The sequence below is a fragment of the Trichechus manatus genome, unplaced genomic scaffold, assembly GCF_000243295.1.
Source record: "Trichechus manatus latirostris isolate Lorelei unplaced genomic scaffold, TriManLat1.0 scaffold00017, whole genome shotgun sequence".
In the NCBI taxonomy this organism is placed as follows: domain Eukaryota; kingdom Metazoa; phylum Chordata; class Mammalia; order Sirenia; family Trichechidae; genus Trichechus; species Trichechus manatus.
The window spans coordinates 6610336-6682424 of record NW_004443953.1 but is presented as its reverse complement, the minus strand read 5'-3'; positions in this window follow the sequence as shown (position 1 = coordinate 6682424).

Sequence of the window (72089 nt, the reverse complement as noted above, 5' to 3'; positions counted from 1 at the left end):
AGTACTATCATAACTTTTTATCTTTTCCCACTCTGAACTCAAGGATGAGGAGAGAGGCATTTTCTTTCTGTCATACTGAATTATTATTAGATATAAGTGTTGAATTTGGATTGACCAGGTAAAGAGCTAAAGATTAGCTGAGAAGAGATTACAGATAGTCTGTCATCAACAAATGCTTACACTAAAAAGAGAAATATTTCTGAAGATGTAAAGCTACATCTTCAGGTATCATATATATATATATATATATGATATATATATGTGAATATAAATATATGTTCATGTATGTATGTATGTATGTGTGTGTATGTATATGCATATGTGTCTGGGTCCCCTAAGGTTGGGCCTCCAGGGGTTTTTAATCTCTCAAGCTAGTCCACATTGTTGTTGTTGTTGTTTTGTGTTGTCAAGTTGATTCTGACTCATAGCAACCCTATAGGACAGAGTAGAACTGCCCCATAGGGTTTTCAGGGAGTGGCTGGTGGATTCGAACTGCCGACCTTTTGGTTGGCAGCCTGGGCTCTTAACTACTACACCTCCAGGGCTTCAGTCCACATAGTCTCCAGCAATTTCTCCATTATCCTTTAAGTATTCCTACCCAATACTGGGTCCAGTGGTAGCAGATTCTGCTTTTGGTAAACTGCAATTCTCTGTATTAGCCTATTTGTCTCTCCAGTTTTCAGGGTGATGGTTTGCCCTGTGACCTCAGTTCTCTGAATAATGTAAGAAAAGTTGTTGATTTTCATTTATTTCAGCTTTTTTTTCTTGTTGTGAGAGCAGAAGTGACGACTTTCAAGCTGTTTGCATGTTGGACAGGAATATAATAAACATTGCTACAACTGAAGGTGCTGAAAAGCCAGTTCCTCAGGCTGAGATGAGTGGCATACAAAACCAAAAAACCAACCAAACATACAAAAAACCACCGCCATTGAGTTGATTCCGACTCATAGACACGCTATAGGACAGAGTAGAAGTACCCCGTAGGGTTTCCAAGGCTATAAATCTTTGAAGAAGCAGACCGACACATCTTTCTTCCATGGAGTGGCTGATGGGTTCGAACCTCCAACCTTTTTGGTTAGTAGCTGAGCACTTTAACCCTTGCGCCACCAGGGCTTCTAGAGTGGCATACAAGAATATTGAAATAACTTGCAGATCCAGTTTGACTTACCGCCTATACATTTTGGCCATGCTCTGTGTAATACTCTGCTAAGCACAGTGAGGTATTCAAAGTGAACAAATTCACCCATGAGCTTTTCTTACGTGCCTGGCACCCACGTTTGGGGTGTTGGTGGGAGGTAGGAATGAGAGATGGGCAATGTCAGCCGTTTGCCCTTGTGAGTAATTGGTAATTAAGTGTTTGTAAGTCAGAGACTAGCTGCCTTTGGGGAAAATCTTTATACTACTCTTCTGTTCTTTTTGGTAATAAATCACATATGTCCTTTTGTCTATATTATTTAGGAAATTAAGAAGCATTTGAAATTTTTTTCAAAGGAGGATTTTGTATTTTTGCTATCAGTCTCCATTACATTTATCCTGTGATGGACATGGTTTTAGAAGACTCCAATAACACTTCTGTTTTTATTTCTGTGTGGATGAAAAAAGTCTCAAGTTTAATCCTCAAGAATTCGAAATAAATGGCCTAGAATCATATTTTGGTTATTCTGATTTCAGGCTGGCCATTGAACTGATTTCTTTGTTGTAGATAAGGATCACCGAAGACTCACATGAAACTCAGGAAACTAGAACATTCTTCAATTCAATAGTTAAACAGCTAGGAAGGGTCCCAGGTCTAGTTAGATTAAGAAGGTGTTGCATGGGTGTAAAGAAGAATAAACACAACAGTGCAGAAAAGCAGAGGCCATTGAACTTTATGTCTCTGCCCAACTGCGGCATTACTCAGAATTTATGGTTATGTCAGCCTTTGCACCTTCAAAGCATTTTACCAAGTATTTTAGGATTCTCACATAAATATTGCTCCTGTTAAGTATCATCAACATTTAGTAGCTGTTTTTCAAGAATAGCCAAGTGACATTATTATGATCTGCCATCAAACCAGGGGAGGTGGGAAGAAGGCCAAAGCTGGTCATTACAGATAAAGATGATGTTTATACAGATAGACACAAGCAGAGTTTATGCCAAAGATTGTGTACATGTTTCAACATATTAGCAGCATATTTAAGTCTTCTGTCTGCTTTTGGTATAGTGTTCCTCATATGTATTCAAATAGATGAGAACAAATGTTTATTTACCACATAGATGAATTTTTTGAAGACTTATGCTTCTTTTTAAAAACTTTTGTGGATTTTGTAGTCAATTACAATATTTGATTATATGTGTATGTGTGTGTGTGTGTGTATAAAATATTTTGCCCTTGTCCATTTCCTAACTACCTCACTACTAGCACATTGGGGCAGAGATCTTATACTTTAGTGTACATAAGGATCACTTGGAATATTTGTTGTTAAAAAATGTGGATTCATGGGCTCTATACACCCCACCCCCAACAGATCCTGATAAGGTGAGTCCAAGGTTGTTGTTGTCATTAGGTGCTGTTGAGTCAATTCTGACTCATAGCCACCCTGTAGGACACAGTAGAACTGCCCCACAGGGTTTCCAAGGAGCAGCTGGTGGATTTGAATCGCCAGTAACGTTTTGGTTAGCAGCAGAGCTCTTAACCACTATGCCACCAGAGCTCTGCTGAATTTAAGGTAGGGCCCAGAAATCTGCCTTCTAACAAGCACCCCAGGAGATTAAGTCTGTTTAGGTGACCGAAAAACCATGCTATGAGAAACTTGGCTCAAGGAAGCAGCTCTGGGGTGTCCAGTTACCTTACTTTGAGAAGCATCTCTAAAGGCTCCAAGAATATTCAGCACTGAAATGAATAATCCACTTGTCAGCTTTATTAATCATTCCTGCCTTTCACTGTCTCTCAATCCTTGTCTTGTTGTTTGTATACATGTCTTCTCTCTCCTAATGGAGCCTAAGCTACACAAGTGGAGTTCATGCCAGATAAATCTCTGGGTCTTCAGCAGCACCTACCACAGTCCTTTGAATGCAATAGCTGCTCAAGAAATACTGGGTGAATGAATGTATTACAACATGAAGAAAACCTGGTTTCTAGAGTTGAGAAGAACACAAAACCAGAAGAAACAATGACTGTTACTTAGTTCTGGTATTGTGATCAATGGGAGCATGTTCCTTTTCTCCAGAGATAATTTCTCTTAAGTAGGAGAGAAGAAAAATCCAAAAATGATTGGGACAGTGAAGTAATAAAAAATGGGTATTTGCCAATAAATGAAAAAAAGAAAAAGAAAGGAAATAAGCAAGGTGAAATGATAAGAAATTAACCTAATCAGTCAAACTTACGTAATGATTGTCATGAATAGAAGCAAGCCCTGGCTTGCTATGGTTGGGAATATTCCTTAGTGATTATTTACACATAACGCTTCTAAAGAAGTCTTTGAAACCAAGTTTATCAGCAGTGAAATCAGATTTTCATATTTACAAACATATTATAAAACACAAGTATCAATAATCAAGCAGGAACGTTATAATAAAAATTATCTAAGAACTAGCCCTTTTACAAACTAGAGTAGAATTGCTAAAGTAAGTGTGAATGTGTGCATTTACAAGGCCAGAGGTGGGACAGAGCTGTATGGAGGATAAATTCAATGAAGGCATTTAAGGAATACTTTCATTGCAATGAGGAAACATGCTATAGCATCAACCATTCATGGTTTGACAACAAAAATGATGAGAGAGAAAGAGAGGAGAAAGAAAGCTAGCAAGCTTCTGAGAGTTGGGCTCACATATTCACCAGCTCATTTTGGTGCAAAACAACAACAATTTTCAATCTATGTGCAGTGTAAGTATCTAAATGACTCAGTGTGCAATATCATATTGTAAACTCCTTCTGAATTATACTGTCAGCACAACCTACCAATTTGAACTGTTTTGTTTCAACCTTTATCTGGGTTCCCCATCCTCCATTTAGTATTATAGCAATCCAGAATCTGTTTCTATTTCACTGCTAAGCTGTTTTCATGTACATTAATATATATAAAATCATATGTCATGTGCATTTCTCTATCAATAGACAATGTATGTTTTCACCTAGTAAGTGGTATGTATTTAGCTCTCTTCTGCTGTTAATGTAGGCAGTCCGTTTGTAGTTTTGTCGGTGTGCTTTGTGCCCACGCCTGAAAAAGATGGTTTAGTCTGCTCGCAGGGCAAAAGTTCTGGGTGTATTTGGCTCCGGTTAAACCTTTTCAGAAGTCTGAGCAGCACCACAGTGTGGTACAGTGCTTCTTAAACTTCAACGTGTAAACAAATCATCTAGGGATCTTGTTAAAATGCAGATTCTGAATCGGCAGTTCTTGGAAGGAGCCTGAGATCTTTCATTTCTAACAAAATCCCCGGTGATGTTGATGTTGCATAGCAGGGGTGCAGAGGAGCTGCCTCTTAGCATGTGACTATTATGTGATCTGATCTTTTTTACTTTATAATAAGGTGTGGACACTCCCGGGATAGGGAGCAAGTCTGATTTTTCTTTGACCCTTTCTGATACTCTGAGGATTTAGATCTTGTTTGTCTTCTTCTTTCGTCTATCAGGTAGGTGGGTCTAAGAAGTTTGCGTAAACAACTCTAAACACTATATGCTGCCATATGTGGCGTGTGTAAATGAGATTGTGTGTAGTCAGGGAGGAAATACAATCTTCAGGCTTCTTTCTTTTCTCAGAGAGATAGATGAAGGGCAGCAGAACTGGCATTTGGTTATTTGAAAGAGTAAATGAGATATTCTCCATGATTATTTTTAAAAAGGTAAAATTATGATAACTGGTAATTAAAATAGACAATTGTAAGTGTCTAGAAAGGATTTCTTGATGGTCCATTCCTATGAAATCTTCTGCCCTCTGCACATTTTCACACGATTTCACGACTAAGCTCTGTATAGACAACAGAGAACACGATATATCGCTATTTCTTATGTAATTACATTTTGCACAAACAAATTGATCAATAAACTAATAAAGGTGGTCTACAATTCCAAAATTTCCTGCTGGATGAACGCTTCAACATGCAGAAAGCACTTTTGCAGAGGAGCTAAAGTCAGGGGAGGGGAGGGGCAGGGAGAAGGAGGATAATGGGAAGGAAAAGACAGCTTCAGCTGAGGGGATTCACTTGGAGAAGGAAAATGTGTTCTGCTCTCCAGCCTTGCAGGTAGCATGTTTGGCTGCCACAGGAGCACATTATTTGTTCTTTTTCCCTGACACTGAACTAAAGAATGCATTGTGGGAAAACCCATTCTGACATATGACACAGTGCAAAGGAAGATCACAGCGTGAGGCAGCATCAAGGGGTTGACATGGCCTTGATGCACTCGGGCACAGCACGGGGTCGCTGGGATGAGTGGCTCTTCCAACGGAAGCCCGGGTGCAATTTGCACAATTCTCCTGAGAGCTCCTAGTGCAGCCCAGCCCCCATAAACTGGGCCAAAGAGGAAAGCAAAGACCCTGCCCCCCGCCTGGAGACACACAAAGGGAGGCATTTCAAAAAGGGCTTAGTTAAAAGGAGGAAAAATTATACACAAATATTAGAAGAAAATTGGAATGGATTTTTAAAAGGAGACTCCAACAGTAAGAATGGGGGCAAAGGCGATGGGAAGAAAATCGAAAGTGCAGGGATCTGGATAGCAAAGCACAAATCAAAGTGATGTGTTAAACTTTTTTCTTTTCTTTTAAGGGAAACACTCTAATGGGAATGCTACAAATGAACCTGATTTGTTTTGGTGAAAGAGTCTTCTCTCCCCCTCGCTCTTTTGTAACTTTTTAATAGTTGCCCATGTCCACATAAAAGTTTGCATTTTTCAAAAAAGGAAAAACCCAGCAAGCCCAATCAATGTTTCTTTCTATTCTGTCTCTGAGCAAAAGACCCTCCTCCACTCATTCTCCCTTGTTGCTCCTGCTTATCATAGTATGCCATTTTTTGTTCATCAAATTTACATTTCAAAATTTCTGTATTGCTTCTATACATTAATTATTAATCTCCCATCAGTCCCTTCTGTAGAAGCGTTTTTTTTTTTTTTGAACAAGCATTTTAAACTTTGATTTCACTATCTATTCTGAGAAAAATAAGCTTTAATCAAGACCCCTTTTTTGTGGGTAGTTTCGTTTTCCAAATTTATCAAGAATTTTCTCTATACATGTACTGGAGAAGTACTAGGAAAGATTTTCTGTATTTTTTAAAACAGCCTCATATGTTTGGGATTAAGAATGACCTTTGTTCTCCAGAGTCATTGCTAGGTCCTTTGAACAATTCTGGTTTTTGTTACAAACAAGGATTTTGCTAAGACTTAATTAGAGGTAGGTTAGAGTAGTAAAAAATTAACCAGTTTGCATGTTTTGACTCAATTGACTGGTCAATTGACCAATTGTTTGTGTGGCGCAGTCCTTGATGGAGCCTTCCCTCTGCTTATAACCCTAAAGGTTGCTTTAATGTTTCTTATCAATTTCATTTCATGTTTACTCAAAAGAAACAAATCAAACTTTCTATTTCAAGTAATAGTTACATTTCAGTATAACCTCTTCATGGTGATGATTGTTTCTAACTTATTTCTGTCTGTAAAATCAGCTTACTACCCGTATCAGCTGTTCTAGGAGGCGTCATTTAGGTCTTTAAGAATCTGATAAAAAATGTAAGGGAGTTATGTATGTGTGGTTTTTTGTTTTTTTCATACTACTTCAGGGAATTCAAAGATTACCCACGGACCCGTTAAGGTTCTTGGACCTTAGATTAAGAACTCACATAGTGATACAGAAGTTCTGGAGTTATACTGCCCCTTTTCTGGCCTCTATCCACATTACTCCCAGCTGAAGGCTGTGTTGCACTTAGTATCACATATAAATGGCTCCAACAACATATCTGTGTCAGTTTCACAGTTTAGTGGCTGTGTAGAATTTTGGATGCCAACACTATTACGCTGGAGTTGCAGCTAGATTTACTTGATGCTTTATTATACCTGTGGTCTTCTTCTTTTTTAGGTTTTAAAAAACAGCTTTATTGAGGTTTAATTGATGTACAATAAACTCACAAATTTAAGTATACATTTTGTTGAATTTTGACCTATGTAAACACCTGTGAAACCATCACCACAATCAAGATAATGGACATATCTGCCATCTCCAAAGTTTCTTCTTGCGTTTTAGTCATCTCTCCCTCCAACCCCTTCCTGCCTTCTTCCCTAGGCAAAAACACTAATCTACTTTCTGTCTCTACGGATTAGTTAGCATTTTCTAGATATTTTAAAAATCTCATTGTGATTTTAATTTTCATTTCCCTAATGACTGATTTTGTTCAGTATATTTTCATGTGCTTAGTTGCCCTCTCTCTATATTTTTGGTAAAGTGTCTGTTCAAATCTTTTACTCATTTTTAAATTGAATTGTTTGTTTTTTATTATAGCGTTTTGAGAGGTTTTTTATATATTCTGGTTAGAAGCTCTTTATGAGGTATGTGATTTGCAAAACTTTTCTCGAGTCTGTGGTTCTTAGAGTCTTTTTCAGAGCAGAAATTTTTAACTTTGATAAAGCCTAATTTATCAGTTTGTTGTATTATGGATTCTGCTACAGTTGTATCTAAGAATTCTTTCCCTAACCCAAGGTCACAAAGATTTTCTCCTACGTTTTCTTTGAGAAGTTTTATAGTTTTAATTTTTACATTTAGGCCTATGATCCATTTTGAGTGAATTTTTGTATATGGTGTGAGGTATGGATCAAAGTTATTACTTTTTTTTTGCATATGGCTGTCCAGTTGTTTGAACAATATTTGTTGAACAATCCATTATTTTTTTACCCTTTGCACATTTGTTGAAAATAGTTGCATATGTAAGTGTAGAGGTAAATTTCTGTTTTATTAATCTGTCTATTTTTGTATTAATACCATACTGTCTTGATTACTGTAGCTATAAAATAAATCTTAAAATGAAAGGTAGCTTTTGTCTTTTAACTCTATTTTCTTTTTCAAAATTTTTTTTTAGTCTATTTTTAGGTCCATATAATTTTCAAATGCATTTAAGAATCTATTTGTCAATTTCTACAAAAATGCCTAATGAGATTTTGATTGAGATTGTGTTGAATCATTAGATCAATTTGAGATGAACTGACCTCTTAACAATATTAGTCTTATGACCCATAAAGGGTGCTAGACAATGGGCAGACACAGATACCTGAATTTCTGTCTCAAAGAGCTTGTCTTTTTTTCTTTTTAATTTTATTGTGTTTTAGGTGAAAATTTACAGCTCATGTTAATTTTTCTACAAAAATTTATACACGTATTATTATGTGTCATTAGTTGCAATCCCGACAATGTGACAGCACACCCCCCCCTTTCTACCCTGGGTTTCTTGTGTCTATTCAACCAGTTCCTGTCCCTTCCTGCCTTCTCATCCTGCTTCCAGACAGGAGCAGCCCATTTGGTCTCCTGTATGTGATTGAACTGAGAAGCACACTCTTCACGAGTATTATTTTATGTTTTATAGTCCAGTCTAATCTTTGTCTGAAGAATGTGCTTTGGGAATCGTTTTAGTTCTGGGTTAAGAAAGCATCCAGGGGCCATAGTTCTGGGCGTTTTTCCAGTCTCTATCAGACCATTAAGTCTGTTCTTTTTACATGAAATTGAGTTCTGCTCCACACTTTTCTCCTCTGTCTGGGACTCTCTGTTGTGTTCCCTGTCAGGGCGGTCATTGATACTAGCCAGTCACCATCTAGTTCTTCTGGTCTCAGGCTGATGGAGTCTCTGGTTTATGTGAACCTTTTGTATCTTGGGCTAATATTTTCCTTGTGTCTTTGGTGTTCTTCATTCTCCTTTGCTCCAGGTGGGTTGGGACCAATTGATGCATCTTAGATGGCCACTAGGAAACTTTTAAGACCTCATCAAGGAGCTCATCCTTAGTGTAGGAGCTATTGGTGATGTAAAGCCCAGAATCAATAATTTTTACTTTATGTCTTAGAGAATAGGAATCCATTAACTACTTTTGTGAAGAGGCCTGATGAAATGAAAGTCATACATTAGGAAGAATATGGCACTTGTGTGTTGCATGTACAAGTTAGAGAAGAACCTGGGCAAATCAGAGGGGAGAGTATTTCAGGATAGGCTTGGTTGGAGGCAGTGGGCAAAGAAGGGACATGTATCAAGAAAGAGAAGTGGACTGGATTTGAGAAGAGACTGCACAGGCAAGGTGAAGGCAGGAAGCAGCCTAGGATGATTTTGAAGGCTTTAAGGAGGCTTGAGTGACAGAATGGAACTAGGGATAGAAATAGAGATGACAGAAGAGGAGCTTGTTTCAGAGTGACGATGACAAATTTATTTTTAGCTGTTTGAGTTTTGAGGTGACAGTGGGATACCAAAGTAGATATGTACAGCTGTTGGATGAAAATATGAGAATGTAAGGAGAGTTCAGGGCTCATGATACAGATTTGGGGGTCACTTGATGAAATTACAGTTCATTTCATTCATTTAGCAAATGATTGGAATCTACATTTGGTCAGATGCTGGGCTAGGCATTAGGATGAAGAGACTTGGAAGTATGATCCCTGTCCTTGGGGATCAGATGAATGGATGATGCAGTACAGTTAGGTAAGGTCTATGATAGTTACGTCTGTGGGACAGTGGCAGTGCAGCGGAGTGACACTCAACTCAGAGTGGGGGCTGCTGGGGAAGTTTCCTGGAGGAGGTGTCACTTGATCTGTATTTTAAGACAAAAAAACAAGAAACAAACAAACAAAAAAACCCAACTAAACCCTTGCTGTCAAGTTGATTCCTACTCATAGCAACTCTATAGGACGGAGTAGAACTGCCCTATAGGGTTTCTAAGGCTGTAATCTTTATGGAAGCAGACTGCCACATGTTTCTCCCATGGAGTGGCTGGTGGATTTGAACTGCTGACCTTTCACTTAGCAGCCGAGCGCTTTAACTATTGCACCACCAGGGATCCATGATTTATTTATCTATTTATTTATTTATTTTAGGACAAACCCATTGCTGTCTAGTTGATTCCGATACATAGCGACCCTATAGGACAGAGTAGAACTGCCCCATAGGGTTTCCAAGGAGTGGCTGGTGAATTCGAACTGCCGACCTTTAGGTTAGCGGCCAAGCTCTTAACCACTGTGCCACCAGGATAAGTAGGGGTTAATTAGGCAGAAAAGCAGGTAAAGAGTATTAGGGACAGAGTGGACAGCATATGAAAAGGTACAGAGGCAAGAGAGAGCATGGCCTATTTGAGATCTAGTTAGAGAAATGGATACATGTGAGGGAGAGAGAAAAGATAAAGCTAGAGAGGAAGACAGAAGTCAAGCAACGGAAGGTATCGTAAGGCACTTGGTAAGTTTGAACTGCCTTGTAGGACTTCCAGGAAGAGATGCCCAAAGGCACTGGACTCCATTGGGTGGATAGTGGGGTTCTCTGACTAATTTAAGTTTGGAAGCAATGTGATCAGATTAGAAATTTAGAAAGTGAATTCAGGTAGTAGTGTGGTAAATTGATGGACAGGGTGTCTTAGTTTCCTAGGACTGCTGTAACAAAATACCACAAACTGAGTGGCTTTTAAGAACAGAAATTTATTATCTCACAGTTCCAGAGTAGTTTGAATTCAGGATGTCAGCAGAGCCACATTGTCTCTGAAGATTCCGGAGGCCTTTCTTGTTTCTCTCAACTTCTGGTAGCCCCAGACATTCCTTGGCTTGCAGCTGCAGTATAACTCTGTTGTCATATGACTATGTTTTCTCTGTGTCTCTTCTCCTCTTTTATAAGAAAATCACTTACATTGGATTAAGACCCTCCCCACCAACTCTGGTATGAGCTCATGTTAACTGATAACATCTCCAAAGACCGTAGTTCCGAAGCAGGTCAGGTTCAAAGGTGTCAAGGGTTAAGACATTGTGATGGTTAAGATTGTGTGTCAGCTTGGCTGGACCATGATTCTTAGTGTTTATATGAGATCACTCCCATGATGAAATCTGCTGTGAGTAGTCAATCGGTTGAAAGGGTGTTTCCTTGGGTGTGTGGCCTGTATCCAAATATAAGCAGACTTTCTGGCTTTTTTGCTCACTCTGGCCCCTGTGGTTGCCTCCTGTTCATCTGGCCTCTGGTTCTTGGGGCTTGAGCTATCAGCTTATCTGCTGATCTTGGGATTTGTCGATCTTCATAGCCTGTGAGCAGGAGCCCTGTTCTCTGATCTGCTGATCTTGGGTTTGCCAGCCCCTGCAGCTACGTGAATTGAGAGAAGCCTCTATCCTGATCCATGCACTTGGGATGTCCCAGCCTCTACAATTGTGTGAGCTGTTTCCTTGATATAAATCTCTGTCTATATATATTTATGCGTTTTACTTCTCTAGAGAACCTGGCCTAAGACAGACTTCAATATATCTTTTTGGGGACACAATTCAATCCATAGCAAAGTGCTAAACGCTGAAGTCAGGGAAACCAATTACAGTACTGCTTTACATATTAAGGATAAATGATGAGGACGTGAATTAAGGTAGTATAGGTGGGAATGGAGAAAAGGGGATAGTCAAAAATATTAAAGAGTTATAATAGGCAGGTTTTCATGACAGATTGTATTGAAAAGATTTGAATTTGGGGTCTATCAGCATACAAGTGATGTTTGAGGTATTCAAAGGGAATAGCAAAACCAAGGAGCATAATGACAGAAAAGAATGGAGCCTTGGCTGAAACTTCAGATACCCCACATCCTGGGATTCCTGGGACTTGATGGGCTTTCTGAGGAGAAAGGTACGAAGAAAGAAAATCTGAAGTTGAAGAAATGAAACTCCATGAATATCCTCATTTAAAGGAGCAGGTAGAGGATGGGAATTAGCAGAGGAAAGAACAGGAAGAAAATGAGGATGGTATAATGTCATAGAAGCTCAAGGAAGAGCCTCTGTAGAGGCAAAGTATGCAGCAGTGTCCTCAAGGGGAACAAGAACTGAAAGGATAGCACCTTTTGGCCATTAGGAGGTCCCAGGTGACCACAGACAAAGCCAGTTCAGTAGAATGGGCATAGAACAAGCCAAATAACCCAGAATGGGACTTAGGAGATTTTGAAGAAGTGGACTTGGTATGTGCAGATAAAACCAGTTACATGATGCTGGGGCTCCGGCATGCCTAGTCATCTGAATGATAACAGAATCTCATATCTTTAATTTAGTTCTGATAGTTTGTAAGAAGTAGGCAAAACTTGGAATAGAACTATGAATACTACAGTGGAACATGTTCATAATGATGTTTCCAGAAATAGGTGGTTTCTCCTGCGTTAAATCTTATATATCAAAAATATTTCATGGAAAACAACCATCAAAAAAAAAAAAAAAAAAAAGAATAAACTCCCTCCAGGGACTGAATACAGTTTAAGTCAGACTGCATCATCAGCCTTACTTTCTGGACTATGACGGTCCACAGTTGCTGTTTCATTTGACACTACATTTATTTGTGTTCATGGTTTTGTGAAGAGACTTTCCTAAACTCAAAGAACCCACCTCTGTTCTTAATGCATTAGTTTCTTTCCTGACTTGTTATAAAGCCTGCTCCTTCATGGCAAGCAGCAGATGGCACAGTCTGAGGCTGGTGAAAAGCAGGCAGGCTGGGTGGCTGCGTGGTGTCAAGGCTGTGCCCCGCATTGTAGCAGGGGCTGCTTGGGAGACACCCAGATGAGCCAACCTAAACACCCGAAGGAGCTCTTTCTGCCGCCTCTAGGTCCAAGAGGGCTGCTTGCTCTGTCATTTAATCTTTTTTTTTGTGTGTGTGTGTTTATTTCCGTCTTCCAGTCTCCTACTCTGAGATTTGGGAGGATGTGAATTAGCTTATAATATTTATGATAAAAGAAGGAGCCCTGGTGGTGCAGTGGTTAAAGCGCTCAGCTTTTAACTGAAAGGTTGGTCATTCGAACCTACCAGCAGCTCCGTGGGAGAAAAATGTGGCAGTCAGCTTCCATAAAGATTACAGCCTTGGAAACCCTATAGGGCAGTTCTACTCTGTTCTATAGGGTTGCTATGAGTCAGAATTGACTAGATGGTGGTGGGTTTGATTACTGATGATAAAAAATAATCTCTATAGACCATTTTGCAGTTTAAAATCATCTTTCAGATAATTGATCTCATTTGATCCTCAGATAAAAAAATAAATCACTGTATTCTGTATAATAAGTAGAAAATATATTAGATTTTAAACAAAAGCTGTTAGTTTTTTAATCAAGACTATTCAGTAAATGAAAGTCCCTGGTGGTGCAAGGGCTGGACTACTAACTGAAAGGTTGGTGATTGAAACTCTCCCAGAAGTGCCTTGGAAGTAAGCCTGGTGATCTGCTTCTGAAAGGTCACGGCCTTGAAAACCCTATGGAGCAGTTCTACTTTGCACACATGCGGTCGCCGTGAGTCGCAATGTTTAGTCATATCTGACCAAGCTGCATTGTCTGATTCCAGTGCTGGGCTTAGAGTGGATATCAGGAAAGAGTGCATAAAAATCTTCATACTGTGTAATTTTGAGAAATGATTTTGGGGCTATCAAGGTTGTGTAGCAAAAGGTAAACATTATTAATCATTGTTAAGCTTTTTTTTTTTATTGTTTTGTACGAAAAAACAAAGTATTTCAAAACAATTCTCTTCACTTTGTTTATAATTTAATTTTTTTTTTTGTGGTGACAAGTTTAGACACTCACTCTTTTTCTAGTTCAACTTGTCACAAGGACTAACTTTTCAGACCTAAAATAAATCCAGATATATGTCTGCCAAGACCATATACCTACAGGAGTTGTGGAACAGGCTATTTGACAGCATGTTTAGAACACTTACGAGTTAAGCAGAGTCTCTGACTGGGGAACCAAATTTTCCACCTTGGAGAAAATCAGGGAACTAGAAGCTTGCTGATATTTTGTTAATTAAAGGGAATTCACTTACAGAGTGGTGCTAAATCAGAAAAATTCGAATCAATACTACATGTGATTTACTAGAAATCATTAACTAGCAGAACACCAGTCAACCAAAAGTTAAGATTCATTGCTGGATGATATTTTTGTTCCATCATCAAAATATCATATATTTTTTCAAAAACACCATCAAATAATCAATGTGACACTGTGGTAATCTTAACCTCTACCAAACTGAGTTGAGTCTATGCTAAATAAATGGATTCATCAGAGAGGGATTTGGGGTCCAAATTGTAGTATTTTTAGCAAATGTAGTCACAATTTGCTAATAGTTTAAGAAAACTCCAAAATTCCAGAGCTATATTTGCCTTTCTGCTGATACAGATGATCTTGCCTTTGTTTCTTGCAGATTAAAAAAAACAAAAACAAAAGCAAAAAAACCAATACTTGAGTTGCTTTTGACACAAATGACAAACATTCATGATTTTCCTGGGATATGTTTCAGTCTCCAGTTTATGTTCTCTTATAATTAACTAGATATCTTCAAAAGAAAGAATTCTAGTTCAGGGCTCAAATTAAGAGCAAATAACTATAAACAGAGTGCTTGATTCATAAAAATAAATAGCACATATGGGCTTCTGCTACAGATGTTATACCCTGGAGTATGCCCTGATTTCTTTTCAGCTAAGTTTAAGAACAGCAAATCACCTAGATGCCTGGTAACATGTGAGTGTCAATTACACTGGAATGCACTCCATGTATAAATAAGACAAGAGCATTTCTAAGTAGACTTTTCCAACCTCTGAAACAGTGAAGTGTTGATCATATTACTTTTGTCTTTAAAGAGAGCAACCTCCTCCGGTCCTGTTGGTACACTTTCTCTCCCATCACCCAGTCCTCAGGGTGCTCTGTGGCTTGTACAGAGAACTGCACAAATGTCTATGCCCTTCCTGGAAGGAAGGATGAAGAATGGAAACTTTATTGAACACTTGCTATGTCCTAGACTATTTTACGTACATCTAATTATTTTTTTAATAAATACTTGAAAAAAATCCCCAAATTACAATATTTGCATTGCTTCGGATAGGTGACTCTGCTTTTCCCAGATTTTTGTGACAAATCTGCAAAGTTAATTTACTTACCATAACCTTTCATTCTGCAAACCTTATTGAATGCCTAGTCTATCTGTGCTTGATGAGTGGGTATCATTACTTTTCTTGAGCAGCGCATCCTGAGAGGCTGGTTCTTGTCCATCGCAGCACAGTGAGGATTAAAATACAGGTCTGTCAGACCCCTAAACCCAATCTCTTTCCTGAACACAAATTATGGTACAACAATATACACTCTACAACTACCCTAGCTGCACATTAATTCTCTCTCCTTCCCCCACAGTTAATGTTCTCTCCTCCTCCCACACCCATGAGCAGTTTTATACCTTTAGTAAGGGGTTAAAGTTAATGTGCAGAGAGGAAAGTAATCTAGGAGGATCTGATTACAGACACTGTATCTAATGTGTGAAAGGCGGTGGTAGATTAATTACTTTTGTGTGTGGCCTTTCTAGCCAGTCTTGTAACTCCCACCCAGGTGATTGTGCGATAGAGTAATTGTGGCCTACCAATGGTATTGGTGAGTTTTGCCTTAAAAGAGAGCCAATTGCAGAGCAGAGAAGAGGAGTTCAGCACCAACAAGGAAGGTGAGACCAGCAGGAGAGACCCAGCAGTAGAAGACAGTGTGGTGGGCTTCCTGGTCCATGGAGAGAGAAAGCTGAGCGCCTTTGGGCAGAGACTGAGGGCCAGGGAGAGGCGTGCCTGCAAGCATGGCTGGGGAGAGGCTATTCTGATGGAAGAACTGTTTTCTGAGTGTTCTTGAGCCTGAATTGTAATTGTTACTTCTCTAATAAACCCCGTAATTGTGGGTATGGTCTATGAGTTCTGTGTGGCCATTGCAATGAGCTATTGAACCCAGTACAGACTGCTGTCGGAGGGACGGTTGGTGTCAGAATTAGTAAAGATGGCAGAGACAGGAGTTATGTTTGACCTCTGCCTCATGGGAATCAGCCTCGGGCTGTTGATCTTTATTCTCCTTTCCCCATGTGGAGTAAGAGCAGGTCAGACACTGTCCCCACACCATTTTTACAAAGGCTAATAGCTCTAATTCTCCATAGATGTATTTGCATTTAAAAGAGGAGCTTAGTTAGCTATAAAGATAGGGAATCCTTTTTGAAAAAATGTTTTGTTGGAATGACCACCAGGGCTGCAGCTGGAGGGAGGTGGGAATTCTTGCTGTGGATTCTGCACAGTGACAGTACCAGGTCTAGATTTCAGTAAGTATCTGTAAGATGTCATGAATAGTAGGGAACCCAGAAATACCTAACACTGGTACTGGTGCACACATTCGTTTTTAGATAGTTCAATTTTGCTGACTGGTTGGTAGCTACAGCTACTGAAGTCATTAAACTTGGACCCTGGCCTACTTTCAGACGTGTTTGAGATAGCTTACAGATTAAATCTGGTACACAGCAAGATGCTGCAGGACAGAAACCAACTCTCTAAAGGAAGGAGAAGAAATCACGCATTTCAGGCGTTACATTTGCTTGTTTTCTGGAAGTAAAGGCAAACAAAGATATTGGTGTACAGAAGTCTCAATTTTTGACAACTGAAAATAATACACATTTGCAGAGATAATTAATATATAAATTAATTTTTTTCTACAACTGAACAGGAATTTATTTACAATTGTTGTGTGTAGAGCACCAAGTAGAATTAGAAGATGTGCTTAACCTGTTTTATAAGATACCCATACCTGTTCATCTGGAGAGTTGGATCTTGACCCTCTACAAGAGCAGAAGGCAAAACACGGTGAGTGGCTTTCAATGATCTTGTCTCTAATTCCATTCCCCAAGACAGTGCCCTCAACAAGCAATCATATATTCTAAGCTGTAGATATAAATGAAAGTAATAAAATCAGGATTGAGAAACTCATGTGTATCATGAACTCTCTGTATTATTTTGCTTTCCTCAAAATCTGTGGCTTACTTTTTGAGATTTTTAATACGTATCTATTTCTAGGCTACTGGTTTAGACATCGACTAAAGAGAAAAAGGGGGCAGACCAGGTAGGCTAACTCTCTGTGTCTCCTAGTTGTCATTTTTGGATATTTTTCATCCCTTGTCATGGGGGAATGTCATAGCAGGGGTAGGGTCTCTTTGCTCAATTCCCAGTGTAGACCTGGATAATCTATGGAATCTTATAAAACTGAAAGGAGACTCTTGGTAAACAGTCATTTCTGAACCCAGGCTGGGTCTTGGGGCTGGCTCTGATAAAGGGCAGGTGTTTTAGTTAACTATTGTTGTGAAACAAATCACCCTAAAAATTAGTAGGTTAAAACAACTATTTTTACCACTCATGCTTCTTTGGATGGACTGAGCTCGATGTCTCATGCCGTTGGTGTCAGTAAGGGCTGAGTCGTCTGAAGGCTCTGAATATCCAGGATGGCTTCTTCACTCACATGTCTGGTGCCTCCTCTGGGATGGCTGGAACATCTAAGCCTGGCAGAGCTTATCTCTTGCTCCATGTAGTCTTTCTATCTGGCTAGTTTGGGCTTCCTCAAAGCAGTTGGTCTCAGAGTAGTCAGGCTTCTTACATCAACTTTCTAAAGAAAGAATAAGAAATAGGGGTTTCAGGTATCGCATTGGCCCTGTTTTCTGAAAACAAAGGCAAAGAATGACATTGACTTACAGAGGTCTGACTTTTTAACACAGTGGTTCCCAGAGCAAGAATTCTAGGAGCACAGATGATGTTGCAAATCTTTTTATGACCTATCCTCTGAAATTATGCAGCATCACTTCTACCACATTCTATTGGCCAAAAGTGAGTGACTGGGGCCATCCCAGATTCAAGAGAAGGGGATTTACACTAGAGCATTAATCCCAGGAGGCATGTTCATTGGGGTGTCAACTCTGGAGACTAACAATCACAAAAGAACAAGGATTTTTAGACAATTTCAGATAAAACTGGATACTTGCCTTTCAGTAAATACCTACAATGATTCTGAGGTACTCTCCAGACTGGGCTAGGTATTGTGATCTCATTCATTCTATAGTTACAAACCATAAACTGTCCCTGCAGTACCTGTAAAAAGAGGCATAGAAGACTGAGTCAGTGGGAGGAAAAATGTGGTCTTTAGTTGGAATTCATTATTCTAAGCTGGACAAGGCAATCCTCTAAGGGGAGTAATCTGAGATGCTCAAGGAGAAGCCTGCTCCCACAGGCAACTGAATAGTGCTTCCGTGGCCCAACACCTGGATAACTTCCTGTCCTCAGAGTCACTGTTACTGGGCATTAGATAATAAAAGCAAAGCAGGACACAGAGGGCTGAGGAATAATTTCTCTGCCCCATGTCCATTTGTGACATTCATTCACATCTCAGTGGAGAGGAGTTTATCAGATCAGCTTGTTGACACCTTGAATTTCCTATAGTGCTCTGAGTGTATGGGGTTGCCAGGCAGACGGGTTATGTGTGGGGCAGGGAAGAGTGAAAAAAATAAAGACTGGAGGGTACTGCCCAAGAGACAGTCTCCCCAACTGTCTAATATTCACCCTGTTTATTTTCTTCATAGGCCTCCTACTCACTTCCACCCTTTCAAATATTTGTTTGCATGGCATGTGTTTATTTTTTATATTGTGGTAAAAATATATAAAGCAGCCCTGGTGGTGCAACAGTTAAGTGCTCAGCTACTAACCAAAAGGTTGGCAGTTTGAACCCACCCAGTGGCTCGTTGGGAGAAAGACTTGGTAATCTGCTTTTGTAAAGATTACAGCCTAGAAAACCCTGTGGGATGGTCCTTTTCCATCACATGGGGTCTCTATGAGTAAAAAATTGACTTGATGGCACACAACAACAACAAAACAATAAATGCAACAAAACATTTGCCAATTCAGTAATTTTTACATGTATGGTTTAGTGACATTGATTACATTCATCATATTGTGTCCCTTTTCAAATGTGAACAATAATAATTATAAGAAGAACAATATATCTAACTACAACAACAGAGAAACTGAAAACAGAGCCACAAAGGAAGAATTCCAGATAATAGGAAAAGTATTTAACAAGGGGATAACCCTATACATGTACAGTTTCTGGGTACCTTAACCCTGATGAAATTCATGCAAAGAATGTAATTTTAAAATCAAAGAAACAAGCTATCTGGGAATGGTCATAGGTGAGTGGGTAGAATAAAGATCGATTTCATGAATGCATTGTGTATACAGTATCTTGGGGCCATGATTTCAAGAGAGAAATTTAAGGGAAAGAACAAGGAACAGAGTGTGCCAGAGAAGATAACAAAGGGAGAAGAGGGGGGAGGGAGCTTCAGGGAGGAGCCGAGACAATTCTAGGAAGAGCTACTTTTGGGGAGGAAAGTACAATTGCTACCAAATATGTTCCTCTATACTTAAATGTTGAACATAAAACTATATGCAAAGTTTTACAGTTGTGATTTTTCTGAGAGATAGAAGTAGGGAGAAGATGAAGGTGTTAGAAGAGGGGATCATGGGATTAATATGCATAGTAACTGATACAGGGAGAAGGTCAAAGGCAAATTCTTCTGCAGGAGCTTGAACAAAAACCTTAAGGATCGGGCTCATCCTCGTGATTTTCAAGGCCGATATTTTTGCTGATAGGATTGCAATAATTGTTCCCACCTGAAATTTTTTTTTTTTTTTTTTTTTTACCAAAAGAGATTCATTTCTGAAAACTCTTTGAATTATTAAGATGCAGCCAAGAAAATATAGGGTAGTGATTCAGAGTGTAGCTCTGGAGTCAGTTCCTGGCTCTGCCACTTATCTGTCTTGTGACCTGAACAAGTTATTTATCTGCTTTCAGCTTCAGTTTCCTCATCGGTAAAGTGGGGAGAGCAGCAGAATATGCCTCATATGGTTATTGTGAGGATTAAATAGAATATATGTGCAAAGCCTAAGCACATTAAAATAACACTGCAGCCTATAGTAGCTGGTGTTATTTTACTGTACTGTTATTAGTAATAACACATTTTAACTTTCCTGCTTCTCATTCTTTATTATTTTAAGTCCCTCCCCATCACCCCATGGATGTACTCTCTGACTGTATAATCAAAATCTATTTTTTTTTGCACGGTACAGTGATGTTAATGAAAAACTTCTGAGAGGCCACAAATGAAAATGTTTTGGCAGAGATGCAGTGTTTACTCAAATATACTGGTTAAGCCACACAAAACTTTTCCATTTTCCTGCCTCTCAATTAGCTCTAATTCTTGACTCCACTGCTCCTGCTTTTGGAATGAAAGGGTTGTCGATGGTCCACTGGGTGGTTGGATTAAGCTGTACTTAAGTTACTTATATGCAGAAATAAACTTGTCTTCTTCCTGCTTATCCTTCCTGTACAATGGCACATTCCTACTAATTACATTATTCTCAGTGATTCTCCAGGGTCCTCTGGATAACAAGTAGAAACAATGTTACAGGATATACGCTTTTATGCTTTATTGGCCACTGTTATTCACGGGCCCAACACTGGAGCTGAACAACAGTCCAGACCCAAATGTTGAAAACCACTGATCATCAATGGCACTAAAGTCTGAATTTGATTAGAGTGCCCTTTTTCTGCCCTTTCCCCTGTACCTGTAAAGAAAGGTACAGCTCTGAAATCCCAAAGAGATGCTGCTTGATTTAAGCCTCTGTAAAATTCTAACCAGAAGTTAATAGAAAGGAGAAACCGACCTTATCAAATTTTCCTTGGAAGCATTGGTCTGTTTCACCTGTGGTAATTGGCCTTCACTCTAACAAGCTACAGGAAGTTGCCAGAAAGGACTACCAATAAATAACCCAGTGCTTTGGAAAACAGTCTTTCGTGCTCTCTGGTGTTGATTTAAACGAGGCCTAAGAAGTGTGTAGGAGTACATAGAGCAAGTAAGTGAATTGGAGGGACTTTTTGGGGAAGTAATAGCTATTGGTTAATTGCAAGAAGAATTTTTATGCTCAGATGTTGTTAAATGGGTGAAGGACACTATATGGAATGAAAGTTAGTTTCTATTAAAGAAGTGTAATAGAGAAAGAAGCCAATGAGAGAGAGTATTTCTTTCTCTTTAGACACAGATAATTTAATCTATTTATTGGAGAATTTCGTAAGAAACAAAGGAGGGGGAACACCTCACAGGTGTCCCTTCAGTTTAATCAGTGCATTTGGTATTGTGACCAAAATTGCTTAGGCTGCAGGGCCTTCTGCTGAAAGGGCACTGCACAGAACCATCCTCTGGAAAGGTGTCAGGAATGAAACTGTTTACGGCTTAAATAGGGAGATGAATCTTAAATAGCTTACTCTGAAAATCTAATATTAAAAATAAGAAAAGCCATCAGAGCGTTTCAGGTGTGTTTCACAGTCCTATAGCCGTTCACGTTACCTCTACCAAGCTTGATGTTCACATGCATAGAACAGCCCTACTATGGCTCGGTGGGTTTTGATGAAATTGAAAATTGGGAGCAGAGTCAAGGATAACATGGTGCTTAGAAAGACCAAGAGACGGAAGCCCTTATGGCTTTAGTGACCAAGAGAACCTTGACTGCTCTCAGGAGCAGAGCAGAGAGTAAGTGTGAGGAAGACAAGAGCAGGCATGGATCACAACAGCTCAAAAGTCACATCTTTCTCACCAAGAATAGGGAGCAAGACAATCAAATACCGATTCTTGGGCCTCATATATCCAAGAGTTAATGTCTCTTTGGATCATCAGCTCTAGTTTTTGTTCTTTTAATTTCATATGAATTACAAGGTGCCCTTTACATCAGAGCAAGAGAGAAGTTCCAGAATTGAGTTTCAATTCAAGGCTACAACTTTAATTGAGCAGCTAAGTACCAGAAACTGCTTCTGTATCTGGTGTGTTGGTGGATAAGGGATGACAAGCAAAGATTAAGACAAGACCATCCCTTCCCTTTGGAAGGGAAAATCCAGGAGTCGGAAAACTCATCCCAAGGTGTTACACACCTGAGACAGCCTTTGTTGCACACCTCATTTGAGAAAGTTTCACACATGAAACCATTTCTCTGGCTTCGTGTTAATTTAGGCACAGCTGAAATGCTTCTCTGACAGTGCCTTGCTCACCAGTTGTGTCATTTTCAATCTCAGCGAATATTAGGAGAAAATGATTTCCCTTTATTGCAGAAAGCAGCACTGTGAGGAAATGGGGGGATGAGAAAAGCAGCAGATCGGTTATAAGGAGAGCTGGATTCTCCTGCTGTCCCAGGCTTAATCTTAGCAAGGTCTGGCCCCACAGCCAGGAGCGCTGGCCTTTGTCTGCTGCTGTGACACCACAGTTCCTTGGAGGACTGGGAGAACGTGCCCGGGATAACAAAGAAATACATGTAAATAAGAAGCCACTGGGGTCTGTGCTATTTTGACAGTTCACCAGTGTCCATCTGTTGAATTCTGCATTAGTGAAGCAATAAGAGTAGTCTCTGACCTTTTGTTATGAGCAAGAAGACCAACTGGGGGCCTGAAAAGTACATAATGACAAATTGGCAATAATATTAACAATAAAACTTTTGAGAAATGGGTTTCTTTGTTTCTCCCTGGCCTCTTTCCCATCCCTGGCCTTGGATCCCTGGGTTTGAACAGTGCGCATCTCAGTTTTCTCCCTCCTGGGAGCCAAGTGGTATATGAGCTGCTGCCTCTGGATGGGTTGGCCCATCTCTTTTCTTGCTCTCCCTGTAGCTTGCCAGAGGAGTTACTATAAATTCCCTGGGAAGGCATTGGGCTTTGCTTCTGAGCCCTTTTCAGTTGAATAGGAATAATAGTCCAGAGTTGGGAGAGTGTGTAAACATTTTATCATCTTTAACGCTGGAATTCAGAGCGCAGAGGATAATTTCCCCACTTTATGAGCTATATTGTTCTTTTGACACTGAATACATGCTACTTTGTACTGCTACTTACCTACCTGGAAATAGTTAAATATGTTTTCCTGATTGTAAAAAAGAATACATGCTTACTGAAAAATCTTACACCATACAGGAGAAACAATACAGAAGATGAATTAAAAATTATTCATAATCCCATCACCTTAAGGTAGATGTTGTTGTTAGGTGCCGTTGAGTCGATTTGCAACTCATAGTGACCCCATGTGACAGAGTAGAACTGCTCTATAGGGATTTCTAGGGTGTAATCTTTATGGGAGCAGATTGCCAGGCCTTTTGCCGTTGTAGCCACTGGGTGGGTTCAAACCTACAGCTTTGCAGTTAGGAGCCAAGTGCTTAACTATTGTGCCACCAGGGTTCCTAAGGTAGGTAGGTAGATAGATAGATAGATAGATAGCTGCCACTGAGTCAACTTTGACTCATGGTGACCCCATGTACAACAGAACAAAACTTTTCCCAGTCCTGAGTTATGCTCACAATCCCCGGCATATTCAAGTCCATTGTTGGCAGCTACTGTGCACATCCATTTCACTGAGGATCTCCTTTGTCTCGTAGGCCTTCTTATTCACTGAACATGATGTGATCCTCCAGCGATTGATCCCTCCTGATGATATGTTCAAAGTAAGCAAGTTGGACAATGTTCTGTTGTGATCCAGAAGATTTTCCCTGGCTAATTTTTGAAGTAGATCTCCAGACCTTTCTTCTTAGTCTGCGTTAGTCTGGAAGCTCTGCTGAAACCTGTCCACTATGGGTGAGCCTGCTGGTATTTGAAATACCAGTGGCATGGCTTCTAGTATCACAGCAACACGTAAGCCACCACAGTGTGACAAACTGAAAGACAGATAGTGGATATTAAGGTAGCCACTGCTAATATTTTTGAATTTATTTTTTTAGAATTAACTTTATGTTGCTACACTGATATTCATTTGTCAAAAATTCAACTATGCTATACAAAATGTTTGGTAAATGCCTTTATTTTTTAATATATCAACAAATATAGATCTTAGTTACTTTTTTGTGGCTGTATACTCTTCTATCCCCAGATGTCTGTCAGTTTGTCATACTGTGGTGGCTTGCTTGTGGCTGTGATGCTGGAAGCTATGCCACTGGTAGTTCAAATGCCAGCAGGGTCACCCGTGGTGGACAGGTTGCAGAGGAGCTTCCAGACTGGGACAGACTAGGAAGAAGGACCTGGCAGTCTACTTCTGAAAAAATTGGCAAGCGAAAACCTTAGGAATAGCAGAGGAACTTTGTCTGGTATAGTGCCAGAAGATGAGCCCCTCAGGTTGGAAGGCACTCAAAATATGATGGGGGAAGAGCTGCCTCCTCAAAGCAGAGTTGACCTTAACGACGTGGATGGAATCAAGCTTTTGGGATCTTCATTTGCTGATGTGCCATGACTGAAAATAAGAAGAAACAGCTGTAAACATCCATTAATAATCAGAACATGGAAGGTACAAAGCATGAATCTAGGAAAATTGGAAGTTGCCAAAAATGAAACATATCACATAAACATCAATATCCCAGGCATTAGTGAAGTGAAATGGACTGGTATTGGCCATTTTGAATCAGACAATCATATGGTCTACTATGCTGGGAATGACAAATGGAAGAGGAATGGCATTGCATTCATTGTCAAAAAGAACATTTCAAGATCTATCCTGAAGTACAACACTGTCAGTGATAGGATAATATCCATATGCTTACTAGTTAAATACGACTATTATTCAAATTTACGTACCAACCACTAAAGCCAAAGATGAGGAAACTGAAGATTTTTAGCAACTTCTGCAGTCTGAAATTGACCAAATATGCAATCAAGATGCACTGATAATTGCTGGTGATTGGAATACAAAAATTGGAAACAAAGAAGGAGAATCAGTAGTTGGAAAATATGGCCTTGGTGATAGAAATGATGATGAAGATCGCATGATAGAATTTTGCAAGACCATCAACCTCTTCATTGCAAATACCTTTTCTCAACATCGTAAACAGTGACAATACACATGGACCAGATGGAATACACAGGAATCAAATCAACCACATCTGTGGAAAGAGACGATGAAGGAGCTCAATATCATGAGTCAGAACAAGGCAATGGGCTGACTGTGGAACAGACCATCAATTACTCACATGCAAGTCAAGTTCAAGCTGCAGAAAAATAGAGCAAGTCCACGAGAGCCAAAGTACAACCTTGACTATATCCCACCTCAATTTAGAGCCCATTGTAAGAATAGATTTGACACACTGAACACTAATGATCAAAGACCAGACGAGTTGTAGAATGACATCAAGGACATCATACATGAAGAAAGAAAAAAGGTCATTAAAAAGACAGGAAAGAAAGAAAAGACCAAAATGGATGTCAGGAGTAGCTAAAGCAAAAGTTAGATGGAAGATTTCAAAGGGCGGCTTGAGAAGACAAAGTAAAGTATTATAATGAAATATGCAAAGACCTGGAGTTAGAAAACCAAAAAGGAAGAACATGCTCAGCATTTCTCAAGCTGAAAGAACTGAAGGAAAAACTCAAGCCTCGAGTTGCAATATTGAAGGATTCTATGGGGAAAATATTGAACAGTGCAGGAAGCGTCAAAAGAAGATGGAAGGAATACACAGAATCACTGTACCAAAAAGAATTGGTTTATATTCAACCATTTCAGGAGGTAGCATACAATCAAGAACCAATGGTATTAAAGGAGGAAGTCCAAGCTGCGCTGAAGACACTGGTGTAAAACAAGGCTCCAGGAACTGACGGAATGCCGATTGAGATGTTTCAACAAATGAGTGCAGCGCTGGAGGTGCCATTCATCTATGCCAAGAAATTTGGAAGACAGCTACCTGGCCAACTGACTGGAAGAGATCCATATCTGTACTCATTCCAAAGAAAGGTGATCCAACAGAATGTGGAAATTATCAAACAATATTATTAATATCACATGCGAGTAAAATTTTGCTGAAAATCATTAAAAAGCAGTTGCAGCAGTACATTGACAGGGAACTGCCAGAAGTTCAAGCTGGATTCAGAAGAGAATGTGGAACACGGGATATTATTGCTGATGTTAGATGGATCTTGGTTGAAAGCAGAGAATACCAGGAAGATGTTTACCTGTGTTTTATTGACTATGAAAAGTATTTGACTGTGTGGATCATAATAAATTATGCGTAACATTTTGAAGAATGGGAATTCCAGAACGCTTAATTGTGTTCATGAGGAACCTGTACTTAGACCAAGAGGCAGTCATTGGAAATGAACAAAGGGATATAGCATGGTTTAAAATCAGGAAAGCAGTGTGTCAGGGTTGTATCCTTTCACCATACTTATTCAATCTGTATGCTGAGCAAATAATCTGAGAAGCTAGACTATATGATGAAGAACATGACATCAGGATTGGAGGAAGACTCATTTTACTAACAACCTGCGTTAATGCAGATGACACAGCCTTGCTTGCTGAAAGTGAAGAGGACTTGAAGCGCTTAACGGATGAAGATAGAAGACCACAGCCTTCAGTATGGATTATACCTCAACATAAAGAAAACAAAAATCCTCACAACTGGTCCAATAAGCAACATCATGGTAAACGGAGAAAAGACTGAAGTTGTCAAGGATTTCATTTTACTTAGATCCACAATCACTGCTCATGAAAGCAGCAGTCAAGAGATCAAAGGATGCATCGCATGGGGCAACTCTGCTGCATAGGACCTCTTTAAAGTGTTAAAAAGCAAAGATGTCACTTTGGGGACTAAGATTCACCTGACCCAAGCCATCGTGTTTTAAATTGCCTTATATACATGTAAAAGCTGGACAATGAATAAGGAAGACTGAAGAAGAACTGATGCCTTTGAATTATGGTATTGAGGAGGAATATTAAATATACCACGGATTGCCAGAAGAATGACCAATTCTGTCTTGGAAGAAGTACAGGCAGAATGCTCCTTAGAAGCTACAATAGTGAGTTTTCATCTTGCATACTTTGGGCATGTTATCAGGAGGGACCAGTCCTTGGAGAAGGACATCATGCTTGGTAAAGCAGAGGGTCAGTGAAAAAGAGGAAGACCCTCAAGGAGATGGATTGACACAGTGGCTGGAACAACGGCTTCAAGCATAACAGTGATTGTGAGGATGGCCCAGGACCAGGCAGTGTTTCATTCTGTTGTACGCAGGGTTTTTATGGGTCAGAACCAACTTGATGGCACCTAACAATAACAACAGCATACTCTTCTATAATGTAAGACAAACCATAATTGATTTAACCAATCCATTATTGGTGGGTATTTAGATTGTTTTTAATTAAAAAAATATGCTTTTATGAACACTCACAGTGAACATTCTTGTATGTACATCTTAAGCACTTGTAAAATTTTTCTTTATAATGAACTCCTAGAACTATAATTTCTGGGCCAAAGAGTATATGCTTTTTCAGGGCTAGTAATGAATATCATAGCCTCCAGAGAGATTGTACCAATTTATTCTGCCAGCAGCAGCATATGAGTGCCCATTTTCCCAATCGTCTTCAATAAAGAGTATTTATACTCACATCGGGAATGTATTGGGGTCAGTTTCCTCATTCTGGTGAAACTAGCATGTTAATAACATTTTTAATCTATTGTTTTACTTAGCTTTCTTTGATTAAAAATGACGTCGAAGGTTTTGTTATTCATTTATTTATTAACTTTGTGTTTCCTTATTTTCAAGTATATATTAAATGCCTGGTAAGACTTGATCATTTGTTGTTTTGGTGAAGAATATTGAATATATCAAGTATTTCCAGAAGAATGATCAAATCGGTTCTAGAAGAAATACAACTAGAATGCTCTCTTAGAAGTGAGGACGGTGAAACTTTGTCTCGTTTACTTTGGATATATCATCAGAAAAGACCAATTGCTAGAAAAGGCATCACATTTGGTAAAGTAGAGGGTCAGCAAAAACAAGGAAAACCTTCAACGTGATGGATTGACTCAGTAGCCTAAACAGTAGATTCAAACATATCAAAGATTATGAAGATGGTGCAGGATCTGGCACAATTTCATTCTGTTCTATATAAGGTTGCCATGAATTGGAGCCAATTTGATGGCAACTAACAACAGCAATAACATGTACCAGGCACTGTGCTATGATCTGGGGATACAATAGTAAGGAAGAAAAAAAGAGTTCTCACGCTCATGGAGCTTATAGTCCTAGAGAAGACCCAGACATTAATGAAATACTCACTCAAATAAATAAAAAATTACATCTGGGATCACTGCCATAAAGGAGAGGTAAATGGGGCTATGAGAGGAGAAGGAAAGTGGCCCAGTCAGGAAACTTAGCGAACGCATCTCAAGCTGCAGGTTCTAACAGCCACTGCGGATGGCTAGTTGTTCTAAAGGCAGGGAAGCTCCTCTATGACAGCTGTGGCCTCATTTTGATCCTTGTCTTATCCCACAGACTCATGAAAGAAAAGAGAAAAAAGGAAAACTCAGAGGCAACCCAGAATGGAGTTCCAAGACACCTTTTTGTTTTCTTTATTTCTTTTATCACTACCTGCCATATCTGATTTATTTGTTTGCTTGTATGTTTTAAATGTGTCCCCTTGTAATAGGGTGTGAATTATATGAGAATGGTACCCTCATCTATGTTTTTCCCACCACTTTATAGCCAGCAGGAAAAGCAGTATTTGGCACATGGTAAGTATTCAAGGAAGACTTGTTTTAATTAATAAATGAACAGATTCATGTTGAATTATTTTTTGACAGTACTAAAGATGTTCATTTAGCTGAAATCTTTAAAAAGTGTTAGAAATCATCAAGGGCAGATAGTGCTGATATGCCCATTTATCCACCCATAGCATCTACGTGCACAGAAGGCACTGAGTACTCGAGACTGAAATAGCGGAGCCTGCGTTCTCTGTACACCTCCCAAAACAGTTTCCAGGGGAAGTGTGTCTCGTTGTATGGACATGTGATAAATATTTGTGGGTAATTAAGTTGTATGCACACTGTTTATGCTAATCTAATTATTACTGAAGTTGAGATGAACTTAAACGATTCTAAATCTTATGTAGTGGCTGTTGCAGTAACTGTTGTCCAACACGCAACACCCTCACTCAGAAACCTCATCTCTGTTGGTGTGTTCAGATCTGTGCCCATGGGGAAGTGAGGGCTCCTCCCCTCTTCTTCTCCCACTGAAAGCTTCCTAATTATTTGTCCTTGCAGTTTCATTTAAATCTCAGAGCTCTGTCAGAGCTTCTACTACTCCTGGGGGTAGGAGAAAGAAGGGGGAGGAAGGGAGAAAGTATTTAGACTTATTTATTTAAGGCGGGCAGTGGCAGAATTCTCGCCTTCTATGCAGGAGACCTGGGTTTGATTTCCGGCCATTGTACCTCAAGCACAGCCACCACTCACCTGTCAGTGGAGGCTTGTGTATTGCTATGATACTGAACAGGTTTCAGGGGAGCTTCCCGTCTAAGACAGACTAGAAAGAAAGGCTTGGCAATCTACTTCTGAAAATCAGCCAATGAAAACCCTGTGGATCACAGACTGATTCGCAAAGCCACCGTGGGGATGATGCAGGACCGGGCAGTGTTTTATTCCAATGTGCTCATGCATGATTTAGGGTCACCGTGATTCGGGGGCTGACTAGATGGGAGTTAACAACAATTGCAACAAGGTATTTAAGAAATTTATCAAGTGTCCCTCAATGGCAGAGACTGTGCTGACTCAATGTGGGAAGCTCAGGTGAACAAAGTTCATTCAGCCATGGAAGAAAAGGCTGAAGGAGGAAGTTACCACTAGCTTTCAAGTATAAGATGGGATGCCTGTGAGATGGTGGTGAGCAGCTTTCTTCATGTTCACTAGGGATAAGGCAAAAAACAGCAACATTTGGGTTAGAAGTGACTGTAAACACGGCTGACGTAAGTACAGGGGCCATATTTTCTGAACTAGAAATTGAGACACATGGTCTGACACATGATCTGACAGATGGACGGAATATTTTGGATTATGACTGTCCTAAAAAATCTCTTACAGATGGCCTAGGTGTAGTACACAGCCATCGACATGTTGTGACTTGAGGGACATGGAGAAAATGCCATGCCCTTCCTCAAAATACTTTTCCAGTGCTGCATCGTCTACTATTAGAGATTTATTTCTGTGTCCTGTGGAGGGTTTTAGAAATTGCAGCTTGCTTTATTCATATGGAAATATTTCAAGAATGTAAGATCTTAAACAATTCTCAGTTGTAGATTTTTGCAAGGTTCATTTTTGAAAGTAAAGGTATGCAGGATTGGGAAACTAGAGGGAAAGAGGGGTAATAAGAGGTAAGGAGCAGAAAAGGGGGGTAGCGAAACGTTCTCACATTTTTGACTAGAGCTGGCTCCATCTACAAGCATTGCCAGATGGTGTCACATATAACCCAGGGAAGTTGTGAACGTCTTCCTTGAAGATGTGAAAGAATAGATGGCTGGCCGAAGTGCAGTCCTGCCTGGCAGCCCTGAGCTCAGAGCCAGCATTGCTCAGCTCACAGTTGAGCACCATATATGAATCATAAAGGCAGGGGGCCCATGAGGATGGGCCTTCAGGCCCTTCTGGTCCTGTGCATATCCAATTCTGTGAATCCCAAAAGAAAATTCCAGTGGCATCATCCCCATAAAGCAAACTCTAGCCTTTAAAGTGGCAGGATTTTGTGGGGCAGGGTGAGCTATGACAGAATTCCACATTCTTGCTTCAGCCCCATGCTTGTGATTATTTAATGTAAAAACTATGGTCTTTTCCAGAAAAGAAAAAAAAAAAGAAAAGAAAAAAATGACCTTGAGAGATATCAAGTTAAGAAATAGTTATTTCATGAATATACCGGTGTGGAGAGTAGCTGAACAATTGAAATGTTCAGTTGTGCCCCATTCATACGTTGGCCACAAGCTACTCACCATGGGCACAGCATCTCAGCAGACATTTCTTAACTTAGTTTTGCCTGATCAACTGGCGTGACCGTATGTCAAGCTCTGCTGTAATATAAAAATGTGGAAAGAAACTATACAGTGCATAAAAGATACTGGTGCAAACTCCTCTACTAGAAGCCAAGCTGCTGGAAGGAAGGGTTGAGGTTTTATTTTTTGTGTCCCCGTGCCTCCTCCAACTATAAAGTGATTTTAAAATGGTAGGTGGTTATGTAATTCATAAACGAATGGCTCAATTGAGTAGAAGTTCTTTTTAATTAAGGGAGTTTCCTATCACCATTTCCTAACTCAGCTGAGGTTCTTTTTTTTTTTTTTTTTTTAACCTGTACCCACATTAACCCCCGTACAGTTCATGGGAAAAAAAAACAAAAACAAAAACCGTCAAAGGTGTGTTAGAAGAGGCTATGTTTATAAAAGAGCCAAACAGATAGAGGAGGTTGCCTCGGATGTTTGTACCACCTGCATAATAGCTGTTTAGCACGCTGCAGTTCCCTGTCCTGCCAATCCGTGAAAGATGATCTTGCAGTAGAACTTCGGTTCGAGAAATAAAATGGAATCCTCACTTTCTTCACCCTAGACTAGGAGCAACTTGCGAGTAGAGAAACGTGCCCATTTTCTTTGTTTCCTGAACACTCACTCAGCCTAGTGCTTGGCATATAGGTGTTCCGTATTTGTCTGTGAAATAAATAGCAGAATGAAACATTTCTTGTGGCTAAAGCATGGGCTAAAAAATCCTTTGTTTAAATGCATTATGAAAAACTTAACAAACCACTTTTTCTATTTTACATGCTTAACACTTTTGGCACCTCTGAAAAGCAGATCACGCTGCCTTGCTAGTGTGTAAGAAGTACAGGAAGAGAACACTGTAGAACACTCCAGTGCCAGGGATACCTTCTTGGACATAGTAGGGCATTAATATGTTTTGAGTGAATATGTATGTATCTATGTAAATGTGTGTGTATATATATGTGTGTGTGTGTGTGTGTGTGTGTATGTGTGTTTATTTACTTTTATATTTTTTTATTCTCTTAACTGAGTTGTTTAATATAACCTCTGAAGCTACAGGGAAGCTATCTGACACTGGTAATACATGTTTTCAAAGTTATGGTCCTTTGGTTAGGCAGGCTTTAGTTCAGGTGGCTTTTGTGAAAGAGCTGAGCTCTCGTGAGCTCCAGAAGAGATCTGGAGTGCTGGGGAACGGGAGCAAGAAGCCAGCCGAGGGGTACAGCACTGTTTGGGAGCAGGTGTTGAAGAGGGTATGTGACAGCTGAATGAAGCAACTTGTTTTCATTAAGGAGCCAGAAGGGCATGTATTCTGACCTGGTTTTTTAGCCCCTGAATGTCAGAGCCCCCAAAGGCCATTTCCTCTGTTTTTTGTTTCCCCTAAAATAGAAAATGTTACTGTGTAAGTAAAAAGTCCTTAGGTAGTAATCATACAGTGGGTAGGAAGGGATTGAGAGTATTTTGACAGCATTTCTGTTGATTTGCAGGAGGATAGCTTTGACCCTTGCTGTGGTCTGTTCTTTATGGGGAATAAACCTACTGGCCCTGTTATTAGAACATGAGCCAGAAAGCAATGCAAGTAGAGGGTAAATGAATGTGTGTGTGTGCGGGTGTGTGCGCACATGGGCAGGTGTGAGTGAGTGTGTGTTTAATCTTGGCTAGGGGAAAGCGTGGGGTGATCTTCCTGGTAGTAGCTTAATCCTCTCCCATATAAAGAAAGGATTTGATGGGAGATATGAATATTCTCCTACCTTGAGAGAAAACAGACTATGCACTGCAATGTACAAAGTGTCCCAGTGAAGGAAACTAGATGTAAAATGAGAGGAGCGGGGGCTGGGGGTGGGGGAGGAAATAAGAAGGAAAAAGAGAAGGAGAAGAAGCAGGGTTGGGGGGCAGGTTGGGTTCCAAATAAAACTTACATTTCTATTCATCTACCTAATAATATGATGATATCAGATTTTTATAATTACTGAAGTTGTTTACGTGTAATTTATATTCCTGTGAACTTCACTTATAATCTGATCTAAACATTGTGTGTTAAGCTTCATAAAATCCTCAGTATATTTTTGTATCTTCAGATTAAGGAGCTCATTGTGAATGGGCTGTGCATAACAGTTAAATCAGGGAGAAATTCCACCAATTAATTTGGTTCCAGAGTCCCTGGATGGTGCAATGGTTAAGCACTAGGCTATTAACTGAAAGACTGGCACATCAAACCTGCCCAGAGGAGCCTCCAAAGACAGGCCTGGTAATCTGCTTCGGAAAGGTCACAGCCTTGAAAAACCAATGGCACAGTTCTACTCTGAACACATGGGATCCCCATGAGTTGGAATCGATTTGATGGCAACTAACAACAGCAATAACAACAATTTGGTTCTAAACTCTGCTCAGGCATAATTGGACTAACTTTGATTGCCACAGTGGAAAAACTACAAGGTTTGAATGCCAGCTTTCCCACTTATCACCTGGTGACACTGATCACATAACTTAAGCTCTCTGAAACTCAGTGTTTTCTTCTGCTAAGTGGGAATCACAATACCTACCCTACAGGGTTTTTGAGAGTACAAAATGAGATCATGCAACCAAAGCATCTAGTAGAGTTCCTACAAAAGAGTTGGTGCTAAATAATTGTTGCTTACCATGGACTGCCAAAAGAAGGAATAAATTAATCTTAGAAGAAATACAACCAGAGTGCTCCTTAGAAGCCAGGATGGTGATACGTCATCTTGCTTACTTTGGGCACGTCATCAGGAAGGACCAATTGCTAGAAAAGGACTTAATGTTGGAAAAGTAAAGGGTGAGTGAAAGTGAAGGAAACTCTCGATGAGACACACTGACACCATAGCCACAACAATGGGCTCAAACATGTCCAAGATCATGGAGATGGTGTAGGACTGGGCAATATTTCGTTCTGTTATACAGAAGGTCATCATGCGTTGGAGCTAACTCGATGGTCATTAACAACAATGCTTTCTTTCTGGGTCAGGTCAGCGTTCGAATGTATGGCAGATACTGTTAGTTGCCTATCAAATTTCCCTTCCTCTGCTTTTTCCTTGCTAATGGAGGCTTGCTTTGGTCCAGGCTGTTTCCACCTAAAAGAAACCTATATTTCACAGCCTTTTTTGTGGTTATGAGTGCTATCTGACAATATCTAGCCAATGTGACATAAGTGGAAATCATCTACTTTTCTGATAAAGGTGCCACCGCTTCCTCCTTTTCAATTCCTTCTTCTCCCTACCTGATACGCAGACATGATGGCTGAAGATGTGGCAACTATTTTGCGACCATGAGAAAAGGGACCAGAAATTCAGAGATCTCAGCACAGATATCCTTGAGCCACTGAACCACTATGAGCAACCATTTTTTAAGGATTTCTTCTATTTTAGAAAAAATAACCCCCTATTTTGTTTAAACTACTGTTTAAACAGGTTTTCTGGCCCTGACAGTCAATTTCAATTCAACCAATACAAGGGGTAAACTGAGTAAATATTAAATGTGGTTTCTTTAAAAAAAAGTTCTGTTAGGAATATTATTGACTACCCAAAGAAAGCTTTCCCGTAAATATCTATTACTGGTGTCAGTAAACTATCCCATATGATCCAAAGCACACCTCCCTTTTCTACCCACATTCTGCTACTTTAAATAGGTGCCAAGTCCAGTAGGTTTCCTGCCTTGTCCTCTCCTTACCTCTTGTCTCTTCCTAATACAACCCGCCATAATTTTTGCTCTGCCTGTTTGCCCCAGATACATTAGCTCTCAACCATTAATTTCTATTCCTGCATGCCAGAAGGAAAAAAAAAAACAAAAAAACAACAACTATTGATCTTTTTCTTTTTTCATAAAAATAAGCATATATTTCCATAATATTTAACCTGGTTTTCTAAAAACAGAAGCCTATGCCTTCCATTTGAGAAACCCCTGGTGGTACAGTGGTTAAGCGTTGGGTTGCTAACCTGAAGGTTGGCAGTTCAAACCCACCAGCCGCTCTGAAGGAGAAAGATGTGGCAATCTGCTTCCATAAAGATTACAGCCTTGAGAACCCTATGGGGACAGTTCTACCCTGTCCTTTAGGGTCACTATGAGTCAGAATCAACTCGATGGCAGCGAGTTTTTTTTTTCTTATATACTGGGCACCATGCTGTACAGCAGTACTACTGTTGGTTACTGGTCTGCAATGAGATGAGTACAGACATTTAGAGTAAGCATTTAGAAAATTTTAGAACAGCTTGGTATAACCACAACATTCGTTCTTCTTGTATTTTACAAAAGTCTGAATCCATTATGGACTGGAAATTAAAAAAAAGTGTTTTCTCGTTTAAACCACAGATAGTTTGAGAAGCGTTATACTACCAGCTATTTAGTGGATAAATATCTGGCAGCATAAACAGACACTATACAGTTTATGACTATTTTCAAAATTAGCCTTTTTTTAAAAAATGATAGCTTTCCTATATGGTATGAAATACAAACCTACTGAGTATTTGGATAAATGACAATTTTGTGAGTTTTTTTTAGTTCACACACACACACACACACAAGCACACCTCTTGTGTAGCTAGGGACCAAAATGAATACTCACTAGAACAATAGTTTCTTATTTTTCTTAAGCAATTGTGATTGCCCCTTTGCTTATACAAATTAACACTTCAGTACACAGAATGGTAATGAATTATTCTCAAAACTAGGATATAATCTATACCACATCAAGAGAAATTTAGAAACAGGACTATCTAAGATAATGAGAGGCAACTGGGAATTTGGTGAAGAGGAGAATTTGACATATGGAAGTAATTATTATGAATTTTAAATTATTTACTGAGTATAGCAACATTGAGATGTTTTTGTTAGCCAACTTAGAAAAAAAATTTAAAAGAGAATATCAAAATGTAGAACAACTGCAGGTATTTTGTGCTCTAAATTAAAAAAGAAAACCTCCAATCCTGCAAAGCTTCTGAGAAAATCTTGGACTGATCCTGGAGGGACACTGTGGGGTTTGTTTTGCTGATAGTTGATGCAGTTATTGTTCCGGGAAAAACTGTGAACCATGTCAGCTGAATGATACAGGATATTTTGGTTTGCAACTCTGCCAAACGCTTTCTTGTTTTCCTTAAAAAGAAAAATACTTGTGTGCTGTTACCAAGACTTCAGGGTACTGCTTACCATTTTAGCTACTAACACAAGCAACCTTGACAGTCATAATCTATTTTTTTTAATCCCTTTTCACCCAGACAAGTAAGCAGTCATCAATTATAGGCCCTCACATGAAATACAAATTTAGCGCCATGGACATGAAAACTAAAGCAATTTGTACCTTTACTATTCCAAGGGGAATCATTCTTGGTCTATTTACTATGAAATATTTCCTCTATCTTATACTCTTCTAAGTTATATCGATGTCATTGACCATAACTTGAATCATAATGAGTAGATGATACCCTGGCATGGCTGGAATCATGTCATCATTATTAGATGACCTAGTTAGCATATGTGGTTAAAAATGCCATTGCCTTTTTATTTATTGACTTATTTCAGAATGGCATAGGTTATATCAGAACTGGGCTCCTGATGTATTCTTGTGAAATGGCATAGTATTTTGTTTATTTTTTAACCTATATGCACTAACTGCATACACTAAGCCAACAACTATTTTAAAATATTTCTTTACAAACCATATTTTTTTCCTGTATGACTTTTACTATCAATGGCCCTGGAAAAAATGTAAAACATGAACAAAGAAATGTGATAGTCTTGTTTCAAAAGCATTGGTGGACTTCAGGAGACACCTCAAATCAGGGAAGATGTCAGTGAGAGGAACAAACCTTCTTTTCTGAACCTATGGGGGTCAAATGTGTGCATATTGTGCTTGTTTTCACTGTAGTCTGTGTACATTGATGAGTAGAGGGGTGAATGGATTAGTACTTCCTGAAGATGTTTGCTGATAACACCACATCCAGGGTCAGAATCTTGGCACCATTTCTGATTTTATGCTTACAGATAAGAAATACATAAAGGAAGATAGAACCATTTGCCTTAGAAGTAATCTTAAAATTTATCCTTATTTTGACTCTTCCACTACTGGAATTTTTATTTGGCCTTTAATCATTACTTCCTGCTGTTCCCCCATTCTTAATCTTCATAGGCCATTACTTTCTTCTCTTCAGGTGGGATTAAAATGCTCTAGATAAGTTATTGTCTCAATTTTGGAAGAACTCACTGTTTTATGTCCTCTGGTTCCTTCTCTGGATTTTTGTTCCTCCTCAAATCCTATTCAAGTCTGACCTCCTGTTCCGTAAGCATTCTTTGGAACTCATTCCTAGAGTTGATGTGTCTGTCCACTTACTTGCGAAATCTGCCTGGATTGTTTCCTAGGACTTAAAAAAAAAAATATAGTGGACTTTATAAAAATGAGGCAGCATGCCTAATGAGCAATGAAATATACCTTCTTTGTCAGCCTTGTCCTCTTGTAGATGGTTATGAAGGAATTTGGGTTTGTAAAGTTAAGTTTGAGATTTTCTACATATAATATGATCAGATCAGCGATTTTAAAACATGCTTATTTTTTTTGAGCTGCTTAATGATCATACTAGATTTGTTGCATGGTACCTAATCAATGATGTAGTTGGTATTTTACCCAGCAATATAGTGGTAAATTAACTGTAAACTGGTCAGAATGGCTGAGTGATCCTTATATGGTCTCTGTGTGTGTGTGTGTGTGTGTGTGTGTATTGTTTCATAGACCCGAATGGGGAGTAGCAATAGAAGGTGAGAGCATTTGAATGGGTAGCATTATAAAGGTAGGGAGAGAGAGCAAATAGTGTAAGTTAAGTTGAATGAATTCACTTTTTATTTCTATTATATATTTGGAAGAAAAAAACCCCTACCTCTGAACCATTACTCTCACTGTAATGCTCATTAGCTCATGATTAATTCTTAATGTAAAATGCCATGGGTTTCTTTTTTAGACTAAAAAGTTAGTTTGCTGAGACATAGTCTAACCTTGACCAACAATAATAAAGCTACTCTAATTAATTCCCATTTTTCCCAGTAGTCTCTTATTTCTTAAAAAATAACCATATTTGGAAGTGTAGATGTGATGCTCAATCTGGAAATCAAAGCTAGGTGTATTACTAAGGAAATCATATAACTTCAGTTTTCAACCATATGCCCTTCTAATGGGTATATTTTCTTGCAAAGTTCATTATATATGTTAGTCCCTGTTCTTGAGCATGTGTCATAATGCGGTGCCATTGGTTACTTTTGTGAGTGGCCTTTCTAGCCGTGGTCTTGTAACTCCCAATCAGGTGATTGGGCGGGACTGTGTAATAGGGTAATTGTGGCCCACCAGAGGGATTGGTCAGTTTTGCCACCCCCGGCCTTGAAATGAGCCACGCCAGAGGCAGGCAAGAGAAGAGCCCACCACTACCAAGGAAGGAGAGATCCACAGAAGAGACCTGCTTGAGACAGCATAGTAGGCTTCCTGGCCGATGGAGTGAGAAAGTTGAGTGCCTTTGGGCAGAGACTGAGGGTGGAGGGGCACACCTATGAGCACGGCTGGGAAGAGGCTGTCCTGATGGAAGAACTATCCTGAGAGTTCTTGAACCTGAATTGTAACGGTTACTTCCCTAATAAACCCCATAATTATGAATATGGTCTGTGAGTTCCTTGTGGTCATTGCAATGAATTATTGAACCCAGTAGAGAGTGCTGTCTGTGGGAAGGATGGCTGGTGTCAGAGTTGGTAAAGATGGCAGAAAGAGGAGGCATCGCTGACCCCCGACTCATAAGAATCTACCTTGGGCTGTTGATCTTGATTCTCCTATTCCTTTATGAAGTTAGAGGAGGTCAGATACCGCCCCTACACCATTTTTACACATAAGTGAGTTGTAAACCTCTACAAGGCAATTGTCACTGCCCTGTGTAGAAGGACTTGCATTTCTGAACACAACATACAACAGAAAAAAAGATCTGGTTTGTGGCTTTAATATCAAAGCAATATGTTTCAATTGACTAAGCAGGCCACTAACAATTTAGATAAAAGGATGCAATGTAACAATTAATGAGCTATAAAAACCCCTCATTGAGCATTAACCCTTTAGAGCACATATGAACGTATATGCATCATAAACATTTATTTAATTGGCAATATGAAAGCTTTCAGGGCTACAATCAGCTATTATTTAAGTATATGATTAGTTGTGTATATATACTTAAGCGGAAAATAAAAAGTCTGACTCTAAATTTCATTGCTCTGCTCATGAAGATTTCCTTGAGGGGAAATTAAGATTAAGATAGAAACTGGAATATAAGAGTCATTATATCAACCAATAAATGTTCAGGAAATGGCTTCTTTGTGTATAGGCCTATGCAACGTGTGATAGGCACATGGGAGGTCATGGTCCCATTTGTCAGAAATTGCAATCAAAAGAAGAGAAAACTATGAAACAATTTAAGAGTTAATGTTATAACTGATTGAAAGGACTGACTGAGCTCAGAGAGGGGAGGGAAGGCATGGTAGTCTGGAATAGCTGGAGAAGACTTTGTGGGATAGATGGTCCTTGATCTGGACTTCAAAGCAGAGACTGGATTTGGATCAAGGGAGGTGAAACTGTGAACACTGTCATGGTAACAGGAACAAATGCGGTGTGTTTGGGGGCATTGGGGAAATCAGCTGTGCTACAGCTGAAGAATTAAAGCAAATAACATAGAGAAAGGTGATTTAGTGCACTGACATATGGAACTAGCTAGAAGAGTCATGCACTGCACTGAATACCAAGCTGTGAACCCTGTTGCTAATCAGGAGAGGGCAATTGGGCTTATGTGGCGAATGGGACTGGGGGCCATTGAAGTCGTAGAGGTGAAGGCCCAGACTCTGATCTTGAGTGTTGGAGAAAATGTCGAGTTTGCAGAGGAAAAGATGCAAACTTTGGTTACACAGGGATGGCTCTAGAAAAATTAGTGAAATATGGAATTTTCTCTTTGGCATCTCTTTATCATTTCCTGTGCCTCTCCCATAGGTTGAATGTCTTGCTCTGGCTTTAACTCCAAAGGCTTCTCTTTGTTTTGCCTTGTTTTGGCCTACCTGTACTCTCACTCTTCTTAGTCTCACTTCCTGAACGTTAAACATTCTGGGATTCTGCCAACTATTTAGTATACATGAGAGAAGGATAGCATCATGTGCCTTGTGACCTCAGGGGCAAAAATACTTCTTCACTTTTTTTTGGTATTATAAGATTTTTTGATTAAATAAGTCTTTTAGTATTCCTACAATCCAATCATGTTACCCTGCTACTTAGTCTTTGTATAGCACTCATGCTTCATAAACTCTGCTTTGTTGTTGTTGTTGCTAGGTGCCATCAAGTCAGTTCCAACTAATAGTGACCTTATGTATGTCAGAATGGAACACTGCTCGGTCCTGCTCATCCTTACAATCGTTACTATGTTTGACCTCATTGTTGCAGCCACTGTGTCAATCCATCTCATTGAGGGTCTTCCTCTTTTTTGTAGACCTTCTACTTTACCAAGCATGATCGTCCCTCCTGATAACATGTCCAAAGTATGTGAGATGAAGTCCTGCTGTCCTCACTTCTAAGGAGCATCTGGCTGTACTTCTTCCAAGACAGATTTGTTCATTTTTCTGGCAGTCCATGGTATATTCAATATTCTTTGCCAACACCATAATTCAAAGGTGTCAGTTCTTCTTGGATCTTCCTTTCCCACGCCTGTGAGACAATTGAAAATACCACGGCTTGGGTTGGGCGCATCTTAGTCCTTAAAGTGACATCTTTGCTTTTCAACACTTTAAAGAGGTATTTTCTAGCAGATTCGCCCAATGCAATACGTCGTTTAATTTCTTGACTGCTGATTCCATGGGTGTTGATTGTGGATCCAAGGAAAATGAAATCCTTGACAACTTCAGTATTTTCTCTGTTTATCATGATGTTGCTTATTGGACCAATTGTGAGAATTTCTGTTTTCTTTATGATGAGGTGTAAACCATACTGAAAGCTGTAGTCTTTAATCTTCATCAGTAAGTACTTTAAGTTCTATTTGCTTTCAGCAAGCTAGGTTGTGTCATCTGCATATTGCAGGTTGTTAATGAGTCTTCCTCTAATCCCAGTGCCACGTTCTTCTTCATGTAGTCCATCTTCTCGGATTATTTGCTCAGCATATAGATTGAATAAGCATGGTGAAAGAGTACAGCCCTGACATACACCTTTACTGATTTTAAACCATGCAGTATCCCCTTGTTCTGTTTGAACAACTGCCTCTTGGTCTATGTGCAGGTTCGGAATGAGCACAACTAAGTGTTCTGGAATTTCCATTCTTTGCAATGTTATTCATAATTCATCATGATCCACACAGTCCAATGACTTTGCATAGTCAATGAAACACAGGTAAACATCTTTCTGGTATTCTCTGCTTTCAGCCAAGATCCATCTGACATCAGAAATTATATCCCTCATTCTATGTCCTCTTCTGAATCCAGCTTCAATTTTTTTTTTTCTTTTTATGCTGGCTTTCCCAGTATTGTGTACTGTCTTACCCTTCACCAAAGTTACCACTTATCTATTGCCTGTTTAGTGTTTTTCCATCCCTACCCCTTCCCTCCCTTGTAACCATCAAATATTGTTTCTTTTTGTGTGTAAACCTTTTCATGAGTTTTTATAGTATGGTCTCATACAATATTTTTTCTTTTGTGATTGACTTATTTCACTCTGCATAATGCCCTCCATATTCATCCATGTTGTGAGATGCTTCACAGATTCATCATTGTTCTTTATCATTGTGTAGTACTCCATTGTGTGTACGTACCATAGTTTATCCATTCATCTGTTGATGGGCACCTAGGTTGTTTCCATCTTTTTGCTGTTGTGAACAATGCTGCAGTGAACATGGGTGTGCATATTTCTATTTGTGTGATGGCTGTTATTTCTCTAGGATATTCCTAGGAGTGGGATTTCTGGATCATATGGTGTTTCTATTTCTAGCTTTCTAAGGGAGCGCCGTATCATTTTCCAAAATGGTTGTACAGTTTTGCATTCCCACCAGCAGTGCATAAGAGTTTCAATCTCCCTGCAACCTCTCCAACATTTGTTATTTTCTGTTGTTTTATTTATTTTTTTATTAGTGCCAGTAATGTTTGGCTTGAATTTCTGGCAGTTCTCTGTAGTTATACTGCTGCAACTATTTTTGAATTATCTTCAGCAAAATTTTACTTGTGTATAATATTAGTGATTTTGTTCAATAATTTCCGAATTATGTTGGATCACCTTTCTTTGGAATGGCCACAAATATGGATCTCTCCCAGTCAGTTGGCTAGGTAGCTATCTTCCAAATTTCTTGGCATAAACGAGTGGGCACCTCTATCGCTGCATCTGTTTGCTGAAACATCTCAATTGGTATTCTGTCAATTTCTGAAACCTTGTTTTTTGCCAATGCTTTCAGTGCAGCTTGGACTTCTTCCTTTAATACCATTGGTTCTTGAAAGTCTGCTTTAACTTAATTTAAAAAATTTACTAAGAACTTATTAAGCTATATAATTTTCTTTTGGTTTTGGCTGGCTAATTCAATTATTTAAATCATGGTATTAAGGCAAAATTTCTTTGTAGAGGTCATTTAACCTCACAGAGATAAAAATGTAGTTCTATGAATGCAGATTTTATTCCTAGCTCTATATAAAGCCCCATGAGGGCCTTTAAAGAGATTGTGGGTGGTGTACTGCCACAGCCCTAACCACTACTCAAACTGTGTACCTTGGTGATATCTCTCAGGAGTGGCAGAGAGAGTGGTGGCCAGTAATGTCAAGTAAGTATGCATAAAACCACTTTGCTTTTTGGAACTTAACTCTAATCTTTTAATCAAAGACAATGATTTGAAATCCCCAAAGTTGCTCTACGAGTTGTGCATTGGTTATTTTTTAAGATGGCACAGCAGGCTGCTGATCTGATTGATTCTTCCCGGATTTCAGATCTGAACTTTAGGAAAGAAAATGTAGGGAAATTAATCCTTGAAAGGGAAATTTGTAAGAAAACCAAAAGATAAACCCTTTGCTGTTGAGTTGATTCTGACTCATAGCAGCCCTACAGGACAGGGCAGAACTGCCCCATAGGGTTTCGAAGGAGCTGGTGGATTTGAACTTTTGGTTAGTAACTGAGTGGGAAACAAGCATAGGAAATTAATCTTTGAAAGAGAGTATTGTAAGAGGGAGTAGCAACTCAACAATAATTAATTTTCAACTGGACTTGAGTATTAGCAATTGAAAAATATTAGTAAGCAGTTCCAAATATAATGTAGTTGTGAGTTTCTCAGTGCCAAACTCTACAAGGTGATGTTCATGATCACATCATCCCATGGTGCTAAAGAACATGTTACAAGATCAGGACTCAGTGAAGATTAGTTTACTGAATAACTGAATTACTGAAAAGTGAGATTTCTACTCTAGCTGGTGATTTGGCATTTATAAATATTTGACAGTCAATATAAAGAAAAATGGAAAACAAGGCAAATCAAGTAAGTGTTTAAATGCTAGCCAGCAGGAACCTCTTTCCTTTTATGTCACCAAGGGCTACAGATGGGCATTCCCCATGATTATCTGAAAGTAGTTTTCTCTATTTTATAAAGTTGAAAAATCTATATAAAACTGTATTTGATGCCTTAAAATGAAGAGATTAATGTATTAATTTATTTTAAAAGAATTTATGCCTAGTAGGGACCCCTGGTGGAGCAGTGGTGAAAGTGCTTGGCTGCTAACCAAAAGATCATGGTTCGAACCCACCAGCTGCTCCGCGGGAGAAAGATGTAACAATCTGCTTCCAGAGAGATTTACGGCCTTGGAAACCCTATGGGCTGGTTCTACCCTGTCCTATGGGGATGCTATGAGTTGGAATTGACTCCATGGCAGTGGGGGGTTATAATTAGTACATGCTAAATGCAGTATTCATTGTTTAAATATTGTATATTGCATTATTAAAGCCATATAGTTTACAAGACTGAATAGTTATGATTGCGTTTCACTTAAGTGACTTCCTCTTATGAAAGTTACCATATGCCGTGCACAGAAGTCTGATCAGTTCCATCTCACTTTGAAAAGCCTGGCACTCTGGAGGACAATTATTGCAGATATTTGGTTAGTTTCTTTTTTAAAAAGATTATTTGGATGTCATTGTTGATACCACAAGAGGTGGCACAAAAACTATAACCCTTATACAGACATCCTTCATTTAAAGACCCCTCACTAGAATTTCTGGTATGATTAATTAAACATTCATTTTCTTAAAGTTATGCAGAGAAAATCATTAAAACCTTGAATTTTGAAAGTTAGCCTCCTCCACGTTCAGCTAGTTCCTATGTCAAGGTGTCTCCAGATCATGTCTCCTATAACGATCTAAGTCAGATGCCATCTAAGTCTTCTTGTACAGTCAGGTAGGTTTCTGTAGCCCATGAGATAAATAATCATTCCACACCATCTCATGTTCTCCCCAACGTAGGTGGAACCACTCTAGTACTTTGGGAGCAAGTCTAAGTAACATGGTTTAAGTATGAATATCATAAAATGCCAGAGAAAATATGCATATAAAATTTAGAGTCTCTTAACTTACGCTAGTTGTTTTTGAAATCAAAACTAACACTTTTTTTTGCAGGGAAAGGGTAGGCGTTATTCTTATCAAACACAATAAGGATGGATTCCCTTTCGTAAATTTCCTGTTATAGTAGATTTTTATAATGATGGTCTCTAACGAATCATGCCACCTTATGCCCCTTTACAACGTGATGCTGCTGCTTCTACCATCAAGAGGTAGGGGGTTATTTCTCCTCCCTCTTTAATCTGGGCTGTCTTTGTGCCTTGTTTGACTAACTGAATGTAACAAAACTGACAGTTTTCTAAGTTCTAGAGCCTACGCCTTAAGATATCTTGAAAGTTCTGCTTTCACCTCCTTGGAACCCTGAGACCACCATGATGTGTAGAACCCTGGGATGTAAGAGCATATGGTGAGAGAGGTCCAGTTGTCCAAGCCAACAACCAGCGCCAACTGCCAGACGTGGGAGTAAGGCCACTTTAGAATTTCCAACCCAGAACAGCTGCCACCTGGTTGTGACTGGACAAGTGAGCCCACCAAGACCAGCAGAGGAGCCATCACAGAATGATGAGAAGTAATTTTTTTTTTCTGTGTGTATGTGTGTTAGGCCACTAAGTATTGGGATTAGAAGCTACTTGAAACATGAATGAAATCTGAATATTGTCATATTGGAAACAACTCTGTAACCTAGCCTACTGTCTATTTTATTCTTTCCAATCACTTTGTACTGATCTTTGCCCAAAAATAACTAGTTGTTTCCTCATTTCTTTCCATATTTCATAAAGAAGCCTGAAGTTTAATTTGCTACAGAGACCATCCCAGGGCTCTGTATTTCTTTGTTGGGCCTTTGGCTGCACAGTGGAATGTGCTTTGATTGAGCAGCTTTTCATGTCCAAGGTAACCCAAATTACTTCACAAAGGAATGTACTGGAGGGTGGTGTCTCTGCAGGCCATAAAAGAACAATTATGTAATAGCTCAGGCATCACTTAGGATTTTAGAACTTGTCTTACTGAGAGGAAGTGTGAAGAACAGAGAAAATAATGAATGAATATTGAACCACAAATATAGAGGATAAATATATTAATCACAACAGCACCCAAACCTTCTGTGCAATCCTTATACATTTGCAATTCATTTTAAATTGATACCAGTGAAATGCTGGTTAAGTCAGTCATAATTTAGTTCTAGAAATATCTTGTATAATTATATACGTTCCTTATTTCCAAGTAGCACACAAATAAAAACATAACTTATTTTGAATAGTTCATGCTACATATTATTTAATCTCTTTAATTTATGCTATTTACCTATATTCAAGGTACTTCATGATATACTCCATGTATGTTGGTGCCATAGAAAATAGTCATCTGAGTCATACACACATATAATTCATATTGTCATAAAAATTGAAAAATGTGGTTAGTGGATTACACTTTTCCCCTGCCACCACCCTTTTAAATAAAATCTATCAGTAATGTAGGAAAACAACAGCTTGTATAAAGCCTTAGGTCAGAACTTAAGTGGTAAAGGATCCTTGTAAAAAATCTCTCGTCTTGTGCCGTTGAGTCAGTTCCGAGTCATGGTGACTCCGTTATGTTACAGAGTAGAACTGCTCCACAGGGTTTTCTTGGCTGTAATCTTTATGGAAGCAGATCTCCTTTTCTTCCATGATGCTACTGGGCGGGTTCGAACTGCTGACCTCTTGGTTGATAGCCAAGTGCCAACTATTTGTACCACCCAGAGACCTTAATAAAGCTGTTTAGGCTCCTGCTAACATCCCAGCAATGGAGGAAGGACAGGAAATCTCTTTCACCTGATCTAGCGTTGACATTTCTGGCACAAAGCATTAGGTCCATATTAGACTATTTACTCTGTGGTCAAGATTTTAGATTTTAGAGTCCAATTCATGCTTTTTGTCCCCTTTGCTTAAATAGTTCTCATTCTAAACAGGTCGGAATTACTTAATGCTACTTTTTGGTTTATCGTGTCCATGTATGAAAAATCTACGCTACATGCGAGTGTTGTAGTTTAGCTCCAGTGAGAAAGTTGGGAAAATATCCACACTACAAAGCCCAAGAATTAGCAGCTATTGTTATGTTCTGCATTAGGCAAACCTGAGAACTCGAAAGTGCCGTATAACCCAGTTTCTCACTATTCCCCGAAGGAATAGTGTTCCACGGTCCTCAGATAATCTCATCCTAGGCCTCCTCATCAAATGTTTTCCTAAAGTTGGCCTGCTCACTCTGCTTTGTGGTGAGGCACAGTCTCTTTTTTAAAGAGCTCACAGTTAAGTGGAAGAGAGAGACTTAAATACTTAAGCAGTGGAATGTGTTAAAGGAAATAATAGAGATACGGACCAAGGGCTAAGGGAGCAGAAAAGAGGAGATTCCCAGCGACATTGTGCCAAGGCATTAACACAAACTGACTAGGAGGAAAAGAGGGTGAGAATAATCCAAGTTAAAGGAACGGCACATGCTAAATCACAGAGTTAGACTCAAACATGGATTATTTAGAAAATAGCAAAAAGCTTCTTTTGCGTGACTAGGTTTAAGATTCTTGAGGGCAGCAGATTGGTGAGATATGGGGCTTGAGAGGTAGGTTGGGGCCAGATTGTAGAGGGATAAAATTTAGTTTTGAACCCAACTTGTTAATGGCTGTGCAACAATAACTTGACCCCTGAGCACTGTGCTGGTTGGTTGTAGTTCTGAGAGGCTCTGCCTTATTATGGATAAGGCTCAGGTAATAAACATGCAATTCATTGGCATAAAATTATTTATTGTTCAATCATGTGAAATCATGATGGTAAGTATCCAAGAATTTGGCTTGTTAAAAACTGAAACCTGAATAGTTAGAATGATGTATAACATATAGAAGCAAATTAAAAAGTTGTAGCTAATAGATCTGGCACTGTTATTAATTAAGGGTAATTAAAGAACAGGGTCACTCTATTGAAACGAAGAATTGAGATAACTGGATAATTGACACCCAGAACCCTCGTTGACCTGAATTACCTGAGGTTTTCAGCTTTAATTATGTGATTAGTTGCCCCAATTCCCCATTTTGCTTCGCCAGCATACAACAACAACATGACTAAATAGGCCACCTAAAACACACTGAAGTTCTCAGCAAAGACGATGAGAAACAGTTTCAAAAGGAAGCTGACAGGCATGGGAACAGTGGTTGTGGGGTGAATTCTAAAAGAAAAATAATACTTTACATTTATTGCTGTCAACCATAGATAAAATTACTTCTTATTTTAAGAGAAGTCCACCATTTTAATTGTGCTTAAATTGCTGCAAAATTTTAAATTACTCCGTATCAAATGAGGATGGCTTCCTTTTCCCTCAATTCCATTTCCTAAATATCGTTGTGTGCATGGATACCTCTATCTAGGAATATTTTCTTTACTTGAATGTTTGGTTGCTGCTATAGCCTCTGGAGACGTGCCTCCAACTTTTGTGAAGATTCTGTAGAGGCCAATGACCACAAGCGTCTTCCTCAAATTCTTGTATATAAACAGAACCATTTAAACAAATATCAGAGGCTGACAATTTATAGCAGAGACAGATTTTTTAAAAAATTTATACTTGTACTTTAAAAAACTGGCTCTTAGGAAATATAGACCAAAAAATAAGAAGTACTCTCCACATTTTTCTCCTTGGTGCATCAAATTTAAAAATCTGTATCATCTCAGTATGAGATAGTGGTGACAGCATGTGGACATCAGCAGAGTAATTAAAAAGCAGATGAGTTTACTTGGTAAGATGTAATTTAGCCATAGTCAGTGGCTGCTTCCAAGAAATCTGTTTACCCCCAAGTATCCTCAGGCATCTATGGGAGAGTGTGAAATGATTGAGTTTTAGTTATTGTTGTATGTAACAAATTTCAATTATAATTCCTAGTGTAAAAAATTGTTATAGTAGTATTACCCTGAAGTTCTCCAAGCTTACAGGCACCAGAGATTTAAGAGAACAAACATTTCTGTTTTAATGGTTTTCAAAACCTTACTTCATTGTTTGTTTTTTTCTCCATTGGTTGGAAATCCCAACTTAAAATTCCTGCTGGGTTTCTGGAACTCTAGATGGGATGCTTGCTTAAGAAACACTTTGTGTAAAATAACAATAAAACTTTTGCTTTTGAAGTTTTCTTGATTCTCCAGGGTGTTTTCACCCACAATTTAACACATAATGAGACCTTATTTACCATTTTCATGGCACACATCAGAAAGACCAAGGTAAGACTAGCAGCACCGGGGTGATTGGAAAATAGGTTTCAACTCAAGTGTCAATCCCAGTAGACTGTTAGTAGGGCTATCTGTTGAGAAGATTGAAAAGAGAACAATGGCATGAATCATTAGCTATGCCTGCCATGCATGCAGGAGCTAAGGACACTGCAGCTATCCTTGCTTGGCTCATTACAACAGTCTTCTAGGGGAGCATTTCAAAATAAGTCCACAGATTTACATCATTTTTTGTCCTTCCTCCAGCCTTTAAAATCATGTTCTTCCACTTTACTTACAATACCTAGAACAATATTTTGAACATGAAGACGTGGCAAACACTCCTCTGATACTTCAGACTCCCCAAATAAGAGGCAATATCTTTGCCATTGATTTGCCATAAATACCGGAGGCCCTAGAAAAGTGTTATCTGCAATGTTATAATAAATCTTTTTATTTCCAAATTTCTATTTTTTTGTGGCAAGAATGTTCATTATAGTTATGGTTTTGAAGAAAACATGTTCTAAAGTGTGATTATAATCACATTTCATATTCTTATCTTCTTCATTGTTTTATATCAAAAGAAAGCTTTTATTTTCTTCTTCTAAAGAAACCTGTAAAGTTCTTAGTACCTTTTGGAAAAGGTTTAATTATTAGCCAATTCATTTTATTGCTTCTCACCTGAAAAGTAGAAAATTAACACTGACCATTCTACTTTAGAGAAAGAGGAGCATTGATCAGGAAGCTACATTACATATGCACTTAATGGGGCAAGCTTGGGACCATTTTCTAATGAGAAATTCTAGAATTGAGTCCCCCTCACAGGTAGGGAATTTCCCAGTGCTGTCAACGCTCCAGCACTAGAGCAACAATGCAATTTCTTCCGCAGCTGACATGGAGTACGTCTTGTAGGGCTATACTGTCCAAATACAGTAGCCACTCATTACATATGGTTATTTAAATTAAAAAACAGTTCTTCTGTCCCAATAGCCACATTTCAAGTACTCAATAGCCACGGGTGGCTACAGAATATTTCCATCATCAAAGAAAGTCCTACTGGAAGCCCTATTCTACAAGCTCCCCTGTTAGCAAAAGATGGCGCTGGTTCAATCCCCACACCACTGCTCTCACAATGGATGAACATCTAGGATGGCATAGATGTAGTCACATGGTAGCTCTTCCTCGTATATTCAGCTGGGACATGTACCTTTCTCCATTTATTGACAGATTAAAATATTTACATGTAGAAACTGTCATAAGAGCCTTGCTATATTAAGCCTGACTTTTATTGTCCTTTTGTCTCACATTGTTGTGTCTTATCTCACCAACAAGACTGTGAGTTAGTGAAGGCAGGGACTATGTCAAGACCATCTTTAGTATCCTATTCCTTTGCCTTTCTCAGCATTGGTGTCAAATAGGCATTTGCTGAATTGAATTATTTTCCTGAAAGAGTCTAAGTTCTATACTAGGATACTCTGTTAATGGTGATTTTTCTAAATGATAACATTTCCATATATACCAAATATAGTAGCTTAAATATGTTTTTTGAAGGGTATTGTTCTTGGATATATTGTTAAAAGGCCTCATTAGTAACAGGGAGAAAAAAAAGTCATTTGTCTTTGTAATTCTTTATACATATAAAATAAAATGAATGAATATATATTTTTATATACTTTTTTGATAGTAAATCTGTGTAAGAGTACAGTAAGATCATCACACACACTGTATTCATAGCTTAAACTGAACAATTTAACACTGAAGCTGGTTTAAAAAAAGAGTAATTCTTTGAAGTGGTTGTATGTGCATAAGCTTCTTGTTCCTTTTAGCAAAAAAAAAAAAAAAAAACAAAAAACAAAGATTACATTTATTAGGGATTGGAAATATTTGTGCTGTGGACTATTTGGACTATTACTTATTTGTAACATTAGGAAAGACTGTAAAAATGCTGTATTTTCAGTTTTAAATGGAATTGTGGTTATTTCTGACTTTTATAGTCAATTCCACCTTCAGATTTTCTTGCATCCGAGAAGCACGCCCTATATAACTGAGAGGTCTGAGCCCTTACTTGGCTATGCTGGGTGGCCTCTATGCTGGTGTTGGAATACATGTTCAACATCTCCTTTGTCTAGAGACTTCTGTGAGGTCTACAGATTAGCAGTGGCCGGGAAGTCAAAGACTGAAAGGATGGTTGACTGACTCAGTGAATAAAGCTCTGGACATTACATTACTTCTGGCTTGGAGCATACGGAATCAGTCCTGCAGCTCTCCAAGGGGCGGGAAGAAAAAACCTTGCCCAGCTTGGCTTGGCCAGGCCGTGTGTGCTGAACCAAAAAGCAAACTGAACAAAGACATCTAAATTTACAGCTCCGGTTAAAGAGCTGAGAGGCTAATCCAGTATACACAAAGCAGCATTCAAATTGCAGCTCTTTGATTTTTTTAAATGTGTGCTTATTTCAGGATGTAAGAAAATATTATATGTGTATATGAATATATAAATATATGTATATATGTACATACATACATATTCACTAGTTCCTCTGGCCCAATTGTGACTTGTCTCTGAGAGAAATTGGTTTCTAAAAAAAGATATGCGTAAGTAATATAGTGCTACTTTCTTAATAGACCTCTTTAATTTACGCCTGGCTGGTAAATAAAACCTACATTTGTTTTATGGTACACTTTACTATTCCAAAGACATTGAGTTTTTGGTACCTAGTCAGCATATCATATAAATCTGAGGTAACAGATTTCTTGCACACTTGTATTTTCAGAACTTCAACGAGATGGATTGACACAGTAACTGCAAAAACGGGCTCAAACATAACAATGATCGTGAGTAGGCACAGGACCAGGCAGTGTTTCATTCTGTTGTGCATGGGGTCGCTATGAGTCAGAACTGATTCGATGGCACCTAACAACAACAATCACAACATACTCCACCATTTACTAGTGGTCTGAACCTGAACAAATATCACTTATTCCCTCTCAGTCTCATTTTCCTCACTTACAAAATCAAGAAAGGTGTTCATCAGGGTTGTATCCTTTCACCATACTTACTCAGTCTGTCTACTGAGCAAAAAATCTGAAAGGATAGACTACATGAAGAAGAATGGGGCATCAGGATTGGAGGAAGACTCAACAACAACCTGTGACATGCAGATGACACAACCTTCCTTGCTGAAAACAAAGAGGACTTGAAGCACTTACTTATGAAGATCAAAGACTACAATCTTCAGTATGGATTACACCTCAACATAAAACAAAATCCTCACAACTGGACCAATAAGCAACATCATAATAAATGGAGAAAAGACTGAAGTCGTCAAGGGTTTTATTTCACTTGGATCCACAATCAACACCCATGGAAGCAGCAGTCAAGAAATCAAATGACGTACTGCACTGGGTAAATCTACTACAAAGGACCTCTTTAAAGTGTTAAAAAGCAAAGATGTTACCTTGAGGACTAAGGTGTGCCTGACCCAAGCCATGTTGTTTTCAATTGCCTCCCATGCCTATGAAAGCTGGACAATGAATAAGGGAGACCAAAGAATTGATGCCTTTGAATTATGGTGTTGGTGAAGAATATTAAATACACCATGGACGGCCAGAAGAATGAACAAATTTGTCTTGGAAGAAGTACAGCCAGAATGCTCCTTAGAAGCAAGGATGACAAGACTTTGTCTTACATACTTTGGCCATGTTATCAGGGGAGACCAGTCCCTGGAGAAAGACCTCATGCTTGGTAAAGTAGAGGGTCAGTGAAAAAGGGGAAGATCCTCCAGGAGATGGATTGACACAATTGCTGCAACAATGGGCTCAAATGTAGCAATGATTGTGGATGGTGCAGGATCAGGCAGTGTTTCATTCGGTTGTACATAGTGTCGCTATGAGTCGGAACCAACTGGACGGCACCTGACAACAACATAAAATGGGGATGACAATAGTTTCGAGGAGTTGTTGGAAAGATTACTTACTACTCTTAGTTAATAGCTTTTTATCATTCGTAATGACGTTTCATGAAGACCTGTTATTAACTTTTGAAATGTAGGTTTTAAGGGAAGCTTAGTTTTCTATGATTACCTTATAATTTAGGTAACCAATTGTTTCAATTAGGATGTTTTTGATTCTAAGTAACAGACAAGCCAATTAAAAGTTTTTGACTCTAGTTAACAGACAATCCAATTAAAAGTGGCCTTAACAGTAAGAATACTTTTTATCTCACATACCAGTAAGTAGTGAGCTAGACTTGTTTCAGAGTGGATTAATCCAGTCACTCAATGACAGAGTCAAGGATCCACAATTTTCCATCTTCTTCTTTTTTTTTTTTTCCCTATTCTGAGCATATGGGCTTGTCATACAATATTGGATGCCATCATTGGTTTCAAGACCTTGGGCATGATTCCAGGCATTGCTTGCAGACACATCAATGCAGGTAAGAAGAAAACAGAAGGTCCCAAACTAGTGTCCTTTTAAAAACAAGGAATACTTTGCCAGACGCAGAGTTGCTCTCATATTTCTTTGACCAGAAATGTGTCACATGATTATTCCAAACCACATAATGGAAATGAAATTATTCTGATAGGCGTCACTAATCCTAATCAAATTGGAAGTCTTTTCACAAGGAAGGAGAGAATGGCTGCTCAACAGGCATCCAGCAGTGTTTGACATTATCATTACTACATTTTTGTATATTTTTGTTATTTATATGTTTTAAAATTATAAATGCTGCCATAATTAACATCTTTGAAGAAACATGTTTGTGTACATCTTTATTTCCTTAATTTGAATTTCCAGAAATGTAATTCTTGTGTAAAAGGTATTCTGGCTGAAGTCTCTCAATGTATGTTGTCAGGTTAACCTCAAGAAGAGTTGTAGCCAATAACCTCTCAACACCTGTTCGTGAGTTTCCCCCTAGCTGACTCAAGGTGTTACCATTTTACATATTTTTGCCAGGTGATAATTAGTATCTTTTATTTTGATTGATAATTCCTTGATAAGCATCTCCCTTGCTATTCCTTTATTGTTTTTAATAATCAGGTTATAGATTCTATTAGACAGTTTCAATTCTTCCTTTCCATTCCTTGTACCTTCAAATGATTTTCTTGTATACACCATGCTGACTGAACTGACAGGACAATGTTGAAAAGAAGTGGTAATACCGGACATCTTTATCTTGTTTTTGACTTTAAGAAGCATGCTTCTAATATTTGACGTTTGTGAAGGGTGATTTTTTTTATTTTTGTAAATATCCATTATCTCTTCCTTCCTATTGTGGTAAAAAATTTTTAATGTTAGGAAGCGGTGTTGAAAGTTATTACATGATACCTTTTCTGCATCTGCTGAGATGAGCATATGGTTTTTCTCCTGTAACCTATTAAAATGATGAATGGCATTTATCAATTTTCTAATGTTAAATCACTCTAGAATTCTCTGGGATAAATCTAATTTGATTATTGTGAATTACTATTTTATTTACTCTTGGATACACATAAGATACCTCTGTAGGTATCTTAAGTTGGGAGACTTTAAAAAAACGAGCTAGAAATTTCATTGGAATTTTCTAGCCATAACTGGAAAAACACAATTTGTTGCTGAAATTGTGACCTTACATTTGTCTTCCAGCTGTGTGGTTTGAGGTGAAGGTTGTAGAGCTAAGAAAATATTTAAGTGTGTTGCTTCCTTGTACTCTGAATAATATTTGCTTTAAGAAAACGGTGGCTGCTGCCTCAGGATTCAGTTAGTTTTGTAAAGGTGTGTTACCTGAAATAAATGTGGTGAAAAGAGCTCAAAATTGGTAAAAAAACAAAACAAACAAACAAAAAAAAACAACTGGCTGGGCTCTATGGAAATTCCAATTAAAGGCATGCTGATCACTTATGTGTAGAATTGAGGGTCATTTTCTCCCTCTATCATGTAGAGGCCCTAGCCTCTCAAATCAATCCCTTAAAAATAATGTGATTGAGTAATGTAAAATGTAATAAAAGTCAATATAATGATCTCAGAAAATAGTTTGCAAATTATTACCTAAATAGATGACAGGCAAATGCTTCTTTTTAATGAAGAAAATAGGAAAAAAAAAAGGAAGGAAACAAATCTAAGTTTTTGAAAAAGATATGTTATTGAGGTGTTGACGATGATTAGAAATAGAAGTAAGCAACAATCAAGAAAGAAGGAACCAGGGACACACAACTGATATTCACCGAGCACCTATTAGGATCCAGGAAATTTATTCATGTTATATCTGTTAATAAAAAAAGTATCATGTGGTCACTACTTTATAGACAAGGAAATTGAAACCCGGGGAAATTAAACAACTTTCTACAATTGCACAGCTGGTATGGGACTAAGAAGGGATTCAAATGAAGTCAAGACACTTTCAAAGCCTGGGTTCCTTTTCACTTCCCCACACTCTGAAATATGAAAGGGGACAATTAAAAATGATGGTCTCTTATGCCCTTAGTGGATATACAGCTAATTAAAAAGGTTAATTTTTTTTTTTTTTGCTACGGAATTTATCATATCTTGAATATCTGTGTTAAATTCTGTCTTCATATTTATATGTCTTTTGACTATATTGCCACTTGTTTCTTTTTCTCACTTTGTCATATTGACTTTTTTTCAATTAAAAAGGAACTTTTTTGTTTCATTCAATTTTTCTTATAAAACTGTAAAAAAACCTGTTATCATTGAGTCTATTTCAACTCATAGTGACAGTGGGACATAAATACAGGACTGGATAACCACTTGGGCATAATTCAGTTGTGCCTCTGCTGATATTTTTGACTTAAAAAAATCTACTATTCCAATCAGAAAATAACAAAAAAAATTGATTAAAAAAAAGGTGAAAAATACGTATAGAAGGATTAACCTCTCTAGTGAACAAAAGAATGAGACTCAAAATATCAAAACATAATTTTCAACTTATAAATTTTCAAGATTTGTTTAAAATGATAATACTCAGTTTTGGCATGGGCTTGGGGAAATGGACCCTCTCATGCTCAAATGGCTGAAGGATAAATTGATAAAATCGATTGCTTTTTTGGATGGCAATTTGGCAACATGTATTAAAAAAAAAACTCCAAAATATGCATACCCTATGACCCTGTGTACAGACTATAGAATACAGAGTGGAGAGTACAGAATATATTCTACCTATTTTCATCAGAAGGGATTTATTATAGGGTATTAAGGAGCATATGAAATCACTGAGACTCGAGGTTGAGCTTTCAGGAATGACTCCCAAAGACACACTGTAGATGTCGTCACTAAGAGCAAGCCCTGACATGATCTGTCAAAGTAGAGACCTTGGTGCTGGCTCCAGAACCTTGTCACTTCTGCTACAATCAGCTCTAGCAAAATGGATGCATCAAGCCCATTTTCTCTGCCCAGTTCTGAATTCAAGATTCACAGAAGTACATCTCTAGGAGAACCTTAATGACATCTGGAATTCTATGTGTATTGGGTTCTAGTGATGTAAGTTACAGAATTTTCATTTTGGCAGTACAGGAATGTATTCAAAGAGGAGGAAGGAAGAGCTATTGATGAGTGAACCCTCAATTTCACCACACTCAGCAATTCTACTTTCAGGAATTCTAAAGAAATAATCAGGAATATGCCCAACACTATAATAGCATAATAGTGGAAAATTAAAAACAATTTAAACATCCAAATAAGACAATTGATTTTGTTGTTGTTAGGTGCCATCCAGTTGGTTCCCACTCATAGAAACTTTATGTACAACAGAATGAAACACTGCCTGGTCCTGTGCCATCCTCACTACTGTTGCTGTGTTTGAGCCCATTGTTGCAGCCACTGTGTCAGTGGATCTTGTTGAGTGCCTTCCTCTTTTTCTCTGACCTTCTACTTTACCAAGCATGGTGTCCTTCTCCAGGGACTGATCACTCCTGATAACATGCCCAAAATATGATGGAATGATTAAAAATAAGGTTATTGAAGATAATTTAATTTCATAAAAATCCTCACAATACATTAAGTAAATAAAGCAGATCACAAAATTCTAGGAGCCTATTTTTGTTTGTAATGTGTGTGTGTGTGTGTGTGTGTGTGCACACACAGAATATCTGTTCATGGCAAAGCATTTATTCCTGGCAAAAAACTCTAAGGTTAACTGTCATTTTCTTCGAGCTATGGAATGAGTGCATTTTTTTTTTCTTTACTTTTAAATCTGAATTTTCCAAAGTTTACAATGGAAATTGTATCACATTTATAAAAAGAAAAAATACACAGTTTTTTAAAAAAGCTTTACCAAATTATCTACTACAAATAGTTATTTTTATGCTACTCTGGTAAATTACAGAAATGATGGAAACTTGTTTTTTCTTAAGAAAAAGTAAAATAAAATTTATATTAAAAATATTTGTGATCAGTTATTTCTCCTTAGAGATGATTACTTTATAATGTTTGCTGGTTGTTTTTACATAGTTTCTAGGCCACAACTTCAAATTCCCGAAGTCTGAAACTGAACTCAGTATTTTTCCTTCTATACCTGTTTCTCTTCCAGCATTCCCTATAACTGGAAACTGCAGTACTGCCCTTTCAATCTCCCAGACTCAAAATCAAAGGCATCTTTCAAACTTTCCTCTTCAGCTTCCACGTCAAAAATTTCTCTTCCCTCCCAGTACATCCATCATATTAATGCTAGGATTATTTTTCTCAAAATATCCTTCTTCAAAAACCACAAATAACTGCATTGCCTGAAGACTAGGATTCAAACCCTACTAGAGTGTTCAAAGCTTTCCCTTATCTGGCCCAATTTATCTCTCCAGGTTTATCTTCCAGGATAGTTGTGTTTCCAACCAGTGTACCCTACACAACATGACTTGCTGTTTCCTGTACACTCTGTACATCCCTCTGCCTGTACTTTCATTTCATACTCCAAACTTGGAATCTGTTTTCCGTAACTCATGCATCCACCCTCAATGTCTGTGGCTGTTGAAATCCTATTTTTCCTTCAAATCTTAAATCAGTTCATTGGATTGTTTCCTATCTTTTTAATCCCCATCAGAATTCATCCACTTCCTCTGCGCTCTCCTAGAACTGGGAGGAGCCTCCGTTATATCACTCTCCCTGTGTAATGGTAATGGTGCCCAAGTCTATTTTCCATGATAAACAAAATATTCTTTAGGATAGGGACCAAGCTTTTGTATCACCTAAAACACATGAAGCACAGATCTTTGCACAGTAAATGGCTGTTAAATTGAATTGATTTAAACTACATTAGAAGTCATTTGAAAGAGCTAGAGAAATACCATTAATGGTGTCTGTGCAAGATCCTTTGAATTAAATGTGAGGACAAATACATTAATGCTAACATGCTCTCAAGCAAACACCACCAGCTCTGTGGTAAAGATTATCAAACAGCTTCCCTGCATGGACTTGTGATTAGAATGCCTGATTCTGTAAGTTCAAGACAAGTTTACCTTTCTTATTTGAGCCAAAGATAAAGATCAGAAGGCTGCATCATAAGATCAAACTAAGACAAAGTGTAAGAGACCCACAATTTGAGAAGAAGTGATCTGAGATCACTGTATGGGTAAGAATATGTTTGTGTGTCTGCGCTGAAATTACAGTGAAGGAAGGAGAAGAAATGTGTGACCTCCTTCCCTTCCCCCACCCAAAATACCCAAACTAACAACTGATGATTCATATTTTTCTTTTGTTGAAAATCAAACATGCTCCTTTAAAAGTGGTTACTAGAACATTAAAATATATGAGAACATGTAAAATTTAGTACTCCAAGATCTTCTGTGAATTTATGAAGGCTTTTAATAATAACTGATTTTTAATTTATTAGTAATGGAACAAAAATCAAATGAGATTACCTATAATGCATTTTTAAGAATCCACTATTATTCTCCACTATAGAAACATGAGGATCCCTGGTAGCGCAGTGGTTAAAGTACTCGGCTGGTAACTGAACCATTGACAGTTTGAACCCAGCAGCCGCTCTGTGGGAGAAAGATGTGGCAGTCTGCTCCAGTAAAGATTTACAACCTTAGAAACCCTATGGGGGCAGTTCTACTCTGTCCTATAGAGTTACTATGAGTCAGAATAGATGCCATGGCAATGGGTTTGATTTTTGGTCATAGAAACGTGTATTAAAGTGGAAACCGAAGATGCTGTCCATGGTCCTTATGCTCAGATAACACTTACTGGAGCAGCAAAATCCTAGAAATGAAAGAACCATAAGAGGAAGCCTTCATTATGCAGTCTCTTCTTACAATCATTTACTTTTCCACTTGATTCAAGAAAGAATATTTTGCTTAATTTCTTATTCATTTGCATATAAAGTTGTGCTATGTAGACTATAAGCCACTGATCCCTTTTACACTAACCCTTTAATGTCACATATATTGCAGTCTAGTTTTATACAGCTGAAACATAAGCTTTGTGTATCTATAAAACAATGAAACAAATCATTAACTCCTCAGAAGCTCACAGAAGCCTGGTAAATATCTGGCGTGTGTGTGGTGTGCGTGTGTGTGCGTGTGTGTGAGAGAGGTGCTCATTTCTTGTCTAGTTTGTGTATTCAGATAAATTCTCTTACTCTGTATATAGGAGTCAAAGAAATTGACAAAGAGCTTTTACACATAGCATACGTGCAAAAATTGTTGACTTCTTTCTTAGAATAACCAACGTCTTTTAAGATATTTTTTAAAACCAAAGTATCTCAGCCTGTAATTATAAAGAAGTGTTGGATCTCTTGGTAGTGTAATGATTTAGACTAATTGTTTTCACTGTCATTATGTCATGAATCTTGACGAAATGCATCAATACAATGGAAAAAAAAAAAAAACAACTAAAAATAATTTTTAATCCAGAAACAAAACAGAACATTGAATTTGTTCCTTTGTGTCCAGATATTCAGGATGAGGTTGAACTACGCAGGTGATACAGTGCAATAAACTCTAAAATTTAGAGGCATGATAGGATCAGCTATAAGAGTGCTACTTTAAGTTTGAATTCTTTCTGTTTACCATCTTGTGTCACACCTGAAATACCACGCAAATTCAGTGTATATTTTGTATGTGTGGTAATCTAAGTGTATAGGGAATAGTCTAGTGATCATCATTTGCTATCAAGATGTAACACTGTTGATTAAATTTCAGATTACATACCACATCAATTCTTATTAGAGATGTGCAGGCAGTAAAATGTTTACATTTCAGTAGATGATCTGAGCCACTCTTCTCATCCATTTCTCATTATATTAAATTTAGTGATTATCAGTGGGTACTTAGACTACACTTGTCCAAGTTACACATTTGGCATCTTATTAAGGCATATTTTGATATATTCACAAGCCAGTACTTCTCCCAGTGGCTGTAAATATTAAACGAGAGGATGCGTATCTCACTGGTTTGTACATTTTAAAGTCCTATAAATATAAAATGGAGCATTATATTTGTTCAGTAATTATTTAGCACTATTATGTGCTAGGCAATCCTTTTGGCATTAGGTATAACTTAGTAAAAAAAAAAAAAATCCCTACCCTCATGAAGCTTATATTCTAGTGAGAGGAGACAGATATAATCAAATAAAGAAACAAAATGTATAGAATTTCATGATTACAAGTCCTGTAGAGAAAAATAAAGGAGAGAAAGGGAATAGGGAGAAATGTGAGTAGACAATAAAGCTGAAGTTTAAAATAGGATGGTAAGGGAAGGCCTTGTGAGAAAGTCAATTTCGAACAGAGACCTGAAGGAATCAGGGGAGGGATAGATGGGAGAAGACTGTTCCAGGAAGAGGGAACAGCAAGTTCTAAGTTAGGAGCTTGCATGGTATGTTTGAGTAACTTCAAAGAGACTAGTGTGACTGGAGTAGTGTGAAGGTTAAGAGTAACAAGAAATAAAATGAAAGAGGTAAGGTGACAAAAGAAGAGGGCAATGTAGGGGCTTGGAGGGTCATATAGTCTTTGAATTGCCATGAGACTGGCTTTGGTCACTGGAGCAGAGGAGTTACATAATGTGAGTTATGTATCAAGTGGGTTATTCTACCTTCTGCGTTGAGAATAGTTCATAAGAGAGCAATTTCAGATACAAGAGATGAGAGGGGGGTTATTGCACAGGCAAGAGATGATTGTTACTCAGACCGAGGAAATGGCAGTGGAGACAGTTAAACTTGGTGGAATTGTAGGTATGTTATGAAAGAGACTATGAAATTAGCTGATGTGTTGTATGTGGGGTATGAGAGAAAGTGGAGAGTTAAGAAAGACTTCAAAGATTTTTACTTGGGCAACTGAAAGGATGGAGTTATTATTTACTGAAATAGGGATGACTATGGAAAAAAATGGGTTCTGAGTGGTAGGGTCAGGAATTCAATTTTATGTATGTTAGGTCTGAAATCTGTATTAGCTATCTAACTGAAGATGTGAAATACATAGTTGTATATATGACTCTGGAGTCCAGGGGAAAAGTCTAAACTGGTGTTACAAATTTGAGAGTAATCAGTGTAGATAGTACTTACTTATTTTAAAATCTTCTTACTCTTCTTTTTTTTTTTACCTAACTCCAATATCTAGATCCTGTATGCATCTATTTCTGTTGACTCTCTTTTCTCTCTCTTTTTAAAATAATATGATATTGCATTTTGGCATTTTTAGTAATTTTTGGTTGAATGCCAGACATTATGAATTAAAAACAAAAAATTGCAGAGGCTGATGATGATGGTTTCTTTCTACAGAGAGGATTCACTCCACCCTTGCCTAGGCTGATATAGTAGTGCTTGACCAGGCTAAATTGCAGACCTGGTAAAGCTTAGTCTATCTCTAGTTCACCCCTGGCCCTCCCCTAAACCAAAAAAAAAACAAACCTGTTGCTGTTGAGTTGATTCCAACTCATAGTGACACTATAGGACAGGGTAGAACTGCCCCATAGGGTTTCCGAGGAGCAGCTGGTGGATTCAAACTGCCGACCTTTTTGTTAGCAGTCAAACTCCTAACCACTGTGACACCAGGACTCTGGTCCTCCCCCAGCAGGCCTCAAATGCTAATCTTTGTCTTGTGAGGCTTTAGAAAGCTGTGGTCTGCTTTTCAGAGGCTTTCTGCTTAAGTTTTGGGTCTTGCCCCAATCAACACTAGAATTTGACAGATGTCTTACCAGAATAATCAGTGATGTGCATGGGGTTCCTCCAAGTTTCTTCCAAATCTCTGTTAGTTTCCCCATCCCCTGAAAATGGTCCCCTGTAAGTAGAAAGGTTGAACTCTGAGCCTCCTGCCTGCCCAGAAGGTGGATTCTAGATTATAAGCCTTCAACCTGCCCAGAATTGACAAATGGCCAAAAGTAAAATGGCTAAGGAAGTCAACTTATTTCTTGGAAGTTCTCACTTCTTCCAAGTTTTAGCGTGTCCAGTTCTCATTGTATCAGCAGCTCTCTTCTGCATTCAAGAAGATGATTTCTGGATTTTTCTAGCTTTTATAATTGTTCTCAATGGGAATTCTGGTCTGCTAGCCACTCCATGCCATCCAGAAGTATTTGTGTTCAGATAATAGTTAAAATCATGAGACTTGTTGAGATACCAAAGTGAGTGAAGGAGATAGAGAAGAGGATTGAGGACTGCAGTCTGGAGCATTCCAAAATTGAGAGATATCCATAAATATAAGAAAAAAAATCATAATCTGTATGGTATTGTATTATATTTAAGAATCTCATATCTTAGAATTTAATTTTCCTTTTATCACTTTTCATTTTCAATACTTATGCTTTTTCTTTCAAAACAAATTAGCTTATTAAAAGTTAGACTATGGGACCCCCATTGGCACAAATTTCTTTGTTGTTGTTAGTTGCCATCGAGTCAGTTACAACTCATGGCAACCTCACATGTGCAGAGTAGAAATGCTTCATAGGCTTTTCAAGGCTGTGATCTTCCAGAAGCAGATTACCAGGTCTGTCTTCTGAGATGCCTCTAGGTGGGTTTGACCCGCCCATCTTTCACTTAGTAGTCGAGTGCTTAACCAATTGTGCCACCCAGGGACCCCAACAGATTCCTTTAGGGTTCTTTTAATAATTTCCTTTTCTCACTCAAATAAACAGAAAGAGGTCATTTTGTTAGCGATTTTATTTATGGAAATAAAGCCAAAATACTTTCAATATGACTGAAATAAAAATATGAATAAAATTGTAGCAACTCTTGAAACCAAGATATTCAATCTCTTATGACTATTGTAGAGATTAGTATGCTGGTAGGAAACAGATACAAAAATAAAACAAAAAATCAAACCTGTTGCCATGGTGTTGATTCTTTTTTATGGTGACCCCATGAGTGCCAGAGTAGAACTGTGCTCCATAGAGTTTTCTTGGCTGTAATCTTTATGGACGTAGACTGTCAGGCCTTTCTTCTGTGGCACCACTGGGTGGGTTCAAACAGCCAACCTTTAGCTTTGCAGTTGAGCACAAACTGTTTGTACCACACAGGGACCTTAAATGCTTTCAATATGATTGAAATCTAAATATGAATAAAATTGTAGCAGCTCTTGAAACCAATATATTCAATCTCTTGTGACTATTGTAGCAATTAGTATTCTGGTAGGAAAACGTACAGTTAAATTGAGATAATTTAAGTAGAGTGTAATGAAGAGACAAGTTATATAGAGGAGGACAGGGGAAACACAAGGGATAGTGCCTAGGTCTAGAAACATAAGGTATTGTTATCACCTCTAAGCCTCAAAGGGCAAAGGAAGGAAACAGTTACCAAAATCCGGAGACAAAGAGGGTCAGGTGGAGAAGAAAGCCTCATGAGAAGTACTGTGACCTTTGCCAGACAGCCTACTGTGACCATAGGGAGGGAGCTGGGGAATAATTATCTCAACCACGTTCTATTCCCTCCCTCCTGTTTTCTGCCTGTGCTTCCCTTGGGAAACCAGAAAGCAAAGGAACCTGTTGAATCCTTTCTTACAGGTCACCTTCCAGCACACAGTCCTGGTTGTGGGTGTGGGTGTGGGTTTGGGTGTGGATCTTTCTCTCTCTCTTTTTGACAAATGGCTCCAGAGTGAAAGCAGCTACAGAATTTCTTAGACCATGAAAACTATAACATGCCTTGGCATTATTCATACAACTTTGTAAGTTCACTTAATAGAACTCTGATATCAAAGCTGATAAAACTGTAAAGATACAAATTGGACTTAAACAACATATATAATGAACCTGCCCTGAATACAAACCATCAAATATTTCTTCTTAGAAGCATTCTTCATTTTATTATAAAAGTCTATTTTGGCATGTAGCGTACGCACACAGAACGGTTTGGGAGTAGTTTGCTGAAAATACAAACATCAGAAAACTAGATGAGATGGAAGGTTGGTAAACAACTTGTTTTAATTTTGTCTAAATTCATAACAACTCAATACAATACCTTTGAGGTTAACTGTTTTCTCTTTTGCTTTGAAATGTAAGTTTTTAGAAGATAAGATGCACATTTTAATCTCAAGCCACCCTTCACACGGTGCTGTAAATATCAATAGGGAGGTTACTCTGCCAGTGGACATGGAGACTGATCTAGGCATCTCAGAGTAATGGATTTTGTAGTAGCTTATCCAAAAACTTGACTCAGATGGTTGCCTTGAAACCTCACGATGACTCTGTTTCTGGAACTCGGACCTCAGAGTAGAGGATTAGAACTGAACTCATTGCCCTTGACAAACCTGGAAAAACTCCCCTGGAGTCTCCCCTTCCTATGTTTTATCTTTACCAACTATGTCATCATTTTCCAGTTACCAAGAAACAAAATACTGAAATGATGTGCTCATTCATTCATTTAATCAGTAATCATTTATCAAGCATAATGTCCTGGAGATAAAGACAAAAAGGCTGCGTTGGTTCCATGAAGGAGCTCAGTCTAGAAGGCATGATGGAAAAGCTAACCATGTCAAAACTCCTATACTGTATAGATCTTTGCGCCATAGGCTAAGTCCTGGGAAGACACCCGAAGACCTGGTGTGTGTACATATGTGTGAGGAAGTGTGCTCCAGGGAAAGTTTACTTCTCATGTCCAAACAAGGACCACATGCACTTGATCTATCTCTGAAATTTTTCCTGGAAATCATTATCTCTTACTCTATTATGGTTGCAATGAACTAGATGAGAACCTATTACCTTCCATATGGCCTATTGCAACAAATAGTATCTTAGTCTCCAAACCTCCAATTTCTCCTGCCTCCTACCCATCCTACCAGTTACCACCACATTATTTTTCCTGGAGCACAGTGTTCTCACCCCATCTTCTACTTGACCTCCTCACCTACTTTCTGCTCTCAGCTACTTTCATTTGGATTTACCTTGTTCCCTCTGGGCATAACCTTGCTCGCCCATCTCCCATTTCAGTCTTTGAAAATCTAGCCATTTCCTCAAAGCTGACCTGGAAGTAAGTGCTCTCTTTTCTAAGTTCCCATTAACTTTCATATTTTTTTTTTACAGTACTTATGAAAGTCTACTTTGTTTTATGTTTATGCTTTATCTTTCTTGCTAGATTGTAAGCTTTTGGAGGGCCATGATCACAGCATTTATTTTTTGTGTCCCTCATAGCGAATGATGTATTTATAAATGAGGGGAAGGAGGACTCAACAAATGTTTTAAAATTGAATTAAGCAAACATTCCATAAATATCAGTGCAGACTAGAGATAAACTCTAATTTGACCTGGTATTAACAAATTTTGATGCTAGGTGGAGTGTGATGGTTAAGGTTGTGTGTCAACTTGGCTGGGTGATGATTCTCAGTGCTTTGGCAGTTACATAAGGATGTAGTTTGGCAGTTATGTAATGATGTAGTCATCCTCTGTGATGTGGTCTAATGTGACCAGTCAATTAGTTTGTAAGGGGAATTTCCTTGGGGGGTGTGGCCTGCAACCGATATATATATATATATGGATGTTCTGGTAAAGCTTGGTTGCTTGCTCTGGATCCTGCATCTGGTTTGTCATCATGTGACCTCCAGTTCTTGGGACTTAGCCAGCACCCTGCAGTATTGCCTGCCCACCTTGGGATTTGTTAGCCTCCACAGCATGTGAACCAGCAGCCTGCCTGTCTTACCTGCTTATCTTGGATTTGTCAGCCCCTGCAGCTACATGAATCAGGAGAAGCCTCCAGCCTGATGCCTGATCAATGGACTTGGGATGTGCCAGCCTCTACAACCACATGAGCCATTTCCTTGAGATAAATCTCTCTCTCTTTACATATATATGCTTCACTGGTTTTGCTTCTCTAGAGAACCCAGCCTAAGACAGTGGAATGTCACTGCAGTGGCGTTAAACTTGTATCTCTATTACCAAAACAAACAAACCCTTTGTTGTCAAGTCGATTCTGACTCATAGTGACCCTACAGTATCTCTATTGGATACATTCAAATGATTCAAGCTACATTACAGTGAAAGTCACAAAAGTTATAACTTTTACGTACATTAAGTCAATATGGCAAAATTTTACTAAAAACATTTAACAGCCTTATATGTTCCCAGATGCCTGTTGAATTCTATCATGAACATGTGCTTTTGCAGCCTGGATGCTGCATGTTCAAACCAGAGTCTTGAAGCAAGAGATTTTCTTTCTTTCTTTTTTAAACTTTTAATTTAGTAGTTTTGTTTTCATGTAAAAAAAATTCACGTGGAGTATATTTTGAAACACAAAGCCCCTAACTTAAAAATAGTCGGCTTCCTCCCCATGTAGAGCTGACATGAAGAAGGAGAGATTCGGTAAACTGCATGTCACTATCAGCCATTGATAGCCAGTGATTTGTTCCAAATCCAAAGGCTAAACCAAACCTCATGCTGCTGTATGTCAGATACAATTGGTCCACAGTCAAAGTTTTACATCTCAGACAGGCACACTTTATCCTTCAGGCTGCTACTTAAGATAGCCACGACCCTGAGGAGAACCAGTCAACAAAACAGACAGACAAGAGGATGTGATTTGTATGCATCCCAGAGCCAGCTCACATCACCCCTGACCTACAGGTCAGGCTGCAAATGACAGCAGGGTGCATGCACCTGATCAGACAGAATATTCTCATTATAAAGCCTGGGAAGAGGGGGCAACTCCTCTGAGTTTACCCATAGACCAGTTGCAATCTACCTAGGAAATGAGTGAAAAAATACTGATTTAGCTCAACAAGAAGATGTGACCAACATGTGAGTATCCTATAAAATTTAAAATCAATTATTTATTGTGATAAACTTGGGGGAACACAAGATGATTATACATGGTACCCATGACCATTTTGTCTAAGGGAAGAAGAAGTTTGTTTAATCACAGATGGCCCATCCAAAGAAAACTAACCTGGAATGAGTAACCTTATTAAATTGCTACAGGGCAATTTTATTAAATACACTTGACCATTATCATCCATTTTAGAATAGGTTTTGGTTAAGCATGAATCTGAAATGGTGGCACAAGCCTACAAATGTACTTTATGATTATTATTATTGGAGGTGGTAAAAACTTTCATATTTTAAAAAGGAATTTGTATTTTCAAAACGATCGGAATTGAAATGAGAATCACCATGGAGGAGGTGACCACATCTCTATGCGTGGTAATTCTTAAGAACAGGGGAGAGAATTTCTGTCTTGGATTATTGGAAGTAGTTTGCCTGAGGGCAGCAAAATACAGGAGAAGACCTCTGGAGGTCCCTATGAGAGCTCTGACTAGGAAGCCCTACGGGGCAGTTCTATTCTGTCATATAGGGTAACTATGAGTCAGAATCGACTTGACGGCACACAACAACTACAGTGGAGATTCTTCATAAAACTGCTCTGAAATACCATGGGTCAAATTTCACGGTTCAAACTGTAATAATTACATACACAAAAAGCCCATTATCATCTGGTGTCATGGACTGAATTGTGTCACCCCAAAAATGTGTGTATCAATTTGGCTAGGCCATGATTCCCAGTGTTGTGTGGTTGGCCTCCATTTTGTGATTGTAATTTTATGTTAAAGAGGATTCGGGTGGGATTGTAACACCACCCTTACCCAGGTCACATCCCTGATCCAATGTAAAGGGAGTTTCTCTAGGGTGTGGCCTGCACCACCTTTTACCTTACAAGAGATAAAAAGAAAGGGAAGCAAGCAGAGAATGGGCCGGGGCGGGGGGTGGGGACCTCATACCACCAAGAAAGAAGCGCCGGGAGCAGAGTGTGTCCTTCGGACCCGAGGTTCCTGTGCAGAGAATCTCCTAGTCTAGGGGAAGACTGATGAGGACGAGGACCTTCCTCCGGAGTCGAAAGAGAGAGAAAGCCTTCCCCTGGAGCTGATGCCCTGAATTTGGACTTCTAGCCTAGTAGACTGTGGGAAAATAAATTTCTCTTTGTGAAAGCCAACCACTTGTGGTATTTCTGTTAGAGCAGCACTAGATGACTAAGACGTATGGTTGGTCTGTAAAGTGGGAATTAATCCTGTTTCTAAAATACTAGGAGGATAAAGGAGCTCTAATATATATAGTTCATCATATATTCTATACCCACAAGAATACTAAGATGGTGAATGAAATCAGGCAGACAGGATTCCTCAGGGAGCTTGCATGCAAAACTAGTCAGCAATGTCCAGTTTATGTCACTTTAGCATAACATGGAGTAGAAGAGTTGAGTAATTCAATTTTCCATCAATAAGCATTATCTTGATCCTAGACTACAAGTACACAATTTCACAGACAATGTCTTATTTATCTTTGCATCCTCAACATGCAGTACAATGCTTTTTGGTTCTGATAAAGGCCTAAACTTGAAGGTATGCAAATGATAAACCAATAAACCTGACCACTATTTACGAAGGCAGAGCCCGTATATTCCTTCTTTTTCCTTTAACCTTCAGGTTGGCCTTTGTGATGGTTAAGATTGTGTGCCAACTTGTCTGGGTGATAATTCTCATTGTTTTGGCAGTTGTATAATGTTCTGATCACTTCCCTGTTGAAATCTGATACGTGATCACCCCCAAGATGGAATCTGCTGAATGGTTACTGGTGAGGGTGGGGCCTGTGGCGGCTCACTGCCCCCTCAGCCTTCATCTTTCTGCCCTCCACCACCTACTTCCTTCCTGTTCGCCTTGCTAAGGATTTTGGCTTGCTTTGGATCCTGTGGCCGCCTCCTGTTGGTCTGAACTCCGGTTCTTGGGACTTGAGCTAGCAGCTTACCTGGCCGATCTTGGGATTCATTGATCTTCACAGCCTATGAGCAAGAGTCCTGCTCTGCAACTTGCCAATCTTGGGTTCGCCTGCCCCTACACCTAAGCGAATCAGGAGAAGCTTTGTGCTCTTGCCTGCCGATCTTGGATTTGCCAGCCTCTCCGGCTTTGTGAATCGGGAGAAGTCTCTATCCTGATCCATGGACTTGGGGTGTTCCAGCCTCTATGATCCTGTGATCTGTCCTTGATATGAATCTCTCTCTATACATATTTATACACTTTACTGGTTTTGCTTCTCTAGAGAACCCAGCCTAAGACAGCCTCTTAGGATTTATTTTTCTGCTAGATTTACTCTTCATGTTTATACTTAACCAAGTTTTAGCTTTAATGTTTTTTAAGACGTTGGGCCGCAGAAGTTCATGGAGATAAGGAAAAGGACATTCAAGTGGCAGTACATACACTAATCAAGTGACGTTTGACAACTTAATCTTTCTGAGACTCATTTTTAAAAAATCTGAAATATAAGAATAATTGAGTTTACCTCAAAAGTTGAAATAAGTTTTAAATGAGAATGTATGTGAAATAATTTGTAAGATATAAAATGCTATTAAATGTGGCTGATTGTGTTGTTTTTCTCCCTTTGGAGAGATTCACACATTAAGGTCTTATAGTCAAATCAGGAATTTTAAGTTAGTAATATAGAACTGTTTAGTAATAAAGAAGTTCTGTTACATGTTCTGCACACTATCTCATGATGTGATGTTAAATAACAAGAAATAGAAAAAATAAAAGAATCTGATGTCTTCTGGCATAGGGTTGCCAAATTTATCAAATAAAAATACAGATGCCCAGTTAAGTTTTAATTTAAAATAAAAAATGTATATATTTTTTAAGATAAGGATGTCCTATGTAATACTCAAATTTAACTGTATCCTGTATTTTATTTGGCAACCCGACTCTGGTATCAATAAACAACCTAAAATCTTGTTCAGTGGTAGAATTCTTGCCTTCCATGCGGAAGCCCCGAGTTCGATTCCTGCTCAATGCACCTCAAGCTCAGGCACCATGTGTCCGTCAGTGGAGGCTTGCATGTTGCTGTGACGCCGAACAGGTTTCAGTGAAGCTTCCAGACTAAGAGAGACTAAGAAGAAAGGTCTGGCAATCTGTTTCTGAAAATCAGCCAGTGAAAACCCTGTGGATCACAGTGGTCTGAACCTGTTGTGCATGAGTGCCACGAGTCAGGGCCAACTTGAGGGCAGCTAACAACAACAACAACAATAACTTTCTTCTAAAAGTGCCTTCCTGCCTCTTTTATTAAGTGGATCTTATTGTTTTACCTTCATTTTAATTGTCTGTTTGTACAGGTATCTTTTATAATAAACAACTTTAAAACATTTCAGAGAAATAGAAAGAATATGATCAGGAGATGAAAAAAAAGAAAATTATTTTGTTAATATCTAATCATTTTAATAATCATTTATTTGATAAATATTTCCAAGGCCCAAGCTAGGTGACAGGCTCTGTGCTCGGTATTTGCTGATGGAAACCAGATCTGCTCTACTCTAGAAGCAGATTGTCAAATTGAGTTCTATACTCAGAGGGGATCTCTAGTATGTGCCAGGAGATAGAAAAAGCCACAGGGAGAGTAGGGGTATCCTTTTGGAAGGTCAAATCTACTCAATGACAAAGGATATATAAAATGTTATATTAATATTAAAACAAATAGCTGTATTGTGAAATACAATGCAGAACTTGCTTGATTTTTGAAATAAGACATAGCCTTCAAGTAAGTTTTATGCTTGCTCAGGACAAGCCTCCCACATGTCCAGGAGTACATGTCCTCTCTCCTCAGTCATTAGTGGTATGCCAGATGGCAGCTGATCGGTCCGTTGTCTCTTAGCTCCACACATAACATTTTATAGTATCCTCTCTATTGCCAGGGCCAGAATTCTACATACTACATAGTCCAGGCTTCTTTGCTGCTTGGCTGGCTCTTGGATTTTTGCCAATGAGAGAGACATAGCAGGTGATGGAAAGATGAGAAGGAAGACGAAATCAGTCTTTAGCAGTATCTGTCATAGGTGACAGGGAGTACAGGTGACTGTGGACTTCAGCAGCATCAGTGCTAATTTCAGCATCATCTATAGAAGTTTAGGTTCTTAGTTTCTTAGTTTGTGGCAACCATGTGATTCCGACAGCAGCAGTGGCAGAGGCCATGCCCCCAGGTAATTCTGTAGTGAATGTGAGCTCATGACCACCTCCTAGAGGTGGCAACATCTTCCTTATCTTTGGGTTAAAAACTCTCTTCTCCTTTGTGCTCTTCTAGTTTCCTCTCATATGTTTCTTGCTCTTCCAGCTCTTCAAACCCGTATGTGACCCACGTTTCCTATTAAAATCCCTATTTTTGAATTCCTGGAGTGATTTCTGTTCTCCTGACTGGATGTGGACTAATACAGGGGTTTATTAGTGGAGATGGTAGAGAACCCCTGCTCAACAACATTACTGGTAGCTTAGGCTATCTTTGGAATCATGTTGTCTTAGGCTGGGTTCTCTAGAGAAGCAAAACCAGTAAAGCATATAAATATGTATATACAGAGAGATTTATATCAAGGAAACAGCTCACGCAGTTGTAGAGGGTAAAATGTCCCAAGTCCATGGATCCCAATTCACGGAGCCCGCAGAAGCTGGTGAACCAAAGGTCAGCAGGTTGGAGAGGGGCTCCTGCTCACAGGCTGTGAAGGTCAATGAATTCCAAGATCAGCAGACAAGACCACAAGGTTTCTCCTGATTCACATAGCTGCAGGGGCTGGAGAACCCAAGGTCAGCAGGTCGGGGAACCGGACTCTTGCTCACAGGCTGAGAAGTTCGACGAATTCCAAGATCAACAGGTAAGCTGCTAGCTCAAGTCCCAAGAACTGGAGGTGAGACAACAGGAGGCAGCTGCTGAGTCTGGAACAAGCCAAAAACCTTGGCCAGGTGAGCGGGCAGAAAGTAACTGGCGGAAGGCAGAGAGATGAAACTGAGGGGGTGGTGAGCTGCCACAGGCCCCGCCTCCACCAGTACCACTCAGCAGGTTCCATCATGGGGGTGATCACAACATTATACAACTGCTAAAACACTGAGAATAATGGCCTAGCCAAGCTGACATATAATCTTAACCATCACACATGTCATGCAAAAATAATGGAATAAGCTGACAGGACATGGCTCTTTGGAATCACAGAGACCATTTAGCATGATGATCATGAAGAGTGCACACTTACTGATAGCCTAAACGGAAATCAGATCCACATCAAAGGAGTCTTCACTCACATGGCAAGGAGGAAGGTAAATATTTCTGTTCAAATATTTATGGCTTAATCAGACTTTCATTAA